Below are 70559 nucleotides of genomic sequence, written 5' to 3'. Positions count from 1 at the left end.
CACCCACAAACATACAACACAAATACAGAATAATGATGTGATTTAAAAAAAACTTAAAGCAAAGTAATGGTATATCTATATATTTTTAGACCAGTGTCTCTCAGTAGGTGAATCAGAACAGAGGTGGGTGGCAGGCACGACAGACTAAGGTCAACTCCAAGTGGTTATGAATGCGCATTACTGCTTCCCTGGTCAAGCCCATAATCCACACATTCAGCAAAGCTTTCTAGACAAACTAATAAGGGCCATCCGCAGGGCCAGGGTGTGGGGACAATGACAGCTCAGCCCAGACCAAACTCAGAAAGACAGTTATGCTTCTATGTACTCTACTCTGCCAGGCAGCCCAAAACTTCAACTTGCCTGGGGAAGAGAAGCACTTGACCAGTAGGTGGGGATTGTCTTGAAAAGAAGAAAGCTATTCCAGGCCCAGCTCCCTTCTCAGAGATAGCAAGGGGCTGTAGAAGAAGACCAGGTCCACTCTGGTGCTGACAGAAAGGTACAACACCAGATCATCCAAGCATACTTTGTGCCTTGTGCCTGTCTGGAGCAGACATGGGTGAGCACACACATGGTCATGCATACCACTACACACACTGAGAGTCTGTCAGACACGCTGTAGGAGCAGAAGCAATGAGCGTGAACACGCAGCTGCCAGTGGGAGATAAGCCCAGGACTGGGGGGCCGCCTGCCTGGCCTGCCTGGAAAGCCACCTTGTGCATCTGCCTGAGCTCCCGGGGGACAGCCTCTGCAGAGTGCTGCATCTCAGAACAGCCTGGGCACCTTGCCCCACCCTCAAGGGCTTGTTCAATTTACAGGAATAGAGTAGCAAATTCTCTCAGTCCAGCTTGGGTTGTGGCTGATACTGGCAGGATACTCAACAGGATCAGGTATTCAGTGAGATCCTTTAATTGTTAAAGAAAAGTTTAATGAAATTTGCTATGAGGCACAGGGCTGGGAGTGTAATTGGGTGATAAAGTGCCTGCCTAGCATGCTTGAGGCCCTGGGTTCAGCAGATCCCTGGCTCTGTGAAAAATAGAATACAGGGAGGGAGGGAGGGAGGGAAGATAATGGGGAGGGAGAGAGGAGAAATGAAACTTTTAAATGGGAGAATCTGAAGAGGCAAGCCGCCAGTAAGAAGAGGCCCAGTCAGCTTGCAGCTTCCTGGCCAAGAGTGAAGGGTAGAGGCTGGGATCATCGCAAGGCTGCTCACTCAGACTGAACATAAGTCAGTCTTCTATGGCTGTAGTTTTCAGAGGAGCTGATGTCTGCTCCCCAGTCCCGTGTCTAAGGCCCCGCGCTGGCTAGCTCAGGCTAAAGAACTGTCACTTAGATAGTCAGACTCAGCAAACCCTAACCCTCCTCAGCACCTCCTCCCTGCTCCTCCTCCCCCACCCCTGGACAGAATGCATATGTGGTCCCTTGAGGCTGGAGAAGAATGGGAAACAGTCTGGCTTTGGGGGGCTCCCTGTCCCCTGGCTGCCCTCTCTCCCTAAGGTTTGCCTGACCCCAGAGAAGAGAAAGGAGAAGCCCTCACTGGAAGGCAACTGTGGCCTGTCCTGTGGCCTGGGTGCCCAAGGCTCACACATCTGTGTTCTATTTGCTGACCTACACATAGTTGTGGCTTTCTGCTCTTGCCATCTGGCCACTTGCTGGGGCAGCAACCCCTCCATTCTGGACTCCTGAGTCTGGGGAGAGATCACGAGTATGTGGCAAGAGTTGTAGATGTTCTGTAGAGTATGGAGCCTGTCACCAAGCAGTGACAAGACTGTTCTCTGTAGGAGAGGCTGTTAGGCCTCCCCAGAGGACACAGCCTGCCAGGGACATCTGCCTGAGACATCAGAGTATTACTATATAAATCCCAATAGCAGTTCCCTCCCCAGAGGGTACCCTTCCTATTCCATGTTTTTCTTCCGCACTCTCCCCCCCACACCAAGGTGAGAAACCCCGCTGGTCAACTGCTTCCTCTTCAGTGTCCTCTGAGAAGCCCACTCCCACCAGGAACAGTCACTCAGCTCATCTCCCTGCTGTCCATTGGGACACAGTGCTCCATATCTCAGAGGCTGTGCCAAGGCCTCCCGTGTCCGCCACACCTTCCCACCACCCTGCGTATGGAGGCATTTTCTTGGCCAGCCTCTTCCCCCAGGCACCCTGCCCTCAGCCCACTTAAATGACCCACCCAACCTGCACCAATCCCCTGTTCTGTTTAAGAACAATTGGCATTTGCTGAGTTGCCACTATGTGCAAGGGTTACCAGGGCAATGACAGGTATTAGTTTGCAAAGCAGACAGAGTTTAAAAGTTACAACAAGAAAAACAAACAAAATGTTCATTTCTTATTTCAATCAATCACCTTTATCAGTTTTGTTTTGTTGTTGTTGAGACAAGATTTTGCTATGTAACATTAGCTGGCCTGTTACTCATTATGTAGCCCAGCTTAGCCTGGAACTCATAGCCATTCTCCTGACTCAGCCTCCCAAGTGCTGGTATTACAGGCATATGCCCCTATGCTCAGCTTTAGGATTGCTGTGCTGAGACCTGGACCCAGAGCTTTGCATACTCTAACTGAGCTGTATCACCCAACCGTCAACCAATTTTAATGTTATTCTTTATGACCTCACATGAGTACTATATTCCTCTCCAGCACCCCATCCCTGCCTTAATGGAGCTACCCACACAATCTTTTTTTTTTTTAATTGGAGTTACTGGGCTGGGGATGAAACATGCTATAAAGAGAGTACCTGCCTGGCAGTGGTGGCACATGCCTTTAATTCCAGCACTCGGAGACAGAATCAGGGGAATCTCTGAGTTTAAGGCCACCCTGATCTACAGGATGGCAATGGCAAAACAGAGAAACTGTGTTTCAGGAGAGGGAGAGAGAGAGAGACAGAGAGAGCCTGGTGTGCATTAGGCATTGGGTTCAACTCCTAGTACTATGTTTTAAAAAGTATTTAATTTTGGGTCTTGAGGATGGTTCAGGGGTTACCAGTGCTTACTGCTTTTGCAGAGGACCACAATTTGATTCCCAGCTCCCATGTCAGTTGGCTCACAACTGCCTGTAACTCCAGCTCCAAGGAATCTGGCACTTCTGATCCCACAGGCACATGCACTCATGATGTAATTAAAAATAAAATCTTCGATGGGTGTACACCTTTAATCCCAGGGCTCAGGAGGCAAAGGCAGGCAGATCTCTGTGAGTTCCAGGCCAGCCTGGTCTACAAAGCCAGCCAGGACAGCCAGGGCTGTTACACAGAAAACCCTGTCTCAATAAATAAATAAATAAATAAATGCATTAAATCTTTTTTTAAAATATACTTATTTTTGAGTTGTTGTCTCACCATACAGCCTAGACTACCCCAGAACTCTTTTTTGTTTTTCAACAGCTTGTAGAACTTTATTTTCCTTCCACCTTTTTCCCCTTTGCTCTTGATCCTCTTGCCTCAGAGCACTAGAATTCCAGGCATAGGCCACCTTTGCAATAAATACTTGCATAATAAATGTGGTGGTAGGTTGCTGCAGACTTGATCAGGAAAGCATCTCTCTTCCCAAGGCCCTCCAGCAAGCTTATCTAAATGAAATCAGAGTGCACTGAACATCAAGGGCAGCCTTGGAGAAGGGAGGAAAGGGGTAGGCAATGGAACGCTCAAGGCTTTGCCTTGAACTAAATTCTCCCTTTTTTAGTCTTTTAGTGGCAGCTAAAAAAGTAGGTTCACAGAATATACCTTCTTGGGAAAGGCAGAGCCAGAATAACTTCTTTTTGGTTCCAAGGATGGAATTCAGGGCTTTGAACAGCTAAGCATGTGCTATACCCCAAGTCTCAAACAGTAGCTTTTGGGTGTTTAGCTTCAACAAGCCTGCCATTACTGGGTCAGACCCATAGCCTTTGTAAGCTGTTGAGTGAATGAAGCCAGTTTATTTTATAGCAAAACCTATTCACATCTTAAAATAAATAATATGAAATGCAAAAGGCAATCCAGAGGCCATGATAACATTGCTATTACTCTAGAAAACAAATGATGTTATCCATCTAGTGAGGAGGAGCCTAGGGCAGTGGGTGAAGCCTGGCACACAGTGTGGCTGTACAAGCTAGTTTCCAGGTTGGTAACTGGTAAAGAAACCCAGTGCTGCATGCACCTGGCCCTGCAGAGTCATACAGCATAGTGTGCCAGCTAGGCTCTGCTAGCCATGGAATGACTGCCTACTGAGAGCCATCGTGTACAGGTGCCTTGCAACCTAGGACACTGGGCATGAGTGCCTGGCAGAAGACAGGTGGCACTGAGGAGCCACAGCAAGCCTGACTTTCAGAGAGAGAGAGAGAGAGAGAGAGAGAGAGAGAGCATCACAGGTTTAGGAGTGAGTCTGAGCCCAGGGATAAGACAGGAGAGCCCCTACCTGAGGAGCCAGGAAGGCAACTCCAGATTCACAGGGTGAGGGAAGAACACGGAAGAGATTAAGCAGGCCATGGAGATGAAGTGTTCTCTGGCATTTTCCCACTGAGATCCATCTGGCTTGGGGAGAGCAATTAGAGGCCAGGGCTTTGGGATGGTCTGGGGCTGGAGAGGAGATGAGGTTGATGCATGCCGGTGGATGACAAGCTACGATGACAGTACTATCAGACAGACGGGCAATGTCTAATAAGGAAGAGGGAAGTGCCAAAGATGACTGGAAAGTTCTTGGTTTTCAAAACTGGGTTGGGGGGGTGCCATTGTAACAGCAGGAGGGCAGCGTTTCCCCTGCAGCTAGAAGCTGGGTTAGTGTATCGAGGCTCCTCAAAGCCCCATTGTTGTTTCAGTGTCAAAGCCGGTGCAGAGGACGGGGAAGGAGCACTTGTGATGAGGTTTTGCCAAGGGAATATTCTTTGATAAAGAAATAGGGCAACCCACTTGCAACATTTTGCCCCAATCTCATAGAGAAAGGAAGGTTGCTCACGGCGACCTCACAAGTAAAATTCAAATGAGTTGCTAACAGACCTTTAGAAAATAGAATAGGGAGCTGTTGGGTAAGACACTTAGGAATACATGATGGCAGAATGGTTGAAAGAGGTAAGGAGCTGAGTGCCCAAACAGCGCTGAGTACAAGTGGCCTATTAGGTAGTACAACATTTGTGGCCCAGACTAGTCTGTACTGGCAGGAACTGATCCTGGCTCTTACTGCAAGTTCACTGAGGTGAGGGGAGATGGCAACAGAAATTCTCCCTCTGCTCTGGGTTTTGGAAAGTTTAGAGAGACCGGTGGGAAAGCCTAGAGGGAGCACCACCACTTCCTCTGAGGAATGAGATTAGGGTTGCCACTGAGAATCTTTCCGAATGCAGAGGAGGGTGTCTGAGGCTATGAAATCAGTCTTGGTATTGCATGGTGGAGTAGAGAAGCCATGGAGTGACCAGCCAGAAGCCATTCAGTCTGACTAAGGCCAGAAGGGAATGTGATGCACCTGGGTGGACAGAAGACAGTCACAGGCACCATGTAGCTGGGATCCAGATGGGAGACCATAGGTATAGACAGAGGCTGTAGGAGGGCTCAGTGAGAGCAAAGCAGACTGTAGGCACCGCTAGATGATGGCAGGATAAATAGATTCACAATCGCTAATGCTTTGGGGGCACTTGGCTAGGGCAGGCACTATTCAAAAACCCTGAAATGTTTTAAGAAGTCAAAGAACGACAACATCTACAAAGGCACCCTGTCTTCAGAGCTTGTATTCTTAACAACTATACTATATGAAATAATAAATACAAAAAAAAAAAAAAAAGGAGCTAGGCGTTAATGGCACACACCTTTAGTCCTAGCACTTGGAAGGCAGAGGCAGGAGGATCTCTGTGAGTTCAAGACCAGCCTGGTCTACAGAGCTAGTTCCAGGAGAGGCTGCAAAGCAATACAGAGAAGCCCGAGAAACCCTGTCTCAGGGGGAAAAAAAAAATCTATAAAGGATTTGACTTCTGGTTCACCTTTATGTTAAATGCCATATCGAAATCAAACAAACAACAAAGGTTTTGCAACCACCCCAAACCTGAGTGATCTCAGTGGTCACTCAGATTGTTCACATTTCTGTTTTCTTGTTCATTTGTAAAATTGAGCATAATACTCACCAGGATTGCTAAGGTAAATAAAGGAGCCCACTGAGTGTTTGTCCATGCCTTCTGCCACAGCACTGGTTTTGGAGGCTCTCAAGATAATCCCTACTCCAGATCTGGATTTCCTCATCTTTCTAGGGGCTACGGGTCTGTACTCACGGAAGAACAGGCTATGCACCCTGCCTGGTTTTTTATTCCCCAGCCTCCACCAGGGTACTTCAGGAAAGCAGTCTCATTTAACATGCTCCATTGTGATATCCGAGTAGACAAGTGTCTGCTAAGAATGAAGGCGTGGGGACCCTGGAAAGTAATGTTGTAAACAACAGGCATCTAGTTCACCACAGGCATTTCACACCTCTCGGAACTGTCCTTTCCTCTCACTCATGAAGATGTTCCTTACCAATCACTTACTGATCCTTCCACAAAATATAGCTTGGCACCTTCAGAATCCAGAGAGTATGCCATGTTGTTAGAAGTAACCGCCTGGAAGAGCCCACAAATTCTAATTTTACTTTCATCAGCAGCCTGGTCTGTGGGTACTGTTCCTGGGGGGGATAATGAAGGTGCTTTGAGATTCTGCAACAAGGATCTCTGAGAAGGTTCAAAATAGGTAAATATTCAATGGCAATGAAAAACAAACTTGAAACCTTCAGGGTTAAGACATCTTGAAAGTTCCCCAAGTAGGAAAGGAGGGACTGTGAGCAAACCAGTGTATTCCATAAGATGGCACTTGCTACTTCCTAACTGCCTATCACTGCAATAAAATGTGAGCCAACAGTGGCAAATCCTTTGATTTTTTTTTTTCCAAGAGAAATTGGAGCTTACTTTAAATCTAAAAAAAAGAAAAGAAAAAGAAAAAAATCAGCATTGGCTTCTAATTTTAGTCTTTTTTGAGAGTCCTGTGAAAACCGACAATACTTGCTTGCTGAATCGTTCTTGGAGAGTAATTTACCTCCAAGTGGATTTGAGGAAGGGTAGAGGTGTCCAGGGGCAAAAGCTAAAGGACTGGCCATGCTTCCTTTGACCCAGGACTATGCTAGGCCCACAGGAAACCACAAAAGAGGATGTGGAAGGCATAGAGCTGCCCTTCAGGTGTTTAGAGACTCATTATAGAGGCCCAGATAAAGCAATAGATGGCCCAGAAGGCAGAGGCAAGGAACTATGAAGTCCTCCTAGAACTCTGAGCTTTAGAAGATCTTTCTAGAAAGTCAGGATTGACCTTGAGAGCAGCAATTCCATAGGCAGAAATCCTAGAGAGCTCCAGAATGGAAGGTAAATAAATTGAACAGAAGCCAGTTAAGTGTATTAACTGGGGTGGAGAAAGATGAATTTGAGGCTAGCCTGGTCTATAAAGAAAGTTTGAAGCCTGCTTGAACTATAATACCCTATATCAACAAATGAGTAGATAAAAAGGCATGACCTGTGCCCAGAGAATGTGTTTGCAGGTTAAATATTATTTGGAAAAGGCAGCACTAGAGTATGGGGTTTTCCTTGATATCAGCATATTGTCATGCGAGATGCAGCAATCCCCAGACTGAGGCAGAAACCAGCTGGGGATGTTTAGGAGAGAGCAAGGCCCTGAAGGTCCTTCAAAATGGAAGGCAGTGCTGTGGGCTGGGGCAAGCATTGACAATTCCAGGTAGATGCTGAGCTCTGATTTAAGAGCCAAGAGGAGGACATGTAAGTCCCCCTTCTGTAACTAGGGATAGGCACTTACTGCTTTAATTGTGGGTTTCCTCATCTGTGAATCATCCACAATAACTATATCTCAAGTGGGATTGGGGTAAAAAGTGAGGAACCAATTCACTTCTCTCCATTTACGTACATTTCCCCCCTTAGAGAGGGTCCCACTAAGTAGACCTGGCTGGTCTGGAACTAAACCGGGGGGGGGGGGCGTTTAAAGAGATCCACCTGCCTCTTCCTACCAAGGGATGGGATTAGAGGATTGTGGTTGCTACCAAGCTGATCTTTCTATGATTTTTATGGCTTGTGAGTTCTAATCTCAGACAGGGTTTGGTCCCCATGTTGGCATCTTTTTCAGTTGGTGCTCCAGTAAACAATAGTTTAGGGCTAGCACGGCTGACTGACTGCCTCTGTGGGGAGAATGAAATCGCTTTTGCCTTCCTAAACCTTTCCCGGGTGTGGTGGGCAGTGAGGGTTGGCAGCATTGTTGAGGGGTCTGTGGCCCTGGAGGGACCCTTTCCACCTAATTCCTACCTGAGAAAGAAGGTGACACCCAAAAAGTTAAACTAGGAGGAAACCGAGGGGCAACCCGACTGCCCCTGTATCTTATTGTTCAACGGTTTGCATTTCGGATCTCCTGCCCAGAGTTTCTTTTCCTCGAATGATCTACAGAGCCACAACGTTTTGGGGGCAGGGCGTGGCGGATCTTAGAAAACTTGAGTGGCCCCAGAGGCTCTCCAGCTTCGTGTCCTACAGTAAGCGGGTCTCACAGATCCTTACCTATGCTAAAAGTGGAGACGTTTGCCGCTGGTGTCCTCATCTTTCCTGTTCCCGGAGATCTGCCCCCCCCCCCCAAATAAAAGGAAATGTCGGCTTCTCTGCAAAATCAGCTCCCGTTGTGGGCTCTTGTCTGCACGCCTGCACTCTTCCCAGCCCCACACTGGGAACAGACCCTGGCACCTGCCCCTCCCCAGCAGCCATTACACGATGTTCACAGAAAGTTTTCAGTCTCCTCCTCCCTCTACCCACAACCCATCCGGGTGCCGGACTGGAAGCATCTTGAAAGTAGGAAGTCACTCTCGGTCTGGCCTCTGCCTAAGGACGTTCCGATCACTCCCTAAAGGATGGAGCGCATGGGGGGAGGGGAACGCAGACTGGTGCAGAACCCAAGCCCCGGACCCGGCTGCCCGCCCGAACCTTGGGATGGGGGCGGGGGTAGGTTAGTACTTCGCCCTCTAGGGCAGGCTCCAGCCTAACCCAGCCCACCAGGCTCAGCTCCGACTCCCAGAGGCGTACCCACCCAGCCAGGTGATCTCGAACCTTCTCTATCACACACCCCAACAACAAACAACCCTCGGTTCTCTCCATCCGGAGAAAGGAGGTGGAGCCTGACCTCAGCCGGAGGCTGCCGCATCTACGGGTTGGGGGGGGGGAGGCTCACTACTCCAGCCCTTGGGGATGACAAGGGTGGGGGCCTTGGAGGGCTCCCAAGCGTCAGGAAAGCCATCTCCCAGCAGTGTCGACCCTTCACCGGCGAAGGGAAAATGCAGAAGAGGTGGCTTTAGAAAATGCGACTTGTGACTGTCCCTCTCCTGCTGAAGTGCCCTCGGGTCCCTCTCCGCCATTTATGCCCCCCCACCCAAACAACCTTAGCCATGAGGATTGGATGAACCTAGTGCCTAGAAGGCGGCGGAGAGAAGATGCAGCTTTGCTGTGCTCTAGGGAGCCGAGGTGTGCCCATCCCCCATCCCTTGACGGGTGGGGGTGCAGGCGGACCCCAGGGACGCTGACTAGGGGAGGAAGGAGCCTGAAATAGGTGTAAGCAGCAGTTGTTGGCACTGCAGGGAAGCAACTCGGGCGAGGGGTAGAGAATGCAGCTTAAGGGGAAGGCCAGAGGACCCAACGAGTGTAGAAGTCCAGTGTTAAAGGGAAGGAGAATGCAGAAACAGCTTTCGCTGGGAGGGGCAGCTGCAAAGACTTCCCTGGCTAGCAATCTGGAGGCTAGCGCTGGACAGATGGGGGTTTTGGACACAGCACCATGGCATGCGGCCCCCAAAGTCTGAGCACATTCGGCTTGTGTGAAAATTGGTCCCACACAGACCCCCTACATCACCCTGACCACCCCCCCCCCGAACCCAGTCTGTGGCAATAGGTGTCCTTAAGGAAGAGAAACGATCCTCTTCTTTGATGGACACTTAACAACTGGCTTCTTGGTGGCAAGAGGGGACCCATCCTCTCCGGCTTAGTTAGAAAGGGAGTACTTCTGACTCTCCCATCCCTACGGGAAAAGGCCACATCAGGTAAAAACCAGAGTTCTACTCTTGGCTTTACCTGGGGGCAAATAATTTCCGGAGGTCCCTTTGAGAAGGGGATGTTCTGATCCCATTGTAGAGGGATCGGAACCCAGCACAAGGACTACAAAAGACCAACTTTATTTTCCCACCGCTGGGGGCTTCATTTTAGGGAGGGCAAGCACTGGCATCGAATTAATCCATACCAAGTTGTTCCTCCACAAGAGAGCCAGTCTTTAATCTTGTCCAGTGGAGATTAGGAGCCAGGTTGCTCAGTGTTCTGGGACCTGGAATTTGGACGCTGAGGAGAGGCAGAGGAGGGTTGCCTGCCCACACCGGGAAAGGAGAGACTTGGGCAGGTGAAACGGGTCGGTACCACCTTCACAGAAACTGCGCTGCGGGCTTGGGTGCCTTGCCCGTGCCAGGTGGCTGGATTTCAGGGCAGGCGGTCTGCTGGGACTGCAGCGGCAGTTAGGGGGAGGTGCCTCGAAGCTGAACTGGGGATGACGGAGCAGCCAGTCTGTCCCTGCTGTCAGTCTGGTTGTACTTGGTGGGGGAGGGGTGTGCAGCATGTTCTCTCTGGCCCTGAATGTTCTCCTCCAGGCATCCATCTTCTTCTCGGCTCTTCTGCTCCAAGGCAGCTTAACCCTTATTGAAGGGTCTGGAGGTACCTAGGTAGACAGCAAGCCTTTGCTAGGGGTTGGGCCAGGGGGAAGAGTCGTGGAGACCTGATGGATCCATTCATCTTTCTAGACCAAGTGACAACCCTTTTTTGGCCAGAGAGAGGAAAGGTGACAGCCCCCAGGCACTGGCACAGCTGCTCTGGAGGAATGGGATGGGAGCAGCATGCACTAAAGAAAGACTGAAGAAACTATGGGAGCTGAAGCCTTTTCCAGGATAGAAAGAAAGGCTCTGGACTGGGAAGGAAGACGTCCCCGTGGAGAGGTTCCTGAAAATGAACTGAAAAGGACAGGAGGCCAAAAGGTCCCTTTGGGGTACAAGCAGCCTGTAAAATAACCCTGGCCTCCTGTTGGCTGGCTTGCTCACCAGCTTTAAAAAGCAAGAGAGAAGAGGACCCAGGAGATCAGTGGGCTGCTGAAGGAGGAACATCAAGTGCCTTTAGCAAGCCTGTGCTGCTCCCCTATCCCCCAGCCATAAGCCCACTGAGCCTGCGCCTCCTGGGGCAAATGAGCCAGCCACCCACGGGGAAAGCTCTGAGGACAGAGTCCTTTGGCTATGAACAGGCTGGACTAAGCAGCTCCTGGGGGCTTTGCCTCCTCCACAGTCAGGGTTCTCTCTGCCCTCCTTCCTGGCTCCCAAATATGTCAACTCTTCACTCTCAGACCAGGACCCACTGGGGATTTGACTGAAGATACCAGGGAGGAAGCAAGCCCACTCCAGCAATGTTGCTGTCAGTTCTCAAGCTGAAAGTGGCCTGCCACTTGAGTCTCCTTCCCTGTGACCAGTTACACTTCTTTCCTGATTCTCAGTTCCAATCCCTTCCAACCAGAGACAAAGCAGCTATGTCAGAAGCTGTCTTATCCCCTGTCCTGCTTCAACCTTGGAAGCTTCAGTGGCCATACGTGGCCTCTACTTCCGATCTGATGAGGACTGAGGTCTACCATGAGACACAATAATGGACTTGGCTGAGGAGAGGGGCTAATTCTGTGAGATGGACAGTAGAGCTAGTGGGCCTGTGTGTGTTGGGGAGGATTGCTGGGAATCTTTGCCTTGGGAGGCTCAGAGAAGGGAGAAGTCCTTCAGTGTCCTACTTTCCAAGATTTGGGATTTTGCCTTCCCTAACGATGGGAAACAGAAGTAAGGGGTAGTGGTCCTAAGAGAATTTGGCCCTTTGGGAAGTTTGTGGCCCACGGTTTTGAACGGCCGCCTTGGTAAACCATGTCTTGCAGACCAGCTAGGCAGTCTGGGGGCCTCGGGGTAGTTCTGTAGGCAAATGAACTTTTTTTTTTTTTTTTTTTTCTTATGCGAGGAAGGCTACTGCCCAGCCACAGAAGCTGGCAGCCCTAGTTACCTTAAAAGCTGCCTGGGTCAGTGCTTCAGTAGCATGATCTGGAAAAGGTCGGGCGCCGTGTATAGTGCAGGAGGGGCCCCTAAGCCACTGTTTAAGGCTCGGTTTTTCCTGCTTACTGGTTAGGCTTCCTCAGCACTCTGGGCGCTTCTCTGCCCTAGGCGTTCCAGGGCCCAGCCCCTCCCCGGCTGCTCCCAGGCTCGGGTGACTTGACACTACCCTTTCTGCTCCTTTACCTCCCAAAGCGCCCCTCCCCCGCTTGAATTGGGAATGAGGCTTTGTTCAGGGGTGGACTCAGCATTTCTCAAGAACCTACTGTGTGCACTTTACAGCTCTTTGAGGTGAAGTGTTGGGCTGGCTCTGGCGCTACAAGGTGTTCAGGACACAGTTCCTTCCCGCATCTCACAGGGACCTCCCACCCCTTCGTATGACCTCAGCCTGCTGTGCCCACCCACCCAGCTGACCCCGAGAGCGTGCTCAGGCTTGGAAAGGCACTTCTGTGGGTGTGAGAGACGGAGCCACAGAAGAAGGTGACTATGGGGAAGCTAGGTAAGTGTCTGCACTGATTCTATGCTGGCTTGGGGACGCGAAGGAGGGTGTCCAGTCGCGCCCGTTGGGCTGCCCGCCCCTTCCCCCCCCCACCGAGATCTCTGATGTTCCCCGCGGTGGTGGAAGAGGGTGTGTGGGTGTCAAGGACTCACAGACCAGGCTCTGCTGTCAGCTGGAAATGGATGAGGGTTCCACACTGGGCTTCTGAAAGAGGGCGAATTGGGAGCCGGGGTGGGGGGCGGTAGGTGAAGGGCAGAAAGAGGAAAAGAGATGCGGGTGAGGGGTCACCGAGCTAGGACCGACCTTGCTAGAAAGGAAAGGAGACGTGGCAAGCAGGGAAGTCGGAAAGATGAGGCAAAGGCGGGAGGGGCTTCTCAGCAGTCGGGGCCCTTTCGCGCGAGTCTGGGGCCCTTTCAGCAGGAAAGGGGGTGTTGTTCTTGCTTGATTTTTCGGCTGGTCTTCCCGAAGCTTTGCCCCGGGGGCAGCAGTCCGAGGAGGGTGGGGTGTTCCTTTGCCCGCAGTTTACTGTGGCGGGTGCTAGAGAGGTTACCAGAGAAGAGGGATGTAGAAGGGTGACGGTCAGGGCGGGGGCGAGCTAATATTTCTCAGGGTGTGGGGGGTCTGCAGCCGAGGGGCTGGGGCTTCAGGGTCAGGTCACCATGGGATACGGGCTTATGCTCCGAAGACCAGCAGAAAACCCAAGAAGCCCGCAAAGAAAATCATCCCCCGCCACCACCCTTGGCACCGTACCCCTCCCCCCAGGCCCCACCACTCCCCGCACCGCCTCCCCCGGCCGCCTCGTGCTGCCCCCTGCGTCGGGACGACCGACCCGCGATTCTGATTGGTTGGAAACCGGGAGGGGGAGCCGAGGGCCGGATTGGCTGGCGGGGCCAGCGCAGGGCGGGGCGGCTGATTGGCGGAGCTTGCCGAGGGGCGCGCTGCTGATTGGCTGGGGACGAGGAAGCAGGAAGGAGGGCGGCGGAGGCTCTGCTCTCGGGGAGTTTGTGGGGGAACCGCGAGCGGCGTAGCGGATCCCGGAGCCCGGCCCCCGCTGCCCGCCCGGCCGGCCGCCTGCCCCGCCCGTCCGGCCCTTGCCGTCTGCCCGCCCCGGCCAGGCGCGCCCGCCCCCCCGACGGCCCCGCCCGACCGCGGCCCCCGCTCCGCCCGCCCGGCCCCGGCCCCCAGGAGGAGGCGCTGACGCAGCAGCGTGGAGCCCGGGAATTGAGCGCCCCCGGGGGGTTCCAGCCGCCGGATTCCAGCCCGGCCGGGGCCTGCGGGCGCCCAAAGCTGCGCCGTCCGCGTTGCTCGTCCCGGTGAGCGAGGGGCCGGGATCCAGGAGGGGGAAGGGGCGGGCGGGCGGGCGAGCGAGCTAGGTAGGCGGACTAGCAAAAGGGAGAGGACCGGCCGCCCGTCAGCGCGCCCCGCCGAGCGCGCCGCGCCGCCGCCCCCGCCAGCCCCGGGAAGGGACGGACGGACGACAAGAAGCAGGTGCGGCCGCCTGCCCGCCCGCGCGCGCCGCCTCCCTCCCCCGGGTCCGGCGCCGCGGTCCCGCCATCGGGGAGCGCGGCGCGCCTCGAGGTGACAGCCCCCGGGGGGCGCCCGCCTCACAGGCCGGGGGCGGGGTGGGTGGCGGCCGCAGGGTGGCAGCTTGGCCGGGCGGTGGTGGCGCGGGCGTCCCGGGCTACGGAGGGCGGGAGGACGCGGGGTGCTTCCTCGCCGCGGCGGAGCCGGCTCGCCTCCGAGTGCGCGGGCGGCAAGGCCCCCGCCGCGCCCCCTCCCCCATCGCGGTCCCCGAGGCAAGGGGCCGCGGCTGGGGGCGTCGCCGCGGGATCGCCCTCTCGGGGTGGGGGGCGCCCTCCCGGGTTGGGAGCTGACCGGCTATTGCCGGAGGGGGGTGGGGATGGGGGCAGCGCCAGGGCGAGGGGTAGTGTGGACCCGATCGGGTCGGGCTGGAGGAAGGGAGGCGCCGAAGACGGAAGGGGACCGGTTCGAACAGCTAGTGTGGGCCGCGGGAGGCCCTGTGGGGACCGTGCGGGGCGGCGGCCGAGTCCGAGGTGGGGCGGGGGCAATCGAAGTTGTCAGACCGCCTCCAAGTGACAGCGGGACCCGGTGCTCCAGGCCCGGCCTGGTTGTACCCTGCCAACCGCGCCGCCTCTCCTCCGGGGCCGGGGGCCGGGTCAGGTCGGGCCCGAGGGGCCCGCTCGGCGGTGAAGGGCCGGACAAAGGCGGCGCCCGAGCGGGCGCAGGTAGTGGTGTCGGGGAGGGGAGCGAGTCGGGGGCACCCACCCCCAGGGGCGGGCGACGGGGCCGGACTCTGCCCTGGGGACTGCGGGGGCCGGGGCGTCCACCGGGAGGAGCTGCGGCACTAGCTCTGGGCTCTAGCCGCAGATCGCCTCGCGGCTCCGGGAAGAGTGGGGTCGACTTAGCCAAGGCGGAGGGGCAGGGGTGGGGGTGTGTGTGCACCAAGTGCCCTGGCCGGTGGCGAACCGGCTGGTGGACTCATGGAGGCGAGCAGTCTACTAGCAGTGAGAGGCTTTCAGCAAGTCTGCCTACCGGTAGAGGTTTAACTCCACCTGGGATGTCTCCCAGTGGCCCATTGTCGGCAGTCTTAAGAGCACCGATGTCTGACTACTTGAATTGGGACTAAGGGACCCCACCCCCCTACTCACACCCCCACTGTGCTTGTCGATGCCTTCACTACTGTTGTAGCAGTTTTCCTAGCCAAGAAGGTACCCTCATAGGGACATGATAAGCTGAGCCCATAAATCCAGAGAGAAATTTGATGATGAGATAAAATGAGCTTCCCAGTTCTTCCCTTTTGTGTCACCTGACACATTTCTTCCCATCTTCTATACCTCGTGTCTAATACCAAAAAGGAGAAAAGAGCTCAGGGTCAGAGCTGCCTTGGGACACTTTGGAATCCCTGACTTAATGCTGTGAGTGCTGCTAACCCCATCTGTGGCCAGCTCTAGGCTGTATGCTGTTTAACCCATTTAGTAAAAAAACCAACTCTGCTCCAGTGCCCCCTCCCATATGATCCTGTTGGGAACAGGAAGAGAGGAGACTCTAGCTGATGATAGAACATGGCCTTTTGCTGAGACAAATCTGAGGCACACCAGTGGGACCGGTCAAGAGCTCCATTCGGCTGTGGTGCTGCAGGCCCACCTTGAGAAAGCTGCCTGTCTTCTAAATGGGGCAGGGGAGTAGGGTAGGGGGTTCATTCATAGCAAGTCTGGACCCCAGCTTGGGTGGAGTTGGGGGAAAAGGGGTATTACTTTACTCGCACAAGGGACCGAAGTTTGTTTGAGACAATTTAATTGTATGTCTAAACTCCAGAGAAGGCTGGAGAATGTTCTTTTGCTGGGGTTGTACTATATGTGACTTCTTTTGGTGGCAGTCAGAAGGGTAACCTGGTTTGGCTGCTGGAAGGTTAAAACTGAGTTGCCAAAATAACATTTCCCACTGTGATTGGGGTTTTACCTGGCAGGAGACTCATGCCTGTCAGACCAGTGTTTAGGAGGGCTGGCTCTGGAGAGTATGGTTTTTGCTCTCTGTTCCTTTCTGTCCCTCCTTCCTTCTCTCTCCCCTCCCCTCTCCTAGATCTCAGCTCTGCAGCTGAGGCTGGCCTGGAACTTGTAGCAATCCTCCTGTCTACCTTCTGAGTGCTGGAGTTATCTGTGTGCACCACCATGCTAGTCAGTTTCTTACTCACTAAATTATGGTTGCTCTCCTTTTCCTGCATCCTGACCCTAGACAGAGTCCCTAAGGCTATTCACTAGTCACTCTCTGCACATTTGTCTCTCCCCTGCCCTTTGCTCCTGGCTCCTACCCTTTCCTTCTCTCCCACTTGTCCATTGTCTTGGTGCTGTTCAGGCCAGTGAGCTTGTGAAAATGGGTTTTCTAACATGGTATCTTCTCAAATGTTTTGTAAGTTTCTTAAGGATGGGGGTAGTGAATTGAGAGAGAGTAGTTATTGAATAAATAAATGTAGTTGCTGTGGAATTCAGTGGGGATAGAGGGGAACCTTTGGCTTTTCTAGAAATGTTCTGTATGGATTCAGTCCTTGGAGGTCTCTGACCTTTTCTGTCAAAGGTATATAAATAGGGCATGTTCATGAGGCTCTGGCCTCATGGATATTTTAACTGCTGTTTCTTATCCGTTTGCTGGTGAAGTCAGTTCTTTAGATTGTTCACATGACATCACACAGACACGAATTGGAAAGGGGCTGTGATCCTGTTTACCTCCTGTCCCCACTAACCCCCCCCCTCAGCTTTGCTGTTCATTTACAATCTACTTGTTGTCCATGCTAAATGAATCCATATGTTTTACCTCTTCTCATCTGGGTGTAAATGAGGAAGAAAACACTATTCGGAGAACAGAAGAAAAATAAACCTGGCCCAGTCCCATGCATGGTCTTTGTAGGGTTCCTTTTATAGGAAGTGTTTTTACTGACTTAGGGGCTAGGTCTGTCCGGAATTGGACCTTTGAGGAAGGAATGCTATCATTCCAGCTTTTAGAAGTTGGTTTATATTGGCGATCAAGCCTGGACCAGGGGGACATGGGAGAAGACTGATGACAGGTTAGAAGCTCCATGGGGAAGAAACATATTTTACATCCATCCTCTTTCCCCCAAACCTCTCTTTTGTGCCCCAGTTTGATGATTAATGGACCAGCATTTCCCTTCCAATCGGGAAGGCCACCCCTTACAGTTGCCATGGCAATGCAGACCTCTCCCCTGTCAATTAAGAAAAAAAAAATCCTACTACTTCTCTTCCTTTACTATAACGGGGAAAGCCACCTCAGAATACCTCTCCTGGGGGGTGCTCCTCCCCTGCTCGCTCTGTCTGCAGTGTGCATCCTGGAACACAGTCCTGTCCCTATTCAGGGCCATTGCCTGAGTGCCTGGAGCAGATCTGCCCCTGTTGGAGCCAGCAGCTCTAGAACCTGAGTCAGGAGAGGAAATAACCTTCTTAGTTTATTCATCCGTGATGCAAATTATAGTCCAGAAAGAGCCCTTCTTTAGGGATGGAGGACATACCCTCTGTATGCTCTCTAGTGTTTAGACGTATGAACTGGGTAGCCTTTGACACCCGAGAAGGAAATTTCAATAGACCTGAAAGAAAGTCAACCTAGCATATCTACTTGAAATTGGAGTTCAATGAAAATTGGCTAATTATTTTCATTTCTCCCCACATCTTCGTCATAGCATATAAGAGGATTAGAATGTTTTCATTGTATCTGCTCTTGTCCCTCTTGACCTTACTCGGGCAAAGTCTGGCCTCAGTGCCCTGTCTGTCACAAGGTGAGTCATTAAGAAGGAGGAAAATAAGATCTTCAGGGGAAAAAATACCCAGAGCTCAAAAGTAGCCTGTGTTGGATGGACTAAAGCTACCAAGTTTGCCAGCTAAAGCTGGCAAGTTTATGGAGCATTATATGAATGGCCCGACATTAAAAGGCCTCCTTTTTATGAATGGGTAGTGAAGAATGTAAATAAAGCAGCATCTCTCAATGGGGAAGCATTTTACATAAGCAGCACTACCCCAGCCCAAGTATTTATGGGAACTTGCTAACACAGTCTGGCAAGGCTCATTTCCTTTGTACCTTGACTTTGGAGAGACAAGGAGAGTGTGCTTTTTGCTCTGTGGGCTTAGCCTTGTCTTGATGTCATCCTAAAAAGATGAAAAAAATACATGTGTGGTCCAGAGCTTGTGAAAATTAGCAGTAGAGGCTCCTGACACCTGGTAATCTGAGGTTCTACAGCTTCTGACCCCTCAGGCTGCTTAACTCTCCCTAGGTCAGGCCCAGGAGGGCTTGGATGATGAGATCCTACCTGGTTTTATGGGAGGCATCTATCTGGAATAAAATGGACTGGTTTGAATTTCAGCTCCTTTATGTTTCTCCAGCCCCTCCCCTGCTTTTGCCACTAATGAGCTGTAAAGTGTCTAAAAGTGAAGGAAGCCATGGGTTGCCAAGTCCTGGGGTCCAAATGAGAGTGTGGGTGTCCTATCTCAGGCCTCTAGGTGTGGAAGCTGAGGATCAGAGGCCACTGGGTTTGGAGAACAGGAACCAGAGTGCAGTCAGTTCTCAGATGCGGTGATCTGGAGTAGTGGTCGTTGCATTTCTCTTTGCACAGTGGGAAATACCTGCAAGGTTGTTCATTGGAATCAGTGTGGTGGTTGTCCTTGAGCTTCTTCACAGGCTTGGTCTGCCAAGAAGAAACGAGGGTTTGTCTCTCCGTCTGACTTTATGAATTGGTAACTTCCAGGGTACCATAACCAAACTACTTGAATGAAAAGACAGGTGGCCTTTCATAGTTAATGATATATTAGTACTAGCTAAGGACTATTGGGTCTGATTATTTTCTCTGGCCTCTGCTCCTTCTCTATGGGGTTTGGAAAGGACAGGTATGTTGATTTCCCTGGCCTGCAGTAAGGTATGTTTCTAGTTTCTGTCTCCACCAATGCAATTTTTCCAGTTTCCTACTGTAGAAGAGAGGAATGGACCCTTCTTTAATGTAGTCACATGCCCAGACTGTTTACGGATAACATTTGTTTATCAGGTTTCTGTGGGGCCAGGTGGTTTAGAAGTGTGTACTTAGAACAGTTATTGTGGGGGTGCCACTGGATGCCAGGAGGTCCTAACAGGTTCTTCAGAAGAGTAGAACCATATCACCCCTGCAGCCAGGGTCAGCAGTGCTTCCCAGCACCGAGCAGGGGCTCACACCGTTTCCACTGAAGGAAAGTTACATAGAGAGGAAGTGATCTTTAGAGAAAACTGAAAGTACTAAAGATTATGTGCTCTGAAGAAAGGAAAGCAGGAGTAAGTTGCTGTGTCTCTGTAAATTAAGGCGGCTGTCTCCACTGTGATAGGCCACTTTCTGTCTCCATGGCAGTCTAAGCCAGGGGAGAGGGGGATTTCCCTCAGGCCTGTAGACTAGAGTAGATGCTTGGGAAAAGTTCCTTCTGTGGATTTACTGTAAAATAAGATCTCTCTCTCTCTGGAATACTCACCACTTTCTAAGTAATAAAATGATGTTGTTTCAAAACATATATGTAAGATTATTCTGGCCAGGCAGTGGTAGCACACTACTTCAATCCCAGCATTCAGGAGGCAGAGGCAAGTGGGTCTCTGATTTCAAGGCCAGCTTGGTCTACAGAACAAGTTCCAGGACAGGCTCCAAAGCTTCAGAGAAACCCTGCCTCGGAAAACCAAAAAGAAAAAAGCCTGGCATTAGTGGCGCACACCTTCAATCACAGCATTCAGGAGGCAGAGGCAGATGGATCTCTGTGATTTTTTTTTTTTTTTTTTTTTAGGTCAGCCTGGTCTACAGAGCGAGTTCCAGGACAGGTTCCAAACTAACACAGAGAAACCCTGCTTCAGAAAAAAAGAAAAATGTATTCGTAACTTTGAGCCAACTTTTATAGCTGGTAATGATGGCTAGGATTTTGAGACAGGATCCTATATAGCCCAGTCTGCCTAGAACTCTCTATCTTCCGCCTTACCTTGAGTGCTAGCATTACAGAGTGTGAGCATATCTGTGGGAAACAGTCCTTTAAGCTGAGAATTCAAGAAAAAACTACTGTTATGTTAGGCTGTGGTCCAATAGCCATCCTGTGGGGCCCTAAGAAGTGGCAGTGTGATCATAGTGTAGAAGTATGGTCTCCGAGACACATTTACATACCCTGCCTCTGCTCTTGCTTTTAACAGTACTAGGTAGGGTTTTCTTAGGAGGTGGGGCGGGAGAGTGGATGATGTGTGTATGTGTGTGTAGGTCAGAGGACACTTTGCAGGAGTCTGGAGGACACCATGTGAGTTCTGGAGAATTGAACTCAGGTCTTCAAGCTTGACAGTGTGTGCCTTTACCAGCAGAGCTCCCCCATGTACATGTATACCCCCTTCCTCCCTTCCTCCCGGACCTGTTTCTGTCTCCTGAAGAAGTGGTGGTAATGCCTGCTTCCCCAGACTGTTGGGGAGGTAGGTGCAGTGTTGGTCGTGTGCTAGGTGGTCCCGAGGACCTAGAATACAGTAGCATTCCTGGTACAGTAGAAGCCCCTGGTGAGTCAAACCCACTCCACCTCCTTATCTTTTCTGAATTTACTGCTTATTGTTTTGAGACAGGGTCTCCTGCAACCCAGGCAGACCGCAAATTTACTATGTAGCCAAGGATAACCTTGAACTTCTGATCCTACCTCCACCTCACTGGGATTACAGCTGTACATCACCCTGCCTGGTTTTATGCAGTGCTGGGGGTCAAGACCATTGCTGCCTGCATACTGGGCAAGCACTGAGCTACATCCCCAGCCTTTCTCTAGCATTCTTTGTCACAGTGTGTGTACACTTACTCATTAATGTTTGGCAGGTGGAGGGTGGGAGCGACAAGTAAAATCTTTCCTTGAGTAGGGCAAATTAGGAGAGAAAAAGGGATGGTCATGAAAGAATTGAATAAATACAAATTAATTTATGAATGTGGATTAAGATGAATAGACACAGTGGATTCCTGAGAATGAGGAGAAGATTGAAGGTCAGGGCTCCCTAATCCAGACATTGGAAGTCTTTGGATTGCTTCAAAAGCTATTTATTAGAGAGCATATTCTAGTTTTTTTATTTTGGGATTTTAGATATGTAACTGGTAGAAAGTATGTACATTTTCCAAAATGGCCTGGGGAGGGGACAAACCCAGAAATCTAAAATACTTACAGATCTAAGTATTTTCAATAAGGTGTTTTGAACACTTGTGAGTTAGGCCAGTGAGCTGGAAGCCAAGTAACCAGTGGATGGAATTTAATGTGTGGAAGTCAGTACCTACCTGGTGGACCCTGTTGAGATAGTATTGAAGCCTGACTTGTGATGCCCTCCCTTGGTGGAATATTTGGAAGGCTTGGCCTTGGGACTTGTTTTTCACGGCTACCTCATTTAGGAGGTTCTTTATTGGGAAGGTCTAGGGCGGAGCTCTCCTCATGCCCCTGTGGTCTACTTCTGTTCAGGACCAGGAGATAGCTGTCAAGGGACTGGGGTCTCCCTGTGTTAACCAAGATGATTTGGAACTTTTATTGGCCTGGCTTAAAACCTTTGCCCACCCAGTTTTACTAAGTTGGGGATTTGTAAATGTCAGGCAAGAAAGTGTTCTCCCTCTGAACATTGTCTCATAGCTGGACCATTCTTTGCTATTCCTGGCCTGGCTCACAGAAGGCTATTGGAAGCTGCAGACTCTTTGGAAGAATGGTTCATCATTAGCACAAGGTTTTCTCCTGGGTTGATGAAATCCAATTTCCAAATTACCAGAAGCTCTGTCCCTATTCCTGTCCCACAACTGTTAGCTGCTCAAAGCAAGTGGGTCTTGCCGCAGGCATAAGTTTACTGCTGATAGCTCAGCCAGGCAGTGTGGTGTGTGGGTAAAGTGGTCTGAGGAAGCCTGGCCTAGAGATCCTGCCTCACCTTGGAGTAACTCTTGTGGAATTCACCGTGCTGAATACAGGGAGTTCCCTCTGACTGCCTAAGACCTGCCTTTGCCTTCCTGCCTCCTAGTGCCACCTTCCCTGCTGGGCTTTTGTTCTTACAGTACACCTGGTGTGCAGTAGACCCTCTGTTGATGAATCAGGAGTGCCCTCTGCAAACCCCTAGCCAAAGCCCAGTTTCTCCACTTTCTTTTGTACCTTTATTTTCACCCCTTAGCCTGATACTTGTGAGGAAGAAGAATGGGTTTGGGCTGGAAAGGTGGCTCCACACTTAAGAGCACTCAAAGGCCTCAGGTTTGATTCCCAGCACTCACAAAGTGGCTCACAGCTGTTTCTAATTCCAGACTCAGAGGACCTGACACTCTGTTGTGACTTTGAGAGGCCCATCACAAACAATGCAGATACATGCAGTCAAAACACTGGTACACATGAAGTAATTTTTAGAAATAAAAAACGGGCTTATATTATTTCCTGGTATATACTAGGCACTCTGCTGGGCACTTTATACATGTTTTTACTTAATCCTTAAACAGTCTGGCTTTGAAAAGTAAACTAAGTAAGGCTTGGAGTTGAGGCTCTTCCGCAGCCCCCCCCCCCCAATCTGGTCTCAGTTCTTCTGTGTGGGGCTGGCGGTGCCTGGGAACCAGCAGTGGGTGCCCTGGGTTCTCACAGGAGCTGTGCACTAGGAAGAGCTAGGGGACAGGAAATTGACTAAGGTGTTTGGGCCTTTAAACAAATCTGCTAGGACCAACAATATGTCTCCATGGGTGAAGGCGTTTGCTGCCAAGCCTGACATCTTGAGTGCCATCTTCAGAACCCTCAATAGGAGGGAAACCAACTCCCCCACAAGCTCTCCTCTCACCACATGTACCGTTGGTGTATGCACTGATAACATATGCCCCCCAAAGTCTTTAAAGAAAGCCCCTCAAGATTAGATGGTGTGCTTTGTGCAGCAGAACCTGGATACTAACTACTAAAGCACAATGCCCTCTGCCCACTGTCCTTGCTTAGATCTGTAGGTATGAAGGTGCTGTCTTTACTCCTTACCTGTAGGAAGGGCTTTGCCTCCATACTGAGGCATTGACAGTTTCTGACCATCTGAGAACTTAGCATTTCTGCAGTTACCACCCCAAATTCTGATCTCTCACAGACATGGGAATCTGTAGCCTAAGTTGGAACTCCTCCCCATCCTAGTGGGTCTATGTCCCTTTACAGTTACTGGAAAAAGGCTGGCTGGCTGGCTGGCTTTGGATCTGGAGCTAGAAGTAAGCCAAGGTCTGAAGCTTTGGCCCTTTAGGCTCTCTTGATGGGGGGCAGGGGAAATCAGACCTAGCTGTCAGGCTGAGATGACCCAACATAACCAGATTCTGCCTTTGTGGGATGGGCATGACTTTACAACACAGCTACTCACTGTGTGTCTCAGTGAGGAGCAGGTGTTGTCTTACAGGCTCTGGACGGTATTTGTACCTCTGAATGGCAGGTGTGACTCTTCAGATGGACAATCAAATGCAAGCCCATGCCCAAATGGGTGGGACCATTCCCTTTGGTTGTACACTATGATGTCTTTGCTGCTCAGGCATTTCTATAATTAAGCTCAGTTTCAAGGTGACTTGAGTATCTGTATGTAGCTAATGACGTTAGACTGGCAGAGCTGGTGGCCAGAGCCACTGCTCTCTTAGCAGGTGGTGCCCAGGATTTTTCTGATTACCTGCTGTGGATCTTCAGTCAGATACTGGGGTGGGAAGAACACATACCACACTGGCCCCATCCTGAATGTGGCCCCATTCACACCATACTGGTTTCCACAAGGGAAAAAGGACAGTGTTGCTGACTTTCCTTGGGATGAACATTTGGATGTTGTTGGCAGAATAGTAACAGAGCAGAGTTCAAGTTCGGGCTGGATATTGGATTCTCTTCCCCAGTTGCCCTGGGTTCCTGCTGTAGGGCACTGATGATAGATAGGTGCCCTCTTCTGTGGCCGGGAGGGAGAAGCGTCTGCTCTCCACCAGGCTTCCCCACTGTAGTGAGATAGTTCTGTAACCCTTATTTAACCGCGTTACCCCACAGTGCCTTGCCATCCTTGTCAGTGCTGGGAAGTAAGGGTTGTTTTGCTATGTTAGTTTCAGACAAGGAACCTCAAGTTCAGAAAAGTTGAAGTGAGTTGTTCATTTGGGTCAAAGCCAGCTTTGGTTTTGCATTTTGCTAAGATGAACAGGACCTCCTCACACTTGGTAGACAAGCTCTACAACTGAGCTGCATCCCAGTCCAAGCCAGTCCTGCCTGCCTCCCTTAGGCTCTTGGTTCTGTCTGCTTCTCACTAAAGAGGTGGAGAGGTGCAGGACCTTTCTTTCCCTGGCTTTAACATAAGCCCTGCTGTTTTCCCCCAGTGCTGTCGAACATGTAAATGGAATGGAGACTCTGCCTTTGCATGCTTGTTGCTTTTCTTTGATAAGTTTCAAGAAAGCCAGTGTTTCTGACAAAGGTTACTCTTTTCAGGGGTAGAACAGCCCCAGTCCTAAGACTGGGGACCTTGACTGGGCACTGTGTCGTAAGGGAGCAGGAGTCAGTTCTAAGGATCTTTTCCTGCTGGGGGGGGGGCAGATTTAGTTTATGGGAGTGATTCCTACTATGACCTATCGCCCAGGCCTCTGACCTCCCTTGCTGGAGCCTTCAGCTGGACATGTAGCATGTGTTCTGCCTCTATTGATTAGGGTGGTAACAGGACGTCTTGCCTTTTCTGCTTCCAGGGATGGCTTCTGCTAGCCCCAGGCAGATCTGAGTCATACTGAAGTCTAGCTTCACTCACCCAACACCAGATTCCCCTCAGTTTTAAGCCTTTGCTGTACCTCGAGTGGAGATCCTTGCTTGCCAACTTTGGCATATACTGATGGGGATTTTGGATTCAACTTGTGGGGTCTTTGGCCTAGAAGCCCTCTGGCCAACCACTGTTCTTCAAGGCAGCTGTTGAGGGCTAATGACAGTCAGACTGGTTTTCCCCAGTGAGAGCTTGCTTGATACCAGCTAGGTAAAAGGTAATTGCCCCGGAGTGTCTTTCCCGGGAACCTTCTTTCAAGGGTTTGTGCAGGACAGGGCTTCCAGAGAGCAGAAGAGCAGTGCTGAAGAACCCCAGCCTCATCACTTGGCAGTGGTGGGGAGTTCCTGGTTGAATATGTAAATGACAGGGCCAGCAGGACCGGCCACCCTGGAATGGGGGCCAGTGCTACTGTGCCCTGGGATCTCCTTCCCTCCCGGCCTTCCCTGCTGAGCCACCTCCTGCTGGTTGATGGGGCCCTGACAGGCTCTAGCCCCTCCACCCAGCCCCACCTCAGGGAAGAGCTGCCGCTGAGTTTCTCACAGGCGCTTCAGAGCGTGACTCACACCCGCTCTCCTCATATCCAAGTGCAGCAGAAGCCGGCAGCAGAGACCCCGGCCTCTTCTCAAGACCGCTGCCGCCACCCGAGGCACCACATGAAAGCTGGAGGTTCTTTTGCAATGTGCTTTGATGGCCCTGGCAGTCTTTAGCCAGCGACAGGAGGTTTGGCAGATGCAGCGGAGACTAGCAGGAGGCTCCTGTGCTTGGCTTGGAAATAGGGTTTGCACTCGGTGATGTAGAGGTTTATCGGATGTCCAGCCTCAGGGGCACCGGCTCCCTGAGAGACCGGAGTACTGAATGGGAGGTTAAAGTGAAACCATCTCTACAGGGACCGGAGCACTCAGGAACAGGCTCCTGAAAGTGGCCACTGCTCTTTACACCTCTCTGCTTGGGACTTTCAGGGTGCTAAGAGGGAAAGGCGAGAGTACAGACAGATATCCCAGGACGGTCAACCCACACATGTAACCAACCTCCAGCAGGCAGCCTTTCTTCCTGCTCCAAGCCCTTCCACCAGCCATGCTGTCCCCAGGCTCTTTCCTGCCCCACCCCCTTTGCTCTGTGCTTGGTATCCATGTCCTCAAAGGCCACAGGCCCAGGTGACCTCACCCTTGGCCCCCAGCCATTCCCAGGCCCAGCTGCTCTGGAGACTTGGGGCCTGTTGAGGGGCTTCAGCCCATGTTTGGCTGCATTGTCTATTCACTGGTCCTTCATCTCCAAGCTCCGTAGGGGGTGGGCAGGACTTGGCTTTGTCCAGAAGTACAGGTACAGTTGTGGTGCTGCTAGTTCACGGTTACTTTGCTGCCGGCACAGGATACCTCCCAGTTCAAGAAAAGGGTCTGTGGGTCGTTTGCACTTGGGACGCTTTGGGGTGTGAAAGGGGCTTGCTGGTGAGTCTGCTGAGCAGCCACTGATTCAGAGCAAAAAGAGACCAAGGCCTCACAGACACCTGGGATTGTTATGAGCTTTGCCATTTAGGAGTGGATGGATTTGGCTCCCTCCTGTGACTCGTGTCAGGGGCCTGATTTCTGGATAATGGCATGTCCCCTCACATGGCCCATTGCTTCTTCCCCTTTGCAGTTTTCCCAGGCCTTTCTCCATGAGGATTACCTACACTGCCCATCAACTGAGTTTCTCAGCTCCCTTTCTAGCCTGATGCAGCTTGTCTGTGCAGAAAAGGCACCCAATGACCCCCACTAATGGCTGGAGACCACACAACTAACTGGGAAGAACTTGGCAAAGCCTGAAAATCCTCAGACTTGGGACCTTCAGGGTTAAGTCCCCGCCCACCAGTGCAACATCTCGTAGCATGAATAACAATAGTGGGGAAACTAAGCAGAAAAGCCTAGCCTGCTGGGTGGGGAGGGGTCCTGGAGGTGCCTGGAGAGGAGAAGCGTGGGCTGTCTGGCACCTCACTTGGCAGCCCCTGTGCTTTAGAGAGTGCATGGGAAGGAACAGCTCTAGTCTGACCACCCTCACCCCTGCAGGTCCACATTGCCTTCGTGGTACAAGTGTGCAGTGCACAGCTCAGCCAGTCTGACCTTTGTAACTTACAACTTGAGGTCAGGGGACATCTGCAAAGCCAAAGTTAGGGATTATGCCTGGTCATGGGCATCCTCAGGCTTCCTGGGACTCCCCCTCTCCCTTCTGCCTACTACCTGACATTTTGCCTATCAAGAAAAGCTAGGGGACAGGGCAAGGTTTACAAGGACCACTGGTTTTTCTCCTGTGCTAGCTTTGATCCTAGCCTAATATCCTTTACCAAGCCTGGCACTCTGATCTGCCTTCCCTGGAATCTGATCAAGTGATATGGGGGCTGCCTCCTGGGGCAGGCTCCGGCCTTTTCCAGAAAGGTGCAGTTGTGGCTCTCTTGCTGGATGGAGGAATGCTCCTTCCCTGCCCAGCAGGCAGGTTCTTTTGTCTCAACACCTCTCTCTGCACATCTCTTCATTCTCCTATGACTAGTCTTGGAATCCCAGAGTTAAGTGGAGAATTGGTAGTTGTACATTGGTCGTATTTCTGAAAGGATCCTACCACCTAAGCTTTATTCTGGCAGTGTTTTCAGAGCCTCCTCTTGTTGAGTGTCTACTGGAAGCAGAAAAAGAGGTCTGACTATTGCTTTTGGCTCCTCCTATACCTTGGCCGTGGTGTCTGTGTCATTTCTCAAGCTTTCTGGGGCTTAATTCATGGGGACTCGATGTTAGGAGAGGAAGCCAGTCCTTACATGGCTTCTGGTAGTTTGACTGCACCTGGAAGGCAGGTCCTCAGAAATTCCAAGCTGGAGACAGTAGTAGTGACCCAGAGTAACTACAGGTAAGGGTGGGTGGGCTTCAGTAGAGGAAGGAGGCAGTGACCGGGTCTTCTCATTACCTGCCTTCTTTCCCACAGGTTGGAAGGATTCCATGACACACACTCGGAGGAAGTCCCTTCCTATGCTTAGTTCTGGCCCCACTGGCCAAGGGGAGCCCCTGCAGATGGAAGACAGCAATATGGAGCAGGGGGCTGAAGATGTGGAGCCAGGCGTGCCTGAGAGCCCTGGGCACCTGACGGGGCGCCGCAAGAACTACCCATTGCGTAAACGTTCAGTGGTTCCAGAAAAGCCCAAAGCCTGCAAAGTGCTGCTGACCCGCCTGGAAAATGTGGCTGGTCCACGGAGTGCCGATGAGGCCGATGAGCTGCCCCCGGACCTGCCCAAGGCCCCTAGCCCAGACCCATCCAGTGAGGACACAGGTCTTGTGCAGCCCCGCAAGCGGCGCCTCGCCTCCCTTAACGCAGAGGCCCTCAATAATCTGCTGCTGGAGAGGGAAGACACCAGCAGCCTGGCAGGTGCCCGCCGAAGCCGAGGAGGGGATCCTCACCGTAGCCGCGACCGTGCCACAGGGGCCTGGTCTTTCTCTAAGAAGCGACCTCGGCTGGGAGACCTTGGAGAGGGAAGTCGGGACCTGTCCCCAGAGCCAGCTCCAGATGAAGGTGCCCGTCGAGATGGAGACCCAGCACCCAAGAGACTGGCTAGCCTAAACGCAGCTGCCTTCTTGAAACTCAGCCAGGAGCGGGAGCTACCTCTTCGACCTTCTCGTGCCCAGGCAGAAGCAGATGGGCGCTCCACTGAGCCCCTGGCACCCAAGATCCTGCGGCCAAAATGGGCCAAGGTCAATGGCAAGAACTGTCCCAAGGCTCGGCAGGGGGCTGGTTCTGGGGAGACTGCAGGGCCCCTCAGCTGGCAAGAACAGCCTGATGAGCCATGTGCATCTGCTGCTCCTCAAGGGCCACCCATCCAGCCATCTCACCAGGCCCCCTGCAAGGCCCTGGAGGACCCCTTGCGTCCCCACCTGCCTCTGCTGATGGGTGGCCAGGCAGCCCTGAAGCCAGAGCCTGGGCGTCCAGGCGAAGAGTCACCTGCCCCCAAGCAGGAACTGCATCAACCCTCTTTCCCTGCACCTCAGCTGTCACCGCTGCCAATGCCTGGCAATCCAGCCGACTATAACGGTCTGTGTGGAGGGCCTGAGCTCACCGCACTAGGCAGCTTCTACCTGTACTGTGGCCAAGATGGGCTGCAGTGTGGGGGCTACTCCCCTTGTCCCATGCTCCCAGAAGGCAAGCTGTCTCCGGTGGCAGCCCCTAATGAGGGGCTCCTCATGTCCCCGAGCTCAGTGCCATCTGGCGTCCCTTTCCAGCCCCCTCCTTGGAGCTCATCTCGCTACTGCTCCAGTGAGGATACTGGAGTGAATGGCTACAGCATTTGTGGAGTGTTGCCCCTGCCTCTCACCCACATTGGCACTACCTGTGGCGGCTGCCCCTACAAAATGCCTTTTCCAGCAGGTAAGCCTTGTCGGGGACACATATGCTGGGTTGTCTCTAAGGCATGCATGGCATCCTGGGGAGACTGGGAGATAGCTAGAAGGCAAAGGATGTTGAGAAGAGATGTCTCTATTCAATTAGACAATGTTCTAGGCCTAGGAACAATCCCAGGAAAGGACCCCACGGTTAGTTCTCATGGTCTGCTTTGCCTAGGCTGTCAGTGAGATTTCTCAGCCTAGAAGTTAATGGACATTGCTATGCAACAGGGTGAGGTCTCTCCTCCCACATTGGGATTCCCTTTCTTAGACTCTTAGATACAGAAATTAGGACCTTAGGTGGGCCCTGTGGTGCAAGTCTGTAAGCTTAGCTACACAGGTTGAGTTGGGCTGGGGGGATGTTCTGAGCTCAAGACCAGGCAGGGTTACAGAAAAGAGACCCTTCTCAAAAAAATGATAGGAGTGTTTGGATAGCATACATGAAGTCCTAGGTTCAACCCCCCAATTGTGGGGGAGAAATTACAAGCAAACTAGGGTTTTTACCAAGTCATTTCCATGTCCCTTGGAAAGCTGCCATTCTTCATGTCCAGGAGTCCAGACCATCTACATTCTGGCTGAGTTTAGTATTCATAGGAAGGTTGATGATTCTGGGCTCAGGAAGCAGTACTAGGTGTGGTGGGACAGCTTTGCCCTGGCTATATAGGCTTTGCAAAAGATGAGGTACACAGATACGGCATTGTGTGGGTAGTCAGGGGTAGACAGGGTGGGTGGGCACACTCAAGAAGAGATCAGCAGTGCTGTCAGGCATGCTTGCAGTGGGTTCCACACCCTCGGTGTTGCTGTCTGTAAGACCCAGGGTAGTTCATGCTCAGCTGGAAAGGTTGTCCTCACCTTCTCTCCAGGCTGCTCCCTCCAGCTTCTGGATAGAAATGAGCTAGCAGACTAAAGCCATCCTGATCAGCAGGTCTGCCCTGAGCTCCTTCCTCCTCCCCCCACACCCCTTCATGTAGGGGTCTATAAAACAGCTTTATAGACCACTTGGCTCTGGCCAGACTGGTTATATCAGGTTCTAGTGTGGATTGGAGCCCTGCGAAACAAGAGCAGGCTGCTTCCTAGCTTTTCCTCTTAGACCCTTACCCTTTCCCCTAAGCAAGACCACCCATAAGCAGCACTGTGTGCCAAGCACCACTCTCAGTCCTTGACACACAGTCACAAGACATGCAATTAGGCAGGTTCCACCAAACTGCCTGGATTGCAACGTTCTCCCCTGCTCGCTTTCCTCATGACCATAGGATAAGCCAGTAACTGCTGTGTCTGTTTCCTCCATTGTAAAGAGGCAGTAATAGTACCTAACTTGGGATGTTGTAAGGGTAAAGTGAGTTAATATGTAAATAAGAAAAATAGGAAATTCTGTGTCATGCTTGTAAGCACTACTTAACATTTCACAGAAGGGCCAGAGTGACTTGCCTGAGGTCACATGCTGGTAAGTGGTAGGTGTGGGGCTCATACATAGCCTAGTCTGTCTGACTCCAGAATCCCTACTCAGTACTGTGAAACCCTGAAAACTTAGCTAGCTTAAGTCAGAGCTAAAGAAGATATCTCTGCTGTCACTCCTTCTTCCAGTTAGAACGGGACATGCAAATGTCTGCTGGCCAGTTTCCAAGGTGAAGAAAGGCCCCTGTCCCACCTCCCGCCTAACTGGCCTTTGAGTTGCACCTTGGAACTAAGCCAGGCTTGGGACCTGAAAGCAGACGGCTAGAGGGCTAGCAGTTTGTCCTACCTACCTTGACCCACTCTCCCTTTTCTAGAAGGCTGCAGGTCCCTCGGCCAGTTGGAATTTCCTCTCCCAGAAGCTGGCCACCCAGCCTCACCTGCTCACCCTCTCCTGGGATGCCCTGTGCCCAGTGTGCCACCTGCAGCAGAACCCATCCCCCATCTTCAGACGCCCACCTCGGAGCCCCAGACGGTAGCCCGGGCATGCCCTCAGAGTGCCAAGCCTCCGAGTGGTTCCAAGTCTGGTCTGCGCACAGGCTCTAGCTGTAGGTACACTGTGAGGAGCAAGGCTGCCCGCAGGCCCAGCCACCCCAAGCAGCCTCGTGCCCAGCGCCCACGTCCTCGTCGCCGCCGCCGCCGCCGCACTAATGGCTGGGTACCTGTAGGTGCTGCCTGTGAGAAGGCAGTATATGTCCTGGTGAGTGTTAGTACTTAGCTTATAGGAAGAGGCTGGGGGCAGTAGGACACCGGACACATAATGAGATGGGTCTGGCTGCTCTTGAGTGGTAACAAGGACCTGCAGTTCACCTCAAGAATCGATAGTGTTGCTTCTGGTTCTCTCCACACATGCCTTGGTGGTTTCTGTCTGTCACTTATTCTTGGTGACCAGAGTCTCCATCCTCTTATCCGTGAACAATCCACCTTCCATCCCACACTGTACAGGGGCATTGGGGTCCACCAGAAAGTTAAGTGTCAGAATAACACCAGGAGAGAGGAAACCGTGTCAGCTAAATGTGTTGAGCACTTCTGAAATTTGATATTAGAACTAAGCTAAAAGCTTTGCATGCTTCATCTGTCCTCTTTAATCCTCATCACTACCATATGTAGTATGTACCCCACTGTCCCTTTGACAGATAAGGAAATTGAGGCTTAGATAACGTTCCTATGGCTCTGCTCCTTAAAATGGTGATTTAAGGGTTCAAACTCAGACCACCCCATTAGTGTTCAAATGTTTAGAGAGCCAGCCACATCCCTACCACATTCACATTACTGTTTTCCAAGCATAGAGTTTCCCCACCCCCAATCCTGTCCCCATCCTCATTCTTGAGTATGGCTCGCAAAACTTATTTGTGTCATTGGTCCATTGCCCAGGATGAGCCGGAACCTGCCATCCGAAAGAGCTACCAGGCAGTTGAGCGACATGGAGAGACAATCCGAGTCCGAGACACTGTTCTCCTCAAGTCAGGCCCAAGAAAGACGTCTACACCTTATGTGGCCAAGATCTCTGCCCTCTGGGAGAATCCCGAGTCAGGTACCTGTCCCTTAGACTGGGAACCCAAGAGACAGCTGCCTTCAGTTGGCCCCTGCCTAGAATTTGTCCTGGCACATAACCACCATTCTTGGAAGAGTCTGCCTACCTTTCAGCTGGGGTTTGTCTGCTGCAGAGGCTTTAGCAACTTGTGACTTGAGTTAAATCCATGTATTCACTGTTAGCCACCAGAGCCCAAGCACTTGTCCCATGCCTCACCCATCAGCGCCTTCTCAGCCATCTCTCCATGTCTAACAGCATTCCAGGCTGCTGAATGCTTGCCCTTGGTCAGGGGACACAGGTGTCCAGAGCCTGCAGGATTGGGCCAGGAGTTGGGGTTGGACAAACCTCTAGGGCAGGTAGCCAGCCTATCTTAAATAAGCGTGGTTGACGGCTCCAGCCATGACCTCTTCTGTTGTCCCCCTAGGAGAACTGATGATGAGCCTCCTGTGGTATTACCGGCCTGAGCACTTACAGGGAGGCCGCAGTCCCAGCATGCATGAGGTGAGCTGCCTGGCAAGGGGGGGTGAGGCAGGGTGGCCAAACAGGAGGTTGTAGCATTAAGACATGGCATATTGAAAGGGCAGTTAGGAAGCAGCCAAGTCCTCTGGGATTTAGGCTTTCCCAAACACGGTCCCAGCTTATGTTTTAAATGCAAATAATGACCCTGAGCTCCAGGGGCTTTCATAGTGGGAGTGAGCAGCTCTAACCTAACAACAGAATGGTGAGGTGGCACTGTGCACCTAGCCCCTTTTATTACCTGCAGTACTCAGCACCTCTGAGCTGAGTGCCTATAGGCTGAGAGTATTCTGAGCTTACCTTTTATTTCCTTCCCTTTTAAGGGGACTGTAAGGAGTATGGTTTTTCCGCCCACCGCCTGGTCTTGTCCTGCCGTCACGCCGCCAGCCCCAAATAATGTACAGAGACTCTGTATTTGATATTATACTGTTGGCCAGTTACTACTTTATTATCGGCTAGTTCTATCTTAAGTATTAACCCATTTGTGTTAATTTATGTATTTTCATGTGGTCTTTTTATAGAGTCTCTGTGTGTTATTTGGGGCTGGCGCAGCGACAGGACAAGACCAGGCGGCGGAGGAAAAACAATACTCATTACAGGGGACTTTTTTTCCTCTTTTTTGTCTCTTTTCTTTCTCTTATTTTTTCGAGACAGAGTCTTGATATGTAGCTGTATCTAGCCTGGAACTTGATATGGATAGACCAAGCTGGCCTTGAACTCACAGAGATGCATCTGCTAGGATTATAGGCATGTGCCACCCCCTTGGTGAGATGTCTCATCTAATGAGGGAGAAAGGGACCAATTTTCTTTGCTTTTAGGGCTTGTGTGGGCAGTCAGGGGTCAGGACTTAGATAAATCTGATCCTGTTGCTTGTTGGCATTGGCTCAGGTCAGCATGCCTGCCTTGTTCCTGGAGTGAGGTGCCTCTTTCTAGCTTCCATAACCAATCTGCTCCTGTCTCCCTTGAGCCTTTGCAGAATGAAGTCTTTGCATCAAGACATCAGGACCAGAACAGTGTGGCCTGCATTGAGGAGAAGTGCTATGTGCTAACCTTTGCCGAGTACTGCAGGTAGGTAGTGCCCTGTGCCTGTAGCTGGCCTCTCCCCTCGGACTCATCAAGGGTAGTTTGGGGAAACTGCATGGAGGTCCCAAAGAAATCACTTTATGCTCTGGGCCCAATCTTACTGGCTCAGCACGTTCTTCCCTAAACCCTTCTTCTAACACAGTTTCTCTATCTGTAGGTTACAACCCCTTTGATGGTCAAACAACCCTTTCACAGGGGTCGCCTAAGACCATTGGAAAACACAGATATTTATGATTCATAACAGTAGCAGAATTACAGCTATGAAGTAGCAATGAAAATAATTTTATGGTTGGGGGACACCATAACATGAATTAAAGGATGGCAACATTAGGAAGGTTGAGAACTACTGCTCTTAACACTTTTTGTTTGGTTGGTTTGTTTGTTTAGTTTCATTTGAGACAGTCTCTCTATGTAACTCTAGCTGTCCTAGAACTCAGTATGTAGCCAGGCTGACCTTGAACTCAGATCTGCCTTCCTTTGGGATTAAAAGTGTGCACCACTATACTTGGCTGGGATTTTATTTTTTAATTGTCAGATAGAACTGTCCCTTCCTAAGGTAGAGTAATTAGAGAACACAGGTTAACCCAACCCTCCTGGTGATTTTTACTTCCTAGATTTCTGAGAGAAATCTAGGGAAATGGGAGGTATTTTGGGAGGAAGCTCTGGAAGGAGGTTTGTGTGTCCTGGAGCTGGAGTTAGCTGGAAGTTGTTGCAGTGTACACAGCCTTGGGGATAAGAACGGAGGCAATGCCGCCCTCTCTGTTCCCGCCCAGTGGGTAGACTGGGAAGGAATTGGTTTTCTTAGAAAAGTGACTGTGCTGAGGACAGTTCTGGTGTGTTGTTGCAGATTCTGTGCCATGGCCAAGCGCCGGGGTGAGGGCCTTCCCAGCCGAAAGACAGCACTGGTGCCCCCATCTTCAGACTACTCCACACCACCACACCGCACAGTGCCCGAGGACACGGATCCTGAGCTGGTGTTCCTTTGCCGCCATGTCTATGACTTCCGCCATGGCCGCATCCTCAAGAACCCCCAGTAGCCTCTTCATGCTCATACTCAGCAGCCTTCCAGAGAGTGGGGCCTGGGATTGGGGATACTGCTTGAAGCACAGCACTTGGTTAAGGGGCCATGGGTTGCTGGCCTGTGGTTCTCTGGGGGGGGAGGGAGGGCAGGGGCCATATGGATTCTGGGCCACATGGGAGAAAGGGAGGCCAGGATATGAGAAAGTCACCTGAGCCCTCTGCTTGGTCTGAGGTGCCCATCTGTGCACCCCAGGGTGGAGACTCCGAAGATTCAGTCTTCCCTGAGGTTGGGCCACACCTGAGGGACGTGGGCCAGGGCAGGGGCAAGTAGAAAGGGGTAAGGTCCTTGCAGAAACAGGCCCACCAGGCCCTTTCTAGCCTCCCCAGGCCTTCTGAGGGTGGCAGGAGCCAGCTTTACCTCACCCACTGTGACCTGCTGCTTCCCTGTCAGCCTGGGACCAGGCTCTGCACATTCTAGCACAGCTCCGGCTTGCTCCAGTGAGTCAAAAGGAGCCGAGCTTTGACTTCCTTTTCCTGGACTGGAGGCTTTTCCCTGGCTTTCTTCTAAACCCCTGCAGTAGCCACTGGTGCTGGCACAAGTTGACCTGGCCCACCCATGGGTGTCTGCCTTCCGTCAGCTTTCCATTAAGGGCCACCCAGCAGGTCTGGCTTCCCAGAGTTCTGGTCAACATGGAGTTTGTCATGTCTGAAAGAGCTGATGAGTGCTGGGAGAGAGGGTGGGGGGCAGGGGACAAGGAAAATTGCTACCTGATTTGTTGAAGATTTTTCCTCTTGCCTTATACTTGGAGGTTCTGGGAAACCTCTCCCAGAACTTCACACATGACTCTTTAAGCCACACCCACCTGAAATCAAACCAAAGGAGTGCTGTGGCTCCCCTTGCCCTGCCACCCCTTACCCTAGTCTTTTGTAGATTGCACTAATTTACATCCCAGTGAGAATCAACACTGTATCAGTCCACAGACCAGAGAGCTGTAGCCACTTACTCTAGGAGCTAGGACTCTGCATTTTCAGTTTCTTCCTGTTGCCCAGAGGTTTGTTCTCACCTCACGTTCCCACCAGAGATTGGTCAGGAGGCTGGGTCCCCTGCTGTCCAGGCCTGGGCCTGGGCTCTCCTAGGGGTTGGAAGCCTAGTTATTTGTACCGTCTTCGTACCAAAGAGGAGCATGGGGGTTGGGGAGGGTGCAGTGTGGTTGGGTTTGGGTCCACCACTGGAAACCTGCCAGCTAAGCACTTCTACAAGGGCATGCTCCAGGGGCATATGCTGTGGAAGGTGGCACTGGGCCCTTCCCTAGAGAGGGGAGACAGGTCCAGCAGTCTGAGGAGATGACACTGGGGTGAGTACAGTCTGGCACAGGCTACAATGGGAGATAGAAGTGAACCCTGAAGGTAAAGCCCTGGCAACTCCAGGTCCAGGTCCTGATTCTTAGAAGATAAATTGCTCCTGATGGGTAATTGGGCTGGGTGAGAGCCTGAAGGCTTCAGAGGTTAATTTTTATTTTGGAAGCCCTGTCCCAGACCCAAAGGGATGACTTTGTATTGAATAAGCTCTTTGGAGGAAGGCATCAATCTGGAAGAGCAAGGCATAAGTAAGAGGTTGGCAGAGTGGCGGTGGACCCTTTGGAGCCTGCTTGTTCTAGGGTGCTGCCAAGGAGCTCAGCCTCGCCCACAGAAAAGGAGATAATACTCTCCTAGGAGGCAGGGGCTGCTGCCCAGATGTTAAATGCTTTTGAAATCTCTGAGATGTGGAAATATTTTTTCGAAAATAAAAATGCGGCTGGTAGAATTTCAATGGAAGTATAATCCATGTAAAATATATTTTAGTTGATATTTTGTAAAATGCACTTTTTGTGTGTGTCGATCCTGGTTTCCCAGATCTGTATTTCAGTGTTTACAAGGGAGGGGGTACCTTTCCTAACCTCCCTTTTGACAGAGATTAGAAGTACTTCTTTAAGAAAAATAAATAAATTTGAGAAATTGTATTGATTTAGAAAAGAATCATGTCCTATGTCTTGTGATTTGGAGGTTATTGGTTTGGGGGAAGTTAATTTTGCTTGGGGTCCTGGCAGCACAACTGCTCACCAAGGCTAACGGGAGTGCAGAGCTAGAAGAAAGGAGGCAGCGCACGTTTGCAGTTAACATCAAGGTAGCCACAGCTTCTTGGTTTGTGACATTCTTGGGTTGCCAGCCCTGACCTGGTCACTGACCTGAGAGGAAATTAATCTGGATGCTTAAAGATAACCATATCCTAACCTCGGGACTGGCTAGAAACTTCTGGATTCAGTGACTGGCAACTGGCATTCTCTTTGTGGTGTGGGAGCAGGACCACATCTTGGGGCCTAGGGGTTTATGGCTGGTGGAGTGGCTGTGTGCCCTAGCCCCACCTGCTAGCCCAGTCCAAATCCATGTTGGTAGAAGTGATCTGAGTGTAAGCTTCCATCCCCAGTGCTCTCTACAGAGCTGTTCATGATAAGGGCAGCCATCAGTGTGCTGCCACAAGAGTTTTAAGAGGTGTCATTTTTGCAGACATGTGGTACCAAGTAATCTCACCACCAGAAATCTATATGTATATTGACTAGAAGCCAATAGCAATATGGTAAAGGGTCAGAAGTGGCCTGAGAAGGCACCTCAGCACACAGCTGTGATGGAGTGAGCCGGCGCCGGGAAGCCAGAAGGGCCACCTAACCTCCTAGTTCTGTTCTGACCTTTACCCTGTGTTTTCTGTGTGTCTGAGTTTGGAGGCCTCTACGTTAACACACACACACACACACACACACACACACACACACTACATTTTATCCTTCAGAATCCTCATCTGCCTGGTACATGGGCTTCATCTTGTCCCCATTATTGCCTGGTCCTTCCATCACCCTCTGAGTATAACCTATCCTGAGTCCAACACTTCCCCCCATCTAGTGGTATGCTCTGTCATAGATAGAAATCTATGAGAGTAAGATCAACAGAGATGGGCGTGGTGGAGCATGCCTGTAATATCAGCACTCAGGAGTCTGAGGCTTGAAGATCCAGAGATCAGCCTTGGCTCCTCAGTGAAACACTTAAAAATCTTAAGAACAAAACCAAAAAACTATGTCACAGCTACCCTCAAAATCGTCAGGTGGCTGTGACGACGTTTAACTCTTTGACCCATAGTCCTGTTGTCTATTTCATAACCTTGCTGGGGCCCCACATGTAGAGTCAACCTTGAGTGTTCAGCTGTGCTCTCTGTTCAGACAGGAACTAGTTGAATACTGCTTTTCAAAGCACCCTTGGAGCTGACTATATATAGCCCACATGGTCACTCTGGTGCCACTGGGCACATCTTGGCTCCAAACCAGGAGACTCTGCTTGCAGGTTATCTTGAAGTGTATATTGACCGACCACACGTGGTTCCGAGGTACTTGTCCTTAGCCCCTGCCCAGAATGCCCCAGGTAGCCTATTGCTTCAAACTTGGGAGAGATTTCATTTACAAAGATCAGCATTGCTCAGTGGATAAGCATTGTGGTTCCCAGGAATTACTAAACCAAAATGTCACCATGGAGACATTAGCCAGGGCTTGACAGAGAGGTCCTGTCCTGGACTGAGGAAGGTAAGGGCGGATAAAGACCTTGCTTCCAGTCAAGATAGATGACCGTTGGAGGGACGGCTCTGCCAGAGCAGGATGGTGGGTGCAAATTCAGCCCCAGAAGGCTTGTGTTGTAAGACGCGGGACCTCAGCCTAGCTTTTCTCGGCTTTCCCGGTCTACTTGAGCTTTTGTCCCCAGGTCCGGGGGAATGGGGGTGGGAGGGATAGTCTGGAATAGCCCTGACTCAAGCGTCCTAGGCTCCCCGGCAAGGCAAGGGTCTACCTTCCTCCTCCCCAGACAGCTCCTGGGACTCGGGCACCCGCCCCCCTCCCCGCCCAACGGGGGCCCGCCCCCGAGCATGTATCGCGGCGGGGCGGGGGGCGGGGTGGAGAGCGGCCGGGCGGGACATCCGGCCCTGGTCCCTCCTTGCACTCGGGAACTGGCCACCCACTAACCCTCCCCTCCGGAGATCCCCAGTCCCAGCTGCAGTCTCTTCCTCAGCATCCCTGAGATCGTCGAGGTCTGCCTGGATCACCATGTTCCCTCGCCCTCTGACTCCATTGGCGGCCCCGAAAGGCGCCGAGCCCCTGGGCCGCACGCTGAGGCGGGCTCCATTGAGTAGGGCCCGGGCTGGACTCGGAGGGCCACCCCTGCTGCTGCCGTCCATGCTGATGTTTGCAGTGATCGTGGCCTCCAGCGGGCTACTGCTCATGATCGAGCGGGGTATCCTATCGGAGATAAAACCCCTTCCCCTGCACCCTCCCAGCCACAAAGGCGCGGCCTGGCGTGGGACAGCTCCCAAGCCTGGAGGCCTATCCTTGGATGCTGGGGACTCCGACTTGCAAGTGCGAGAGGACGTCCGAAACCGGACCTTGAGGGCAGTGTGCGGACAACCGGGCATGCCCCGGGACCCCTGGGACTTGCCGGTGGGACAGCGGCGCATCCTGCTGCGCCACATCCTCGTAAGTGACCGCTACCGCTTCCTCTATTGCTATGTCCCCAAAGTGGCCTGCTCTAACTGGAAGCGCGTGCTGAAGGTGCTGGCGGGCGTCCTGGATAACGTGGATGTCCGACTCAAGATGGACCACCGCAGTGACCTGGTGTTTCTGGCAGACCTGCGGCCTGAGGAGATTCGCTACCGTCTACAGCATTACTTTAAGTTCCTGTTTGTGCGAGACCCCCTGGAACGCCTCCTGTCTGCTTACCGCAACAAGTTTGGGGAAATCCGAGAGTACCAGCAGCGCTATGGGGCTGAAATTGTCAGGCGCTACAGGGCTGGAGCTGGCCCCAGTCCTGCAGGGGACGATGTCACCTTCCCAGAGTTCCTAAGATACCTGGTGGATGAGGATCCTGAGCACATGAATGAGCACTGGATGCCTGTGTACCACCTGTGCCAACCATGTGCTGTGCACTACGACTTTGTGGGTTCCTATGAGAGACTGGAGGCTGATGCCAACCAGGTGCTGGAGTGGGTGCGGGCCCCACCCCATGTCCGGTTCCCAGCTCGCCAGGCCTGGTATCGGCCGGCCAGCCCAGAAAGTCTGCATTACCACCTGTGCAATGCTCCACGAGCCCTGCTTCAAGATGTGCTGCCTAAATATATCCTGGATTTCTCCCTCTTTGCTTATCCACTGCCCAATGTCACCAGGGAAGCCTGTCACCAGTGACAGTGGGCCGTCAGCTTTCGGAGTTTGGTTTAATGACACCAGCTTTGAGGTGCCTTTCAGAGAAACCCCTGGCTCTGGGGCTTGCTAGTTTCCCTAGATATCACTGTATCTCAGTGGTTGGGACTGTCCTCAGGCTGTCCTTGTCCACAGTGAGTGCCCTCAGTGACTGAGGATAGATCTAGGCAGAAGGCCTGGTGCTATCACTCACTGGTGGACTCTTGTTAGGAGCTGGTGGCATCCTTATCAGGCAGAGCCAGACACCAATATGTTACTAAAGCCATATGTTTGGTCTAAAGACTGACTCCAGGCTACTGGCTGCTCGGCCTGTGGGGTCCACCTGCTCCATTGTAACTTAACCTGTGGCCAAATCCGGAAAGCCACACCAGCCAAGCACATGACTGCGCCTAGGACCAATGGCTTTGACCCCCATTTGTCCACTCCAAGAGCCTCATGATTGGAGTGAGCCTGTGGTGCCTTAGAAATAAACGTTGGGCCTTTCTGCTCCAGACTTTAAATTTCCTACACATTTCCATTTTTCCAAGGAAGGAAAAACTGAAGTAGGACTCTTACCTCACAGCTCTAAGACCCAGCCCCTCAAGCAGCCAAAGATCCCTGTGCCTGGGCTCTCGGAGCATCTTCAATAAACCTCCCTTCCCTACAAAGCCTTTGAGATTGTATCTGTGGTTGGTGTATCAGTATAGCTGTCAATTGTCCAGCACATTTATTTAAAATGTATATAAATAAACACACGCACACATATATGTTTTTGTTTTAGTTTCAGTTTTTCAAGACACGGTTTCTGTGTAGCCCTGGCTATCCTGGAACTCGCTTTGTAGACCAGGGTGGCCTCAAACCCAGATTTCTACCTGCCTCTGCCTCCTGAGTGCTGGGATTAAAAGCATATGTCACCATGTCCAGTTGAATATGTGTATTTTGTTAGAACCCTTGTAAGGGCTGACTTTTAATAAAGCTGTTTTGTATACAAAAATGAATGTTCTGTGATTGCTGTCAGTTTCCGTGGTTGCTGGGGACCTCTAGATGCTTGCTTCCCCAGATCAAAAGAGTAAGCTTGTGGGTAGAAAAAGTAAGACTTAAACTGAACCTGTTGAAGCAGGACAGTGGCCCTGTCACACCGTGGAGCCTTTGGGTACTTAATTGGCTCACAGACTGTTTCTGAAATGCCATTTAAAAGGCAAGTCCTGTCAAAAATGAGGTCAGGGAAGAGGGAATGTACACACCATTTAATCCAAGAACCCTGAAGCCAGAGAGATGGTCTGATATATATATATATATGTGTGTGTGTGAGTGTGTGTGTGTGTTGTGTGTGTGTGTATAATTCCAGACCAGCCTGAGCTATACTGTGTGACATCAGCTACAAAGCACAGGTACCTGGAATGAGGGCTGGACTGGTGGCTCAGTGGTTAAGTCTAGAAGGATATGAGTTCAATTTCCAGCACCCACCTCTGGTAGCTCACAGCTGCCAGTAACTCTAGCTCCAGGGCATCCAATGGCCCTGACCTCTGTGAGTATACACACACACACACACACACACACACACACAGGAAACCAAAAAGATGAGAATGGAAGGAGGCATGGAGTCTGTATTATCTTTGTTAGGCAGGGACATGCCAATATTTTTTTTGGGGGGGTGGGTTTTTTTTTTTTTCAATTTTGGTTTTTTTTTTTGTTTTGTTTTGTTTTGTTTTGTTTTTATTTTGGTTTGGTTTTGGCTTTTAGGTTTTTCATTTTTGTTTTTTGTTTGTTTTGAGACAGAGTTCTGTCTCTGTCTACCCTCGGCTACCCTAGAACTTGATATGTAGACCAGGCTAGCCTCGAACTCAGAGATCTACCTGTCTCATGTCTCCGGCTGCTGGAATTAAAGGTATGAGCTACCTCCTCTTTTTTTTCCCTTTGAGACAGAGTTTCTCTGTAGCTTTAGAGCCTGTCCTGGAACTTGATCTGTAGACCAGTCTGGCTTCGAACTCACAGAGATCTATTTGCCTGTCTGCCTCTCAAGTGCTGGGATTAATACCACCACTGCCCAGCTAATTTTTTTTAAGGAAGGTGCTCCATTATATGCTTTTTTTAACTGGGGGGGGGCTCTTACTATACATAGGTTGGACTTACACATGCAATCCTAATTCCTCAGCCCCTGGAGTAGCCAGAATTATAGGTGCCTACCATCATGCCAGGCCAGCTAGGAATACCTCTTAAAAGAGGAGCTCCCACTCCTACCCCATACTTTCAAACAAAAAGAAGCTGTGGGCAAGGGGAGAACTGAGAAGGACAAGAAGGACCTGTCAACAAGTCCTCCACTCCCTTCCCACTGCCTGCTCTCTTTCTTACCTGGGGCTTACATTAACTCGGAAGCTGTGTTACCCAGTCGGTTCCCTGTCTGGTGTACTAGTAGTACATGGCAACCTAGGAAGCCCCGAGAATGGGAGGCCCAGCTGCCGGCTCTGCTTCGTTCCGTTTAACACGGTTCTCTAAGGTGTCGTCCTGTTTTACAAGTGTGGCAATTGGCATAGAGAGGGTGAGTAGCCCGCCCAAAGAGTCCACCCACCCCAGGTGTACATGCCTCCCAGTTAGGAAGAAAGAAGGAAAGGGCAGACACACCGACAGACGGGACCACACTGGAGATCTAGAGTTTGTGAAAAGTGGGAATGGAGAGAAGAAAGGATAGAATGCCGGGAATGCATGAGGGTCTGATGACCGACTTGTGGACAGGGGCTCATTTCTTCACTCTTTTATTGGAAAGAATTAATTGGTTGGCCAGTAAAGCCGCTCTGAAGGGGGAGGGGGAGAGGGAGGGACTAACGAGGTCCTTGGTAGGATTAGCATATTGGTTCTTATCCACCTGGCAGAAAAGGGATGCTGGGCCACAGAGCATAGTGATGACCAGAAGTGGGCAGCTGTAATGGAGGAGGAGGAGTGAAGGTAGTAAAAGCAGAGAGAGCAACAAGACAAACAGCGGCTGCTGGACTTTTTTTTTTTTTTTTGCTTAGAGTCAGCCAAGGAATCTGTCACTGAATTTCCTTTCCAGGAAATGGACTTCTTTAAAAAGTCCACAAGGAAATGATGGAGAGTTGTGGGGCCCGATGGTTCTAGTGGGAACTGGCTTACCCTGGGTGTCCAGGCCGGAGCTGGAGGCCGCTGTGGGCTCTGGATCAGCAGGGAAGAAGGGACTGTGCATCTTCCAGAATCCCTGCCTTTCCCTGGGTCAGCTGTGACCCCACACAGAGCCAAACCCTAACCCATAAACTGGCTTCTGGGAGTACAAGGACCCCTTAAAATGAGCTCCGCCCACAACAACTCAGGTTCCGTGCACTCAGAGGGATGAGACTCTTTGTTGGGTCGGGTCTCCAGAGTCTGGAGCCTGACCCCACTTCCCAGTTCCAGTGCAGCCCATCTCTTTGCCTGTCTGAAGCTGCTGCACAGAGATCGCCTCAAATTCTCAGGTCTTCCCCACTCCCTTCAGGAGGACACCATATTGGGCCCTGCAGGAAGCCATAAAGGCACCCTGCCTCCCTGGGAGAACACAGAACCCTCCCTCACTGCTAGGGGATTCAGTCACCAGAGGGGCCAGCTGGGTTCCTAGGATGGACTGAATAAAACAATTCTACAGATCATGGGAAACAATCACTGTTTTCTACAAGGATTTTCAAGGTCAAAGTACTTGTAAAAAGAAATGGTTGTTCACTCTAATATCTACCCTAGACACAATGATTCTGTTAAATTCCTACAATGAACCACTGCTAGGATGGACCTGTACCTTTCTTTTTTCAAGCCAGCTTCTGCTTTTCAGTCTAAAAACACTAGTAACTAATGGTGGCTGCTCTAAATTGCTGGAGCCCGACCACTGTGTTATGTGCATTCCTTACCATTCACCAACAGTCACTAGAGGAAATCAAGTCCTAGGTAGGGAGAGAAGACTTCTTTCCTAACACTGTAAAATTGGTTCTGTCCACAGACTTCTCCAAATCTGACAACATTTTCCAGGCTTGCCCCCCCCAAAGGTCGGCTTTCTGGTGCTGCTGAACCCGACTATGAATTCAATCTGTCCAGATTTTTCAAGTGGTTATGAATACAGAATTTGATGTGCAAGAGATTTACTGGGAGAACTTGAGCATTGTGGGTAAACTACTCCAAGTACTTGGAAGACTAAGACAGAAGATTTCTTAAGATCTTGATTTAAAGAGGAACAAATGAAGGAAGAAAGGAGGGAGGGAGGGAGAAAGAAAGGGAGGGAGGAAGAAAGGAAGGGAGGGAGGGAAAGAGGAAGGAAGGGAGGGAAGGAAGAGAAACAGAACTTTTATTGGGCATGGTAGCTCATGCCTATATTTACAGCTTTCTGCTGTGACTCTGAAGCCAGGCTGATCCAGGTAAGGAGCAGGGAGTCAGGAGCAACCTGTGTCTGTGAGATGAAAAGCCAGGAAGAATCCTGAATCTACTAAGTCTGTTTATGGCAGACTATAAGAGAAATTCCATCAGAAGGCAATCCCTATGGATGAACTACAGCCATGTTAGTACTCCCATCATGCAGCCTGGCAAACATGAGCACTGAGGTGAACAGAAAGGTGCCACTTTCCCAGCAGGTCATCTTAAAGAAAGATGCTAAGATTCTAGCAGTGTTGAGCCCATGGCTGCCACACAGAACCAGTGTGGCACTTTGACTTATTTACCTCTTACCCCCTTTGGGTTCTGTTGACCTCATTTTGTTTAGTGGTGCTGGGTGTTGACCCCAAGGTCTTGCTCATGCTAGGCAGGTGCTCGACCAGTGAGCTGCATCCCTGGCCTTTGTGGCTTTTGTTTCTTAAGTATTTAATTAGGCTGAGAGGAGAGAGGGAGGGAGAGACATTTGTACGTGAGTGTGGGCACATGCCATAGTAGAGATGTGGCGATGAGAGGGCAACCTTGAGCCCGTCCTTGCCTTTCATCTTGGTGAGACAGGGTCCCATGTTGTTTTGTCATTGTGGGTGCCAGGCCACCTTCTAGAGAGTTTCCTGTCTCCCCTCCCATCTCATCAGAGGAACACATTCGAGGCTATGCTCAGCTGTGGATGGGTAGAGGGGATTCAAACTCAGACCCTGAAGCTTTTACTCACGGACCCATCCATCTCCCAAGCTCTTGTTTGTTTGTGCTCTCTCTCTCTCTCTCTCTCTCTCTTTCTCTCTCTCTCTCTCTCTCTCACCCAGGGATGGGGGGGTGTTGTTCAGACAGGGTGTTTTGGTTTTTTTTTTTTCCCCTTGTGTAGCCCTGGATGTTCTGGAACCTGCTCTGTATACAGGCTGGCCTCAAACTCACAGAGATCCACCTGCCTCTGCTTCCCAAGTGCTGGGTTCAAAGGCATCTACTACAGCCACCACCACCTGGCTTCAAATTTTATTTTTAAAATATTTTATTATGTGCATACATGTGCTGGTCCCTAAGGAGACCAGAGGAAGGTATTTGATCCACTGGAAGCTGGAGTTATGAGTAGTTGTAAACCACCTGAAACGAGTTCTGGGGATGGAACCCAGGTCCTCCACAAGAGCAGTGCACGTAACTACTTACCGTCTTTCCAGCCCCCATCCTGTCTTATAGCTGGCCTCTGTCATTGCCTTCCCGGTGGGCACGGGAAGATATGTGCAGGCACCACTCAAAAAAGCACAGTTGTGTTTTCAGGGTGTTCTCTCTGCAGTTTACCCAACTTAGGAAGCTTTTCACTATTTAGATTGTGACTTTGTCTTTAGTTGCTCAGTATCTACGGTGATGTTCACATCCCCAGCTTCCCCATTATAGGCTCATACCCTTTCAGCTGGGGTGGGGAGGGCAGAATCAGTAGGCAAGGATTACAGAGAGTGAGTACAGAGTCTCGTGCTGTAGACGGAACCAGGCTCCCTCAAAATACGATCTTCCAGCTAGACTTCAGCTCCAAGGCAGCTTGAAAAGCAAGGGAATTCCCCAAAGACAGCGTCCAGGGATGGATGGAGACCTCTTCTTTTTCTTTTCATTTTGTTTTTTGAGACAGGGTTTCTATGTGTAGCCCCAGCTCTTCTGGAACTCACAGAGATCCGCCTGCCTCTGCCTCCTGAGTGTTGATGCAGGCCACAGCCACAACTACCACCACCAAGCAAGCAGAAAGCCTATTGTTCAATAGCACCTCTCCCCAGCTCCTCAGCTGCCCCCTGCCTGATCCAGCAGAAAGGTCCCCAACAAGGCAAAGAGCATTGTGGAATCAGCCCTGATTCTGCCATTGTAGGGGCATAAGGAGGACCAAGGCCAACCCAGCCAGTGTCCTGTAACCTTATAGAAGGAAGGAAGGCTGTGTGTGGTGGCCTTGGCTTTGAGATGGGGGCTCTGGGGAGCAGGAAAAAAAAAAGAGACTCTTCAGTGACACATTTCCTGCCAGTATCCTGGTAATGTCCCCAGACCTGTTAGGCCACTGCCTCATGCACAGTTTGCAGGTGGATGGAATCAAACACTGTACAACAACCTAGGGACTGGGAATGTGCACAAGACACTCACCTAACTATTGCTCTTCAGCACTTGGGGAAGAGATTAGCTGACCCTGTAACCTCTGCCAGAGTATTAGAGGCAATAATAGTATTAGTATCATTGCTTTTTGTTTGGTTTGGCTTTGTTTTGGTTTCTTTCTTTGTTTTGTTGAGGTAAGGTCTCACTCTGTAGCCCAGGTTGTCCAGGAACTACTATGTAGTTCAGACTAGGTTCCAACTCACAGAAGGCCTCCTGCCTCAGCTGTCCATGTGCTGGGATATAGATGTGAGTCATCACACTCAGAGAAGAGACAATAACGCCTTAAAAATCCCACATACTAGCCTTGCAGTGGTGGTACACTCCTTTAATCCCAGCACTCAGGAGGCAAAGACAAGCATATCTCTGTGAGTTCAAGGTCAGCCTGGTCTACAAAGTGAGTTCCAGAACAGCCAGGACTGTTACACAGAAAAACCCTGTCTCAAAAGAAACAAATAACAACAATAACAAAAACAAAAAACCTATGTACTTTTTAATGCTTGGAGAGATGGCTCTGTAGTTAAGATTGAATACAATTCTCTTCCAGATGATCCAAGTTTGATTTCCAGGACCCACCCATGTCAGGTGGTTCATAACTGCCTGTCACTCCAGCTCCAGGGGCATCTGAGGCCTCTGGCCACTTAATGCACATAAACTCATGTGCACATACATGCCAACACACACACATATACACACTCATATAAGCATATATTTCAAAGTAATAAGAATAAATCTTTAAACCAGGCATAGTCAGGAGGCAGAGGCAGGCAAGTTCAAAGCTAGCTTAGTCTACATAGTGAATTCCAAGACAGCTAGGGATATGTAAAGAGATCCTATCTCAACAAACAAAACAAAACAAAAGTTTAAAACAGAAAAGTCCAAGCACTGTCCAAGTACCATGGAATCCTGGTAGTTAGACAGATGAGGCAGAAGGATCATGAGTTTCAGGTCAGTCCCTCCAGCAGAGTGGAAGTTCCAATAATGATGATGATGATGATGATGATAAACTTTTCTAACAAGAAGGGAAGAAGAGGAGAGGAGAGGGACACACCCTGGTGCAATGACATCACAAAGACAGGAAAGCCAGCCCCCATCAACTTTTGGGAAGGGAATTTTGATTGTTGTTCACAGAAACTGCCTTCAACCCAGGCGTCTAAAATGATTTTTAAGTGACTAAATGGAGAACATGGGGAATGACTGACACAGAACAGAAACAAAAAAGGATGGAGAAGCAGCTCAGATGCCAGCCCGCTCCAAAGCCTTCTGACCACGTAACCTTTTTTCCTCTGTTGTACTGTCCTAGCACACAGGGGAACTTTCAACCCAACTTGGTGAACCCTACCCAAGGCAAGAGCTGGGCCTTGGTCCCTCTGCACTTGGCAAATACTAAGAGCTCAATCAAGATTGAACTGTAAGAAGGCTGGGCAATTGGATGATAGATAGATAGATAGATAGATAGATAGATAGATAGATAGATGATAAACATGATAGATAGACATAGATGATAAACAGATGATAGATGATAGTTTACAGAATAGATAGGTATGAGTGTGTGTATATTTGTATGGGTTTATATAAGTGTAGGTGTGTGTACATGTGTGGATATATGTATGGATGTATGTATGGATGTATGTATGGATGGATGGCAGCAAAGAAGAGGAACTGTGCAAGAGAGGAAATCAGAAATCACTGTGGGATCTGGCATTTGGCACTTTGACTTAAAAAGAAATGATAGCTGGAAGGAAGTGAAAGTGTTCCATTAAGAAACCAAGAGCAGCTGGGCAGTGGTGGCACACGCCTTTGTTCCCAGCACTCAGGAGGCAGAAGCAGGCAGATCTCTGTGAGTTCAAGGCCAGCCTGGTCTATAGAGTGAGTTCCAGGACAGCCAAGGCTACACATAGAAACCCTGTCTAAAAGAAAGAAAAAGAAAACCAAGAGCAAAGGTTTGGGGCCCCCAATGGAAAGAAGGGGCCTAGGCATGATGGTACCCTGAGTTTTCAGGATGCAGGAGGGGAGTGGTGATACTGGAGACTAGCGGGAATGTGCCAGGTGAGTTACAATTGTCATGAGAGGTGAGACTAAGAGAGAGGTCCAGGAGTCAAAGGGTGACCGCAGGAATCCCCAAAGGAAACAGTTTTGGAAATCAAATGGTGTCCATAAAAAAGAAGTAAAAGAGGGTGATGTTCACCGATTTGTAACTCACCCAGCCTTCCCTGAGGGGTTTATCTGCCTCTGATGGCGGTTATGGTGACAGTGCCAATGGTGGTAAAAATCCCAGAATAAGCAGCATCTGCCACAAGCCCTTCTCTGATCTCACACACACAGGGGTCCAGAGAAGCTGTGCAGTGAGAGCTTGGGAGTCAGGAAGTCCTGATCCAGATTCATGCACTGCTGTTCAGGAAGCACTCAAAGACCCTAACCCTTTCCTGTACCTTTGTCTCTACAAGTGAAAGAAACAAAACAACCACTATCATGAAGAGTAGCTGCCTGGGAGTAAAGAGACAACACTTAAGAAGGCTTCTGGCTCTTCCATCGGACTCAAGTTCAGTTCCCAGTATCCACACGGGGAGGCTCACAATCACCTGTAACTCCAACCCCAGGGGACCCAATACTGCAGGCACCTGTAAGCATCTCTCTGTCTCTGTGTATCTCTGTCTCTCCCTCCCTCTCCCTGTCGCTCTCACCACACACACAGGACAAATAAAAACATTTTCTTTTAAATTTATTTATTTTTGTGGGCATTGGTGTTTTGCCTGCTTGCATATCTGTGTGAGGGTGTTGGATCCACTGGAACTAGAGTACAGACAGTTGGGAGCTGCCATTTGGTCGCTGGGTGTTGAACCCAGGTCCTCTGGAAGACCAGCCAGTACTCTTAACCTCTGAGCCATCTCTCCAGCCCTAAAGAATATTTTCTTTAAAAAGAGTTGTAAGGTATCAAAGTAAGTGGCTGAAGTCTGCAGAGAAGGGGTTAATCGGTGTTTCAGTGGGCACTGGCACCCAGTTCAGGTGGGTCTCCCAGAGGACAGAGCTCCTCATCCCATTCTCTCTCCAGGTGCTGTCTCCAGCAAGTCTGAGGACTGAAAGCATCCTTCCCACCCCAGGCCTTCTACCTTCCACAGAAGTGATGTGGAAGAGCCAGGTTGATGACCCGGCTGGGTAGGCCCAGACGTTTCCCTCCCACAGTGTGGGGAGCACGATGCCAGCACCCATGGTGGGAGGAGATCTGTGAGTGTCAGGGAACACTGTTTATACCCTTTGGGAAGTGGGCAGAGGAAGACAGGCCCCAGCCTCTCAAGGCCATGCTAGAAACATCTTCCACTGTTCTTCATTTAGCTCACCCTCTTGTATGTCTGAGAATTAACTCATACAACAGGGGACCAATTTAGACTGACTGTTTCTTTGTGCCAAGCCTCGAGCGTCCCTTTTTTTTTCTTCTTTTCTGAAAATGCTCAAACCTACATAAAGGTTATAAAAATAGTACAATGAGCACCCATGACCTAGATTCTCCTGTTAACATTGGGCACTTTTGTTTTCCTTCCTTGAATATGTATGTTTTGTTAAACCATTACTCTGGTGCTAAAGCCCCCAAAACTCTACTATATCCCCTGGCCAAGAAAAGGATATTCTGCTGTGTAACTCACTACTGTCATCAAAGTTAAGACTTTGTACCCAATACATCATTACTGTATAAGTCCAATTGTCTGAAAAATGACCGTTAGAACTTAAAAAAAAAAAAAAAAAGACAGAAAGAAAGAAATCCAGCAACAAATCAAGAATTCTGTGCTGTATTTTGTCAGTCTGGCTTCTTAGTATTTATTTTATTTTTACTATTATTATTGTTATGCTGTTGTTTTCAAGACAGGGTTTCTCTGTGTATCCCTGGCTGACCTGGAACTCACTCTGTAGACCAGGCTGGCCTTGAACTCAAAGAGATCCACCTGCCTCTGTCTCCTGAGTGCTAGGATCAAAGGTGTGCATCACCACCTTAACTGCTAAGCCAGCTTTCTGCTTATTTCATTTTATATGCATGAGTGTTTTGCTCACCTGTGGATCTGTGTAGCATGTGCATGCCTAATGCCCTCTGAGGTCAGAAGAGGGTGTTAGATTCCTGGAACAACAACAACAACAAAATTCCTGGAACTAGAATTACAGATGGTTGTGAGCTGCCATGTAAGTTCTGGGAAGTGAACAAGCACTCCTAACCACTGAACCAGCTCTCCTGAGAATTAAACTTAGGTCATCAGGTTTGGTAGCAGGTGCTTGCACCTGCTGAGCCATGGCAGGGTTTGAAGGACCTGGTGTACTAAAGATAGGTTTACCTGAGGAAGATGCCTCTCCAGCCTATTTCGTGGATTAAGCCTGGCCTCCATGGTCAGCCTGTTTTGACTCCCTTGGGCCACCCCCTTTCTAGACCTCCAAGAAAAGTGCTGCATTCTATTACATACTGCACGATATGGAGGGTGTAGCAATTCTCTGGGTACAGTCATCACTGAATTCTGTCTTGTTGCTTAGCAACTCCAGGACATTCAGCCCTTTCCAGTCAGAGGGTGGGTAGAGGGGTGACAGAATGAGGGGTCTCCACACAGGCAGTAACCTAACAAACAGGGAGGTTCTTACATCCAGAGGAGTTCCCCTCCCCTTCCCTAGGGGTAAGCAGTATCTTCAGGGTCCTTCCTCTGTGGCCTGGAAGACACAGAATGCCGAGGAATGCTGGAATGCGGGGCTTCTCCAGGGAGGAGAGTCCAAGGACATAGAGGAGGTGCAAAGCATCCCCGCAGTGAAGCAGAGAGGGGAGGATTCAGGTGTCAACTGCATCATGCCAGGCTGCCTAGGCGCTGGGTTTGAGTCTGGGCCATGCTTCTGTGTGGGAGACCTGGGCACCTCCTTAATCACCCAGCCAGCTGTACCAATTATCCAAGCTCACAGAACAGGTCTTAGCACAAAAGCAGAGAATCAACTAATCTTGAGTATATATCTACAACTTTACTCATTTTATTTGGTAAAGGTTTAGGATCAATGGTTTTTAGTTGGTGTTCTTAGGACCCCTTAGGGAATCCGGAAATAATCAAAGAGGTAAAATTTGGAGAAAGTTACATCATTTTCTACACATTCCTGAAAAATTAATAAATTTATGTTTTTGTGAATATTGGCAAAATCCATGGCTATGGATATCAGCAACATTTCTATGCCACTTTACAGTTCCTAAAATAACACTGTTGCTTGATCATACTGTGTTCATGATGAAAGACATACCATCATTTCTGCTGTTTAGTTCATTGGTTGTTTTGAGAGAGCATCTTACATAGCTCAAGCTGGCTTCAAGGGTGACCTTGAAGTCCTGATTCTGCTGCCTCTGAGTCCCTAGTAGGGGGATAACAGTCATTTACTTCCTCACCCCGCTACATAAGTATTCTTAGCTTCATATTTATCATTACTTGAAAAACAAGCCTACATCAGATATCTGGAATTATTCTCACTGAGGGAGAAATGCCAGGCTGAGGCATTTTTTTTTTTTTCTTCACGTCTCTTCCTGCAGTTCATCATCTTTAAAATTTTTGTTTTTGCTTTTACTTGCTCTGTGTATGTGTGTGTCTGTGTGTATAACAGGTTCCTACCCTGTAGTGTGAGTTGCTTCAAATTTGTACTCTTCTTTCTGGTTCTGCTCCAGAGTACTGGAGTTACTTTGAAGTTTATCTTTCTCTCCAAAAAGAGACTGGGTCTTGCGCTGAACCCCTGAGCTGGGGCATTCCTCCCAGCTCAGTCTCCCAAATAGATTGGGCTACAAGCTTGGGCCATTGTACCTGGTCTCCAACCCCTTCTGGGGGTGTTAAGCAGGATCTCAAGAATTTTAGCTCACACTAGCTTAAACACATGACAACCCTCAGCCTCCCAAGTATTGAAACTATAGGATTGAATAGTTACACCTAGCTTTGTTTCTAAAATATTTATTTTTAAAGTGTGAGCCTGTGAGTGAGTGCGTACATGAGCACATGTGTGCCTGTAGAGATCAAAGGCATCCAATCCCTGAAATTGTAATTATGGGCCGTTGTGAGCTTCTTAATATGGTGCTTGGAACCGAACTTAGGACCTCACAACAGTATGTGCTCTTAACTGCTGAGCCATCTCTCCACCCACCCTTGTTGGCAATAGGAAAGCAAGATAGGCGGGATTAGGAGAGAAAGAGGTTTCAGGGAGAGGGAGGAGAGTCAACTTGTAAGACCAAGAGAGCAGAAGTCTGAACCCTCTCTCCGGTAAGATAAGACCACATGGAAATACCTAAATTAATAGAAATGGGTTAATATTTAAGACAGAGCTAGCCAATTAGAAATGCTAGTAACAGGCCAACAGCTTTATATCTAATACAGCGTCTCTGTGTGTTATTTGAGGCTGGCACAGCTGTGGGACCAGGCTGGCCAGAAGACATGCTCATAACACACCCTCTTTTCCTTTTGAAGGATGAAATGAGCTATCTCCAGCATTAGGTAGCTGCATTTCAAAGACTTCTCAGATGCAAGGTTAGATCATTTTTTGGAGATGTCAAGTGTATAGGACTTTGGGTTACCCACACTTCAAGGACTGAAGAATCAGTGTCATTTAATGTTAACAAGGATCCCTATACTATTTGATGTTCTCAAGATGCAGCTTCTTTGTGACCAACCATGAGGTGGGGCACATACTGTCATGGACTCAAGAGAACAATGTGGGTTGTATATGGTGTTCATGAATTATTCTCTCTCCCTCTCTACTGCTTTCTATAGTTACATGATCACATATATAATTTGTAGCAGTGTTTGCAAATGTTACAATGAAAATCAAAGCTGGGTGGTGGTGGTGGTGGTGCTCGCCTTTAATCCTGGCACTTGGGCTGCGGAGGGAGACAACCAAGTTCGAGGCCAGGGGTCTACAGAGTGAGTTCTAAGAAACTCTGTCTGGAAAAAAACAGAAAAAGAAACAAAGAAACAAAGAAAAGAAAGGAAAAAGAAAACCAGAATGAGCCAGGCAGTAGAGGCTGCACACCTTTAATCCCAGCACTCAAGAGGCAGAGGCAGTTGGATCTGTGTGAGGCCAACCTGGTCTATGAAGTGAGTTCCAGGACAACCAAAACTGTTACACAGAGAAACTCTGTCTCAAAAAAGCCAAACATACAAAACAAAACAAAACCTCACAATGTATTAGCTCAATCTCCCTCTCCCTGTCCCTACCTCCCTCTCCCCCTCTCTCCCCTGCCTCTCTCTCTCCCTATCTTCCTCTCCCTCTCCCTTCTCTCCCCCTCCCTCTCCTCTTTTAAGACAGGGTTTTACTATGCAGCCTTGGCTCACCTGGAACTCTCTGGGTAGCCCTGGCGGGTCCTAAACTCATAGAGATCCACCTGCCTTTGCTTCCTGAATGCTGGGATTAAAGAGGTGCACAGTCACACCCAGCCCAAAGGGCACTACACCTACCTGGTACACAGGCATCCAGGCAGGCAGGACCTTTCATACACATGAAAAATAAAGCTGGACACGGTGGAACACCTATAATCCAGTGTTGGGGAGGAGGAAAAGCTGAAGAGTCCTGGAGGTCGCCCATGTCACCTAACTGATGAGCTCCTACCAGTGAGAAACCCTGTCTCAAGGCAGGTGGAGAGCACCCTGACACTCAATGTCAACCTTTGGCCTTTACACACACACACACACACACACACACACACACACACACACGAACACACACAAAGAAGGCACAACCAAATTGTTGGATATGAAAGTTCTACGGCGCACCACTGAGTAGCCCTAGCTTCCTGGAACTCACAAAGTTCCTCCTGTGTCTGCCTTCCTGAGTGCTGGGATTGAAGGTGTGCACCACCATGCCCAGCTGAGAGTTCTGTGACTTATCTGCTTGTTTAGGAGTTGGGTAATGGCTTTATAAGCACACATTTGGACATTTACAGACTCTGCGGGAGGAAATGTGTGCCACTTGAACCCCAGACTAAAATAGCATATTGAAATTAGGTGCAAACAAGGCCCCTAAAGATGAATTTAAGTTACTAACAAACTCTTTTTTCCCCACCCAGCCCAATGCTTTTGACAGGAAATTCAGATGACTGGATCAGCCACACGATATGGCAATGGGAAAAACATGAGTTTAAAAATGTGTTCTGTCTCTGGGTTGGCACTCCTTTAGCTGAATGAAATTCCAGAGACCTTTAATGAATTAAAGCCACATTTGCCCACAGAAGTCAGCAAAGTTACCGATAGCTTGGAATAATTTTGCACACGGTAGGATAAGAAAACACTCAGGCAGTGGCGTCACTTTTCCATCGCCAGCATTGTTTGCGCCCAATTTGTGGTTTGCATTTGAGTGCACGAGGAACAAATTTCTGCATCCCCACAACACAGCAGCCTAGCCCAGAAGGAGGGGAAGTTTAACAGAGAATGCCATGTCCCTGTGTATCAAGCCAGAAGAATGTCTTAAGGAGAGCGCCATGAGGAAAATGAATGCAAATGTACTTTCCAAAGAGCCCTGCCCTAACAGGAAAAAGCAGCTATTCCACTATGATCTGGGACTTCCAAATACAACTAATTACTGACTGAAAGCTGAAAGCAGCCCTCATGGGTCACCTCCGGGTGACTGATTACAATCTGGTCTTTTGGGGGGGGGGCTTTTTAAAGACAAAGTTTCTCTATCTGGCTGACCTGGAACTAGCTCTGTAGAGCAGGCTGGACTCAAACTCACAGATATCTGCCTGCCTCTTGAGTGCTGGGATTAAAGGTGTGCGCCACCACTGCCCGGCTGCAATCTATTCTTATACTTTCTCAGATGTTGAATTTTTTTTTTTTTTTTTTTTGTTTACTCCACTTTTATTTTTTGTTCTTTTTATTTACTTATTTATTTTTATTTGTATAGATGTTTGATCTGCATGGTACACACAGTGCTCACAGAGTCTAGGAGAGGGGCATTTTTTACCCCCAGGACTGGAATTACAGATGTCTGTGAGCTTCCATGTGCATGCTGGGAATCGAACTCAGGTCCTCTGGAAGAGCAGTGGATACTCTTAACCACTGAGCCATCGCTCCAGGCCTATTTTCTATCTTTTAAGATTTCAGCTATGTGGTCTTGAACTCCTGGTCTCAGATAATTCTGCTGCCTGAGCCTCCTGATAATTAGTACTGCAGGCACCTGGCTGATGCCAGCATATTTTATAGATCACTATGTACACATGGACACCTGAGTGCCATAAAGGGGCACCAGGTCTCAATACAGATGGTTGTGAGCTATCATGTGGGTGCTGGGAATTGAACTCAGGACCTCTGGAAGAGCAGCCAGTGCTCTTAACCTCTGAGCTATCTCTTCAGCCCCAGATCTTTTTTTGTTTTTGAGACAGGGTTTCTCTGTGTAGCCTTGGCTGTCTTGGAACTCGATCTGTAGACCAGGCTCACAACATTAATTTTATGAAATTTCCCCCAATAAATAAAGAGCTGTCTTTTTTGCATGTTTGCATTTGTGAAATAATTTTTTGAGATTCTGCTCTTTGGTTGACCTATCATGGGTTTTGACTGATTTCATCAAAAGACTGAAGCTGTCCATCGTGGTGTCTCAGATGAGCACAACTAAAACCGGGTGTAAGGCAGACGTGGTGGCACATGCCTTTAGTATGCACTCAGGCTGCAGAGGCTGCTCCATCTCCGTGTTTGAGGCCAGTCTGGGCTACACAGTGAGCCTTTCTCAAGAACAAGCCAAAGCATTAAACTGGTGCACACAGTTACCACCATAGTGAGATATATTAGGATGTATATTTTGCTGCTCAAAATTTCTTGGTGAATGGAGTTTATAATGCTCATGGCCATCCCAAAGTTTACGGTCCATGTTATTATTGCCTGTTTTACTGTACAAAATGCCCTGGAAAGTGTTTTTGTTTTTTGTTTGATTGTTTGTGTATTGGTTTTTTGAGACAGGGTTTCTCTATTAACAGCTCTAGCTGTTCTGGAACTCACTCTATAGACCAGGCTGGCCTCAAACTCACAGAGATCTGATTGCCTCTGCCTCCCAAGTGCTGGGATTAAAGGTGTGAGTCATCACTGCCTGGCCTTTTTTACTTTTTGTAATTGTATATTTCTTTTCTTTCTTTTCTTTTTTTTTTTTAAGATTTATTGATTTATTTATATACAGTGTCCTGCCTGCTTGCATGCCTGAAGGCAGAAGAGTGAACCACATCTCCTTACAAATGGTTGTGAGCCACCATATGGTTGCTGGGAATTGAACTCAGGACCTCTGGATGAGCAGCCAATGCTCTTAACCTCTGAACCATCTCTCCAGCCCTAATTGTATATTTCTTAAGCAAATCCTCTTTCCAAATGTAAATAGATATCTTTAAAAAAAAAAATAACAGGGGCGGGGGACACTGGGGAGATGGCTCAGTCAGTACAGTGCTTGCTGTGCAAAAGAGGATCTGAATTCAGATCTCTGGCACCCACATAAAAGCAACTTCCAGATGTAGTCCATACCCAACACCATTATCAGGGCCAAGAACCTGTGATTAGAGAGCTCACAGGCCCCAGGGGAGAGCCTATTCTCCTAAATGGACAGTTTTAAACTCCTAATGACTTATTGCTATACCCGTATACTAATGCATCTCTCAGCCCTCATCAGAGAAGTTCCTCCTTGCATTAGATGGCAATTAACACAGACCTACAACTGGTCAGTTTACAGAGAAGGGGTTGCCAAGTGCTTAGTCCTGAATAGGACATCCATATTATCCCTCCTCCCTAAGCTCAGAGGTCATCAAGGAAGAGCCAGGCAGAAAGACTACAAGGAAACAGTGTTTCCTGGATACTGCAGGGCACGTGCACATATGAACTCATAGCAATGTACCAGCGTGCACAAGAGCTGCACAAGCCAGATGTCTCAGTTAGGGTTCCCACTGCTGTGACCAAACACCATGACCAAAAGCAAGTTGGGGAGGAAAGGGTGTATTTGGCTTGTACTTCCATATCTTAGTCCATCATTGAAGGAAGTCAGGACAGGAACTCAAGGTACCTGGAGGCAGGAGCTGATGCAGAGGCCAGGGAGCAATGCTATTTACAGGCTTACTACACATGACTTGCTCACTTGGCTTTCTTCTAGAACCAGGACCACCCGCCCTAGGATGGCACCACTCACAATGGGATGGGCCCTCCCCCATTGATCACTAATTAAGAAAATGCCCTGTAGCCAGATCGCCTTCTCAATTGAGGATCCCTCCCCTGGGATGACTCTAGCTTGTGTCTAGCTGACATAAAACTAGCCAGCACACCAGACAAATCCCAGCATGGTGAGCAGGAGGTGGACACAAAGTCCCCCAGGCGAGGAACTCTTGGCATTTGATAGCTGTCTGTGTACGCTGTTCTAGAACATGCTCTGTAGACCAGGCTGATCTTGAACTCACAGAGATATGCTTGTCCTTGCCTCTTGAGTGCTGGAGTTAAAGACCTGTACCACCACTCCCTGTTACTTTCTGGATTTTGATCTTTTGGGACTTCAGCTCTGGAAATTATGGCGCTGAGGACAGTGTCTCTGGGGGTCTGACTGATACCCCTCCCGCTCCCAGCCTTATTTTCCCTCCTCTGCATGGGTGTCTTCTCTCCTTCACCATCTTCCCCTGGCACTGTTTGGTCCTTATTACAGACGCAAGGTCCTGAGCCACCAATCCTTAAAGCTGATTGACTCAAAAGTGCCCAGAAATCTCAGTTTTATATTCTTTTCCTAGAAAGAGCTTAGAAAACAAGTCTCTTGGGGCCTGGCTGGAGGGCTATGCTGGAAAGGTAGCAGCAGAGATCCTTCCGGAGCTGCTGTCTCTTCTCCTCCTCCTTCTTGCTAAAACAAACAAACAAACAAGCAAGCAAGCAACAAAATCAGTCTTGGTGGTTAACATTTGTAATCCCAGCACTCAGTAAGTGAAAGCAGGAGAATCAGATGTTCAAGACCATCCTCAGTAACATAGGGAATTCAAAAATCAACCTGGGCTACAGGATACCCTGAAGAAAGAAAGAGAGAGAGAGAGAGACACAGAGGCAGGGAGAGGGAGGGAGGGAAAGCGGAAGGGAGGGAGGAAGGAAGGAAAGAAGGAACCCCCTGTAACATATTAAACATAGCAATGTGTTAACTGTAGGCCATTCTTACAGAATTGAACTCCATAATGGTCTCATTTTGCATGAACAAAATCCTACTCTCATTGTACATCACTCAATTCCCTCACCCCACCCTGCCCTTGGAAACCACCACTTTATTGTCTCTTTGTGAATTTCATTACTTCATATTTATGGAATCATGCTATAGTTGTCTTTTTGTAACTGGTCTATTTTGCTTTGCATAATATCATCAAAGTTCATCTATGTTATAGCATTTGATAGGATTTCTTTTTGTTGTTGTTTTGTTTTATTTCTGAGCTAAGGTTTTCCTAGTAGCCCAGGCTGGCTTCAAACTTGCAATCGCCCTCCCACAAGCTCCCAAGGGCTGTGATTTCAGATGTGTGGACTCCCTGAGCTTCTCATTTTCTTTCTTAGGGCTCAGTCACCTTCCAGTAGATGTATACACGTATACAGCATAGTTCCTTTATCTAGTCACTCAACAGGTGTCCCCACATTGGTCATTGTAAATCATATACTAATGAATGTAGGTGTGCACATACTTCAAGATCTTGATTTCATACTGGGCGTGGTGGCACAGGCTTAGCACTCCAGAAGCAGGAGCAGGCAGAGCTCTGTGAGTTCAAGACCAGCCTGGTCTTCAGAGCAACTGTATCATTTCACAATCCCACCACCAGTGTACAGAGTCCTGATTCTCCACATCTTTTCCAATTCTTGATTTCTGTTTCCTTGACAGTGGGAAATAATTGCTACTTTTCCTGTTGCTGGGACAAAATACCTGGCAGAAGCAGCTTCCAGGGACTGGCAGGGAGAGGTGTATGCTCTACTACAAGCCGTGGGGATCTGAGTTCGATTCCCAAAACCCTTGGAAAGGTGGAAAAGGAGAATTCCACCAAGTGGGACTCTCTACACGTGCACTGTGGAAAGGCATCCCCCACACATGCATCGCACACACACAGATACACAATAATAATACAAAGAAAACAAGATTTTAGAAAGTTCAGGGATTAGACAGTTGTCTTCTCAGATTTTTAAAGCCATTCTAGAAAGAAGGACTTGACTATGGGACTCACATTTTGAGACTACAGTCCATCAAGGCTGAGGAAGGAAGAACAGCTCTCAGCTGTGACTCCTTACATCTCAAGGGAACAGGAAACAGAGCAGAGAACACCAGCAACACCAGCGCTAGGGGACAGTTTCACAATCTGTTAACACCTCCCCCCAATCTTACTATGCAACCCAGGCTGGCCTCTAACTCATAATGTAGCAAAGATGACCTCCAACACAAAGGCTTTAGCCTCCCAAGTGCTGAAACTGAAGACACACACTACCCCTCACAGCCTGTGCAGGAATTTCCCTAGCATCTTGGATTCTTCAGCCGCTAATGAGATAACAAAGACATAAAATATAATTGTTAGCATAATTGTCATTGATGACATTCTACCTATTAAAACACCAGTCAATGGGGCTAGAGAAATGGCTCAGAGGTTAAGAGCACTGATTGCTCTTCCAGAGGCCCTGAGTTCAATTCCTAGCAACCACATGGTGGCTGACAACCATCCATAATGAGATCTGGTGCCCTCTTCTGTCCTGCAGGGATACATGCAGGCAGAACACTGTATATATAATCAAAAAATAAATCTATTTAAAAAAAAAATAAATAAATAAAACACCAGTCAAGGGCTGGAGAGATGTCTCAATGATTAAGAATAGATATTGCAGCTGGGGTGGGGATGGTGCACATCTTTAATCCCAGTATTTGGGAGGCAGAGGCAGGTGGATCTCTGAGTTCGAGACCAGCCTGGTCTACAGCGTGAGTTCCAGGACAGTCAGAGTTACACCACAGAGAAACCATTTTTTAAAAAAGAAAAAAAAAAAAAAAAAAAAAAAAAAGGAAAAGAAAAACAAAACCATGTATTGTCCTAGAAGAGGACCTGGGTTTGATTCCCAGCATCCAAGTCAGGCAGTTCACAATTGCCTATAACTCCAGCTCCAGGGGTTCACAGACCAGACAGCTTGTCTGCTGGCGCCAGCATCCATGTACCCTGACACATACATGTAAATTAAAAAAACAAATAATGAGCTAGGCAATGTGTGCACACCTTTAATCTAAGCATTTGAGAGGCAGAGGCAGGCAGATTTCTGTGAGTTGGAAGCCAGCATGATCTGAATAGTGGGTTCCAGGACAGCCAGGGCTACTTAGAGAGACCCTGCCTCAAAACACCAAAAATAACTAAATAAATATGATGAATTTTTTTATATATTTTAAAAATTATTTTATTATTATTGTTGTTGTTGTTTTGCTTTGTCTTTCAAGACAGGATTTCTCTGTGTGGCCTTGGCTGTCCTATAACTTACCCTATAGAGCAGGCTGTACTGGTACTGACAGAGATCGGCCTGCCTCTGCCTCCCAAGTGCTGGGATTATAAAGGTATGCACCATCACCACCCGTTGAATCTTTTTTTTTTTTTTTTTTAAATGTGTCAAGTAACAAAATCTTAGTTTCTGTTTTTTTTAACCTACATGATCCTTGCCTTTTGGAAACCTTCACTTGAATTGCAAACGTGAAGTTAATGTTTCCTTGGGCTACCAAAACAAATTTGCTCACCATGTGTCCACTCTGTCCTGTGCCCTCGCTTAGGTGAGAGTCTCTATGGCCCCTTCCCCCTAAGACTCATCTCACTCCGGTAGCTGGGGATACTTTTTGTCAGTACACTGGGTCATGCCTGCTGCTGTTGAATCGAATCGGATCTGTGGGGCCGAGTGACCCACTTAGTGATAAACTTCAGGGGTCAGAGACATTGGGCAAACTCAGAATCACACTGAATTTCCATGAAGGTTTTTCAGATATACTAATATGCCTTACACATTTAAGGAAAGCACATCTCAGTCTGGAGGTTGGAAAGGCACAAATGGAAGGAAACGGGATTGGGAAGAGGGGAAGGGGATCAACAAAAATAAATTGTTGAGGACTGGGGGTATCACTCAGTGGGTAAAGTGCTTGTAGCAATCCCCAACACACATGTGAAAAGCTGGGCATGGGCCCTGCATAGTGGTACATACCTTTAAACACTAGCACTTCAAAGACAGAGGCCAGTGAACCCTCTGGAGGCCAGCCTGGTCTACATAGTGAGTTCCAGCACAGCCAGAGCTACATAGTGACACTCTGTCTCAAACAAAGCAAAAGCAACAAAAAAAGCTGGGTGTAGTGACTTGTTCTTATAATCCCAGTGTACTGGGTTGGAGTGGGGTGGGGTTGGAGTGGCTGAAGAGGTAGAAGGATCCTTGGGGCTTACTGGCAGACCAGCTTGGTGTAATTGGTGAACCAGTGAGAGACTCTGTCTTAAAAAACAAGATGGACATGCCAGGCATACACTTTTGATTCCAGCCCTCAGGGAGGCAGAGGCAGGTGGAGCTCTATGAGTTTGAGACCAGAGCTAGTTAGACCCTGTTTTAAAAACAAATAAAATGAGCAGGTCCTGAGAAACAGTGTTCAAGGTTGTCCTCTGACCTTCACACATATGTGCACACAGGTACACCTCACACATTTGATCACACACACACACACACACACACATACACACACACACACAGAAATGATAAACAACTTAATGTACAATGCCATAATGAAACCTACTAATTTGTATGCTAACTAAATGTTTTAGTAAAATAAAGGAAGGGAAAACATTGAACACTCACAACTTGGCTACAGGATCCCTTTTTCATGGATGGGGGTCTTCTGAACCTGATTTAGGAGACAGGACTTTGGGAGGCTCACACACTCTTTGCTTTGTATTTTGAGACAGGGTCTTTCTATACAGCCCTGGTTGTTCTAGAACTCACTGTGTGGACTAGGCTGGCCTCTAAGGCACAGAGATCTGTCTGGCTCTGCTTCCTGGATTTGGGATTAAAGGTATGTGCCACTATGCCTGGCTGTTTTGTAGTTTTCAAATCAGAAGTTTAAACTAATACATGAAAAGGTTAAAATGACACATATTAATGGAGTAATGTGGTGATGTTTGTTTTTAGACATGTTCTCATAGCCCAGCCTGACCTGGAGTTTACTACGAATCCCAAACTGGTTCAAACTCATAATCCTTCTGCTTCAGCCTCCCAAGTGTCAGATAACATGATGTTTTAATAAACACATACACACACACACACACACCAGGTTTAATAAATTATTTCCTTAAACGTTTATCATTTAATTTCCTTCTCTTTAATTTACTGATTTATTTGTTGTCTTGTTTGGGGTTTAGCTTGGCTTTTTTCCGCATTCTCTTGTTTTTTGGTGCTTTCTTTGAGACAAGATTCCATTCTGTCCCCCAGGTTTGCTTGTAGCTCACTAGGTAGCTCAGGCTGGCCTCACAGCATTCCTCCTGACTTAGTCACTCCACCTGCCTTCTTTCTTTCCCTTTGCAACTCCCTCTGCCCCTTTCACAGGTCCACAGACAGTTTCTCTGGGAGTGGTGGCAAACACCCGTAACCTTACTACTTGGTGGCAGACACAGTCAATCTCTGCGAGCTCGAAGCCAGCCTAGTTGATGTGGTGGAGTTCTAGACCAGCCAGGGCTACGTAGTAACAACAATAAAAAGGAAGTGAAGTTTGCTGTTGGGGGAGGGGTATTCAAACTCTCGGCTCTGGCTCTGGGGCTCCTCTCGTCTCAGCCTTCCAAACAGCTGAAGCAGTAGGCTTGTGCCCCTGTACTCAGCCTTGTGTGTCTGTTTTATATTTCCTCTTTTGTCTGCAGTTTTCCCTATTACTTTTTTCTCGTGCATTGATAATCCCAACAGCATCATTTGTTGGCTCAAGAGATGGAAAAACTAGCGTCCTAAAGTTTTAAATGAGAGTAAAGCAGTTTAAATACCTCTCCCTTATCTGCCATCCTAAATCTGAGGATTTACTCTACCTAAGTATTCACAGAAAGATTGTGGAGCTTTGATTGTCTGTACAAAACAGTCTGAGAGACACGGACCACAGTGTAGAAAACGTTTTTCTCTTGGTATGAACCTTGTCCTCCCAGGATTTCCAGCAGAGCTGAGGGGAGGAGGGAGGGTAGGGCTGGGTCATAAGATCCATGTTCACCCTGGTCCCTCTGCATCTGTGTGGCCACAGTCAGATTCTGTCACTTCCTACAGCATCCATTCTGTCTCAGTAGAACAGAGTTGGATGACAAGTTCCAGTAGCCACTGACTCCAGTGGCTTAGAGACAGTGAGATGGGTGTGAGCCCTGACAATCATAGAACTAGCAGGTGACATCAATGACTGCTGGGCAGCATCAAAATCTTCTTGCTTTTATGATTTTTTTTTTAAAATAGGGGTAGGTACTTGGTATTGAACTCAGTGCTTCAGGCCAAACATTTTTACCACTAAATTACAAACTCAGTTCTGCCTAATTTTTGGTCAGTCTGACTGAGTGGTAGAAAAGTTCTCGGGATGTGCTTGGAGGACTTTAACATTTGAATAGATGGCTTGAGTAGCAGGCGGCCTTTCCTAGAGTAGGCGGGCCAAATAAGACACCACAACATCACCTTTAAAGAAGTGATTTGCACTTCTGTGTTCTCCAAGAGCTCTTGGTGTCCCTGGCCAGAGCTTAGACTCCCAGCTCCTCTTCTACCTGTCAAGACTCTGGACTTGAACTAGAGCTGCAGCTATAGCTTTCTGGGTCTCCAGCTTGCCCAGGTCTCGAGGCTTCTTGGTTCCAAACCATGTCTGCTGATTTGCTGTGACACACCTTATAAATACCTATATCAGACTGGGCCTGTTTCTCTGAAGAGCGTTGATTAATTTAACTTTGATAGACAGTCTTAAAAACTCATTTAGGACTGTCAAAATGATTAGAGGAATATCAAGCTGAGGACTGGTGGGAAGTATTAAATATACAGTGACAGAACTAAAAATGAGGATCACAAAGGGAAATTTATCTTGCAAAGACCAAAGGCTCATAAAGCGTAGCTCAGCAGAAAACGGCCCTGACCTCCGTGTGTGTGCTGTCATGTGCTCCCACATATACTCATGCAAAATAAATAAATAAATGTAAAAATTTATAAAGAAGAAAGTGTGCATGTAATCCCAGGAATCAGGTGAGACGTTCAAGGCCATCCTTAGTTCAAGGCCAGCCTAGGCTATAAGAGACCCTGCCTCAAGCAGCAAACAAAACCTGTCCTTTAGTTTTGGATTTGTATTAGAAGTATCAGTAGTAATTCGTAAGCTATTTTGAATTTATCAATGCATCAGTACAGCTGTCTGCTATTGAGTCGATTGAAGAGATTAGAAGCAGTGTCCAAGCAAGGAAGCAGTAAGTATACCACCCAAATTGTGGTCTTGAGATTCCATCTCCTAGCCTAGAAATCAGAACTTCTAGACTTGCCAGCCTTGTTATAGGAAATAAAAATTGGTAAAGGAAAGTGGATTATTTACAGTTTGGATAAACAGGGGGAGGGGGCCGGAAGACATCTAATTTCCTCCCTGCTGTGCCCATGAGCATCTTTCTGTTTATAGAAAGCCTTGTGACAAAGGCTAGAATGAATACAAATGCAACTGTGAGAGACCAATCAACCCCTTCCTGGGGGGTGAGGGGGCCTGAGAGACAGGTTGCCTCTGTTCCCTTATATAATCCCTGTACAAAATAATCCTGGACACTATTTTACTGGCCCAAGTTACAAAAACAATTCAGGAGCCACTGTAAAAGGGTCACATCAGCTGAAGATGACTGACTGGGACTATTAGTTGTGAACACACCTGTGTTCATAACTCTATTTAAAAAACAACTGGAGGACCAAGTGTTGTGGCCATACCTTTAATTCCAGGAGGCAGAGGCAGGTGGATCTCTGAGTTTTAGGCCAGCATGGTCTTCATAGTCAGTTCTAGGACAGCCAGGGCTACATAATAGGGAGGTCCTGTCTCAAAACACAAAACAAAGTCAGGCAATGGTGGCACACACCTTTAGTCCCAGCACTTGGGAGGCAGAGGCAGGTGGATTTCTGTGAGTTCAAGGCCAGCCTGGTCTATAGAGCGAGTTCCAGGTCAGCCAGGGCTGTTACACAGGGAAACCCTGTCTTGAAAAACCAAACCAAATCAAGACAAAAACAAACAAACAACAAAACAAAAATTAAGTTAATAATTAAAAAGTTAAATAAATCAACAATAGTTTGAGACAATAGCTGACATCTTGAAAACAAAGAGCTAAGACTTCATTCTGACTTTCTATTGAGTTTTATCTTCGTGTAACCAAATAGGAGGCAAAGCACGTATTAAATGAGGAACCCCAACTAATAAATAAAATAGAAATGATGGAGCTGAGGTTATAGCCCAGCAGTAGGGCATACACCAAGCCCAGAGTTCAAGCACAGCCAAAAGAAGGAGAGAAAAAGGTTGTGGGGAGAAAGAGAGATGGGAATGGATAGAATGAATGGAAATTGACTCTGAGCCCTGGCTGCAACTGATCTCATCCAACCTGAGGCAGGTCCAATGCCCCTCCACATCACCCCTCCTGAGGCCTGATCAGCCACCAAACTTGCAGGAAAGAGTTAGGACAGATCCTGCAAGGGAGCTGGGGAGATATGAAAAGTCAAACCCTCAAACACCAAAAGAAATGGCTAACATTTATTAGGTGTTACTACATGCCTGTGGTTGGTCTGGCTTTTTGTATGGGACCTTGATATATCTTCATAAAAACTCATGAAGTAGATGTAATTATCACAACTATTTTATAGACTAGGAACAAGGAACATGAAGACAGAGGGGTTTAAGAACTGCCCAAGGTCACAAAACTGGCAAACAGATGAGCTGGAATTTAAACTTTGGTCATCTGGGTCCAGGGACACTGTATTATATTGTCTCTCATTTTTAAAAAGCCATTGAAAGCCGTCAAGATGGTTCAGTGGTCAAAGGCATTTGCTGTCAAGCCTGAGGGTCTCAGTTCTCTCCTCATAACCCACATGGTGGGAGAGAGAACTGATTCTGAAAGCAACAAATGTTCTAAGATAATGAAAATATATTCATTGTCTTAAGATGCTGACACACAATCATCTGGACCAATGAAAAGACGCTGGAGACAAGTGTGTTCAAACCAGAGCCCAAGGCTTGCAGCGAGGAGAGCCAAGGGCTATCAAGGGCTCCCCAGGCTCTCCCTAACAAAACAGTCAAGCCTTTTGGTTACATAGAAAAACCCTGTCTCAAAACACAGTAGGAAGAACAGCACCCCACTCCATCCCACTCCACCCAGCCCTTGCTTGCTCTCTCCCTCCTTCTCAGACACAGACAGGAAACACCACCACCACCCCCTCCCCCCGTTTCTTGTAGCACTCCGTTCCTTCACGTCTTTTACCTTAGGCCCACCCTCTACACCTGGGAATAAACACCTCAGACAGCAGAATAGCCTTTTAGTACCTTCTGTTCCTTATCTGGGAATTCTCAGTAGGCAGTCCTATGGGGGAGCTTTGTGATTGTAATTTGTTTTGTTCCACTCTTCAGTGGAGGGGACCTTGGGGGAGCGGGGTGGTGGTGGTGTTCCTAACCACCCATTCCCTCCCCACTGCACACACTCTAGGCCCTGCTAGCCTAGAGGCTACTGTCTTAACCAGGGAAGGGTTGGCTCCTGCAGAAGACTCCAGGTCCTCTGATCCAGTCCATGTGGCCATCCTCCATTGTGGGTCTGGATCCCCAATTCTCCAGAGATATCCAAACCCAGGTATCTTCCCAACCCCTGTTTGTATTGCAGCATAATTGACAAATACAAATTGTTTATGTAGCAGGGGTGGTGGTGCGCGCATGTAATCCCAGCAGTTGAAATTACATAGCGAGAATCTGATTAAAAAAGCATGTGTTCACATGTATATGTGTGTTCACATGTATATGTTCACATGATGTTTTGATATACACATACCGAACTATGCATTATTAACACAATCAAGCTAATTAACATATTTACCACCTCATATACTTTTGTGTATGGTAAGAACACTTAAAGATTTACTTTTAGCTAATTTCAAACATACAATATATTATCATTATTCTTGTTATTTTTGTTTGTTTTGAGACAGGGTTTTTCTATACAGCCCTGGCTGTCCTGGAACTCACTCTATAATCCAGGCTGGCCTTGAACTCACAGAGATCTGCTTGCCTCTACCCCACCCCCTTACTGGGACTAAAGGAGTGTGCCATCGTACTTGGTGTCATTATCCTTGTCATTAATGGCAGTTATCATGCCATATGCCAGAGCCTGGGTTCTTTCCTAACCTGAGTGAGGACCAGGAAGATGTAAGCACCAAATGTCTGCTCATAGATAGCAGACACCAACCAATACCCAGACTTGAACTCTGTCTCTGACAGCCACACGATCTAGGAAGCAGAACATTTTAAATATGTCCAAAGGGAAGTTTTTGGGGTTTTGAGACATGGTCTTACTATGTAGCCTTGATTGCCCTAGAACTTGATATGTAGACCAGGCTGGCCTCAAACTTACAGAGATCCACCTGCCTCTCTGCCTTTGTGGTGGGATTAAAGGTGTTCACAGTTACTCTGGAGGAAGACGCAGGCTGGTCTCTGAGTTCGAGGCCAGCCTCGTCTACAGATGAAGCTCCTGGACAACCAAGACTACACAAAGACACCCTGTATCAAAACAAAAAAACAAAAACAAAAAAAGAAAGAAAGCAAGCAAGGAAATTGCACTGTTTGTGAGGAAGCACCCAGGCTCTTGGTCTTGTTGAGGCTGTGATGGACTTACCTTAATGAACAACTTGAAAGCTTCAGACATTAATGCCAGGCCTCATGGCACACACCTTTAATTCCAGCACTTGGCTGACAGAGGTAGCAGATCTCTGTGAGGTCAAGGCTAGCATGATGTACATAGTGAATGCTAGCACAGCCAGGGCTACACAGAGGAATCCTGCCTTGAAAAAAGCAACAAAAACAAAAGTTTCAGACATTCTCTATTCTTCCAACATATGTATCAACCTTCCAGAATCTGCTTATTGCCAGAAAAAAAAGGATAAATTAGAAGGCAGAGAACTCTCTCTCTCTCTCTCTCTCTCTCTCTCTCTCACACACACACACACACACATACACGTACGCACGCACGCACGCGCACACACACACGCACACAGGCACACACACTTGAGGCAGATGTCATGTAGTGCAGGCTGGCCTCCAACTGCTATGAATCTGAGGATTACCTTGAATTTCTTAGCTTCCCCTGCCTACATTAACTAGAGTACTAGGGACCAAGCTCAGGATGTCACAGATGGAACCCAGGACAAGCACTCTACAGCCCAGGACTGAAGGTCTCAGATGTTAACAGTTAGGGTTGGATTTGGACATATATGTTGGTTTCTATTGTGTGCCAAGTGAATGACATTGGTGTCTTGAAATGGGTCAAAATATTTGAGGTTTGAGCACTATAAAGACTAATGTCAAAGTCGTGACTTCAGTATGTGTTCCAGCCCCCCAAGCCACCTCCCTTTCCTTGTACTTAGACTGAGTAGCACATGACTCTACCTCCGGAGCAGACACTGCCTGTTGGCTTTATGGTGGCCTCAGCACAGTCTGAAGTGTCAAAGGCAGTGCGGGGAGACCCGGGTGCTGATGCATGCTGTGAGTCACAACTTCTGATGCAAGCATCCATCATGATGATTAGTCTCTTTTCCTACCACATCCTCCTAGTAGATCAGCAGGCCGAAAAAGGCTCCATATCAGTAATTGTCTCCCAAACCATCTGCACACACAGATCATGCTGTTTAGGTTTATAGGTGCATACCCAAAATGAAGAACATTCATCTTGTTGCCTCCATGATATATGCAGCAATCTCCCAGAATCAGCCCCATGGCTTTTGGGGGAGGGGTAGGCACCAATTCCCCTGTAGTATGTGGCTTTTCATTGACAAACGATGGCTTTCCTTCTATTGAAATATGACACTTGCTTCTGTGAATTCTAATGCAGAGGCTTTAACATCTTCGTTGCATGCTCTAATAGAACAACTAAGCTTCCAAAAGGAGTTGCTTATACTCATTGCCCCCATTTCTTAACTTCCTATTCATTCTTTGACTCCAGCTTCCCCGTAGAACATCTTTTCCCACGGGTGCCAATGACCTCTGCCCTCTCTGTAGACCACACTCTGTGAAATCCCTGTGCTTGGGGCTCAGAATACAGCTAGACTTGGTTAAAACTGTACCCCCCAAAAAAAAATCACACCTCTTAAGTGTCTCAAAGCTACCTCCAGACTAATGAGACTGCTCAGTGGGCAAAGGTGCTTTCTGTACCAGCCTGTTGAGCTGAATTCAAACCCTGGAGCCCATGATGGAGACAGACTAGAGAGCTGTCTCCTAGACATTGTCCTTGGCACTCATACCACAGACACACACACACATACCACGCACACACACAGACTACACACACTCATCCCCCACACCATGTGCCACACTCACATGCCACACACAGAATACACACAGGCACACATGCTAATAATAAACAAAATGTATTCTAAAAAAGATACTTCTGGTTCAGCCTGTCTCAAACCCATGATTTCTCCCAAAGGAAATGAAAAGTGGGAAAGCAAGGGGAAAAGAGGAGGGAAGGGAAGGGAAGAGTCAAGGAAGGACAGCAGGGGATGGAGAGATGGTTACATTAAAATCTTTTCTTGAGGCAGAGTCTCTCTGTAGCCCTGGCTGCCCAAGATGGCATCAAACTCACAGACACACACACACCCCCGACTTTGTCTCCTAAGTGCTGGGACTAAAGGCATGGGCCACCATCACCTGGTGAAAATTAAAATCTAGAAAGAGAAGGAGGATCTGTAGTAGTTAGCAGTTGTTGTTTGG

At 48.9% G+C, this 70559-nt stretch overlaps 2 protein-coding genes across 5 annotated transcripts; both read left to right on the top strand.

The window, feature by feature from the left end:
* The first annotated feature begins 12360 nt into the window (after nucleotides 1–12360).
* On the top strand, nucleotides 12361–36458 carry Bahd1 (bromo adjacent homology domain containing 1). 4 transcript variants are annotated; one of them, XM_051183695.1, is made up of 7 exons: nucleotides 12361–12615; nucleotides 27829–29259; nucleotides 31043–31425; nucleotides 32100–32259; nucleotides 32684–32760; nucleotides 33752–33843; nucleotides 34706–36458. In XM_051183695.1, the coding sequence occupies exons 1-7, from the start codon at nucleotides 12603–12605 to the stop codon at nucleotides 34893–34895; spliced, it is 2346 nt and encodes a 781-aa protein (XP_051039652.1). In that variant the 5' UTR covers nucleotides 12361–12602; the 3' UTR covers nucleotides 34896–36458. The 4 variants fall into 4 exon arrangements, with proteins under 4 accessions (XP_051039652.1, XP_051039651.1, XP_051039653.1 ...); XM_051183694.1 differs by having other exon boundaries at nucleotides 33743–33843; XM_051183696.1 differs by lacking the exon at nucleotides 12361–12615 and adding an exon at nucleotides 13591–13928 and having other exon boundaries at nucleotides 33743–33843.
* Nucleotides 36459–38849: 2391 nt separating this feature from the next.
* Nucleotides 38850–41115, top strand: Chst14 (carbohydrate sulfotransferase 14). Its single transcript, XM_051183693.1, has one exon. The coding sequence runs from the start codon at nucleotides 38997–38999 to the stop codon at nucleotides 40125–40127; it is 1131 nt and encodes a 376-aa protein (XP_051039650.1). The 5' UTR covers nucleotides 38850–38996; the 3' UTR covers nucleotides 40128–41115.
* Nucleotides 41116–70559: the final 29444 nt, after the last annotated feature.

This window comes from Phodopus roborovskii, unplaced genomic scaffold (genome assembly GCF_943737965.1).
Source record: "Phodopus roborovskii unplaced genomic scaffold, PHOROB, whole genome shotgun sequence".
Lineage (NCBI taxonomy): Eukaryota > Metazoa > Chordata > Mammalia > Rodentia > Cricetidae > Phodopus > Phodopus roborovskii.
The sequence above is the reverse complement of the archived record's forward strand: the minus strand, read 5'-3'. Positions and strand labels throughout refer to the sequence as shown.

Excerpts from the sequence above, each read along its gene's own strand:
- Bahd1 (XM_051183694.1), top strand. Across the intron at positions 29,260-31,042 it reads CAAAATGCCTTTTCCAGCAG|AAGGCTGCAGGTCCCTCGGC; the intron begins GTAAGCCTTGTC and ends TCCCTTTTCTAG. Across the intron at positions 32,761-33,742 it reads GCAGTCCCAGCATGCATGAG|CCTTTGCAGAATGAAGTCTT; the intron begins GTGAGCTGCCTG and ends GTCTCCCTTGAG.
- Chst14 (XM_051183693.1), top strand. The coding sequence starts at position 38,997 with ATGTTCCCTCGCCCTCTGACTCCATTGGCGGCCCCGAAAGGCGCCGAG.